The following is a 72,089-nucleotide window of genomic DNA, read 5'->3' on the forward strand; positions in this document are numbered from 1 at the left end:
TCGACGAGTTGGACCCCGGACAGCATATTTTCGAGGTTTGACTAGAAATGGACTAGGAACATTACCCTAAGTTGTTTTTGAACTTATAAACTTGTTTTTTAATGTGGTAATGTTCATGCTAATCCATTTTTAAAGATAATTGTCAATAGATTCATGTTTTGTATTAGTTTAAGGTTTAGACTAATTACATGAGAAAGTTTGATTTGAATTATCTTGTTCTTATGAGTTACTTAGATTAATAGAAAAGTTAATTGAAATAGTTGTTTTCAATCCATTTTAATCTAAGAGTTGAGTATAAAATGTGTTTGTGTAACTTGTCCTCAAGTTACATGAAAAGTCACATTAAAGACTCATAAAACTCATAAAAGTTGGTAATGGTTACAAAATGAAGAGTCTTGTGTCATTGAATTTTTTTTTATGACTCCATAACTTGTCCTCAAGTTATGGAAGTTCAAGAGTCACTTCATTAATAAATAAATAAATAAATAAAGTGTAACCTTAATTAATTCCATAAGTTATAAAAATAAAGAAAAGTTAATTCTTTTATTAGTTTAAAGTCTTCCATAAGTTATGGAACTTGAAGAGTTTTTTGGATTAAAGCTACTTTAAACACATAAGTTATGGAATTAATTAGTTTTGAATAGTTTCAAAACTTGCCCTCAAGTTTTGGAATTTGAAAAGTTTTCACTTATGAATACTTTAATTCCAAGTTAGCCCTTAGAATTCTAAAGAGTTAAAATTCAACACTTATACTATTTATAACATTAATGGTTAATTATATATATATATATATATATATATATATATATATATATATGTATAAGAACAAGTCGTTTTACTGTTAGTAGGCCTCATTCACGAAACCGGTCTATAAGGTGGGCATAAGGTTGTTGCCTATAAAATGGCGACTTAATGGGTGTATACTCTCACCCACCGCTTGCTTGACTGGTGGAGGGTCGTTAGCCGAACGGGTAGGACAATGACTTTAAATTCTCCCTTCATTAAAAGTATTAATGATAAATACTACGTAACTAAAATCTTAATAATTCCCAATCTTAGTTACTTTAGGAAAAATGTGAATTTGGTGCTAGCCCTTGGAATTCACACTTTGTACCTTACCAAGTCGTTGGTGGAGCGTGTGTGGTTAACCGGCACACTAACTTGGACTAGTAAGGACCACGAAGGGTGACTTAATGTTTGTCATAGATCAATGGAGCGTGTGTGGTTAACCGACACATTGATTAGGTGATAATATTAAGGGTACCAAGTGAATTGGTATGGTTATTCACACCTTGTTTTGTGATCCTCGGCATCCCAGTCACAAAATTTGAGAGGGCACACTCGAGATTGAAACATGCCATTGAAAAGTTCAATGAATCTCAAAAGATCTAGGAATTTCAAATCCAATTAAAACCTAATAAATTATTTCGTTTTTCATGGTGGAAATTGGTGAATCATCATTCGCCTACCTTCAAATATTTTATAGCTTGGATTACGGCATCCCTCTTCCAAATTATAAAATATTGTGTTGGGTCCTAGCCTTAATATTTCATATTGGGTGTCATATTAAGGACTTTAAATCAACTATCTTGAATATCTCCCAAAACATGTCTGGTTTAGACATTTATGATCTTCCCAAATCTCTTGAAGATGATGTTCCTCAACATCATGCTTCATTTCCTTTATCTCCTCCAATTATTCTCCCTCACCCACAAGTTCTTGAAAAGTTTAAAGTCACTCGAGCCCTATTGGCAAGTAAAGGTCTTGGTGTGGTCACATCTTGGAGATGTAGTCACATATTGACAAGCCGGGAGAGTTGGGTGTCAAATTCTTGAGAAAGTTGGTGGTTCAATCACTTTCTAAGTCACATAGTAAGTTCTTTTGGAACACCTATGAAAAAGACTATGACAAGACCCTTAATGATTTTATCTATTTGTTAAGATCAACTTCCTCAAAACTTGATGGACATTGACAATAGTGACACAGGAAATCTAGAAAAGCATTCTCTTCCCAATGGAAAGGGACCGGCCATAGTCAACTCGGTTGACCAAATGGTAAAGAGAAAAACTAAAGTCTGTGATAGTCCCGTGTACCATTATCAAAGGGTCCATATGTTTATATTGCCAAAGGAAGGGGTATTGGTTGCAAAGCTGCCATAATTTACCTAAGGATGTTAAAGTCGATAAGTTTGACTCTACTTCAGGTAAAGTCCACTATCTAACTCTGCTAAGTTTCTATTCTGAGATTCTTGATACATGATGTGACTGGGTCACATGGTGATGTTTTAAGAATCAAAGAAAAGGTAAAGAAACTTAAAGAAAGAGTATGCTGAATCTAATCGCGTAGATGGATTTCTATCGCGTAGTTTGAAGATCGGATTTTGAGCTACTTCTTAGGAGTTATAATATATTGCTTGTGAATAGATAACAACAAGGTTTTCATGTGGATTGTAAGGATAAGTTTTTCCGCAAAGTTTTAAAATAAAAAAAAGGGTTTTAATTTTATTTATTTTAAAAAAATATCCTTACAATGGCATCTGTGAAAATTGTTGCTTATATGTTTCCAGTAATAGCAACATTGGAAAGTGGATTTGATTCTTTCATTTGTGGTAGTGTCTGAATTTACCAAATGAAGAAAGTTTTTCATCACCCAAGTTTCAATTGGACAGAAACTTGGAATCATACAAGTTGTATTGTATGATGAATGAGAATTTTCATCTTTGAAAAATTAAGACTAATTCTTTGATCACATGTATATGTGAGTCATTTGAAGGACTAAGGAATTAGGTACACTGGGTGTGCGCTGGTCAAGGTCCACCACAAAGATTGATTTGTCATGATTTACTAAAGATTAGTAAGTATGATTATACTTATAAGGTTAAGTATAATTCTGTAACATTGAAAAGGTTCCAATGTATGGCAGAGCGAATAAGAAGAATCAAATTAGGCAGAAGGATAAAATTTTCTCAAATCTGAAAAGATGGGAGAGTACTTTAGTATCAGTTTTATGATCATCTTAATGATTTAGAAACCATATCACAAATTCATACTCTAAGGACGTCTTAGTGCATTGTTATGGCTAAGAAGAGAGGTCATGAATTGTTGGATTGGTTAAGATCAAGAAGATGAGTCATACTTCGTTCCAAAACAATTCTTAGAGTCATACTCCAAGATTGTAACATTGAGTGACATAAGGTAAGGTTTAAAAACACTTATCAAATGTAAGAGTAAAATGTTTCTACTCTTGTACATTTGAGATTGGTAAGTTGTGATGTCTTGGATGAGACAAAGACCAACTAAGACCAATTGTGTGAAGTGTTAGTCTTGATAAGAATCCGCACTATCCCTTGAATATTTGTTTTGTCAAGGAATGGTTCTTGACTAGGAAAACTTATATGTCAAGGGGACAGTGGGAGCCTTAAAGATCCTGAAAGGGTTTCAAGATTTAATCAAGAATAAAACCTGTAATTTATCACTAGCACATGACTTAAGGTTTGCAACCTATCGTGTTGACATAATTCTCATTTCTGTACCTACTTCAAATAAGTTGGATTTGCATGTCAGTTATCAGAGTTCAACTTAGAAGCATTGGTGGGCCTTGTGCTACCAAGGTGACAAGAAAGTAAGATTGAATAAGTTTAATCCATGTAAGGCTAAATTTGTCACTAACCTTATCTTGTGATTATAGTTTTGACAAATTCACATGGATAGGAACTCATACACTATAAAATCTAAGTGTCATAAGGTTTCTCTCCGATTCATGAAAATGATGGTGAGGAAACGCTTTCACTAAGTAGATTTTACGTAGATATCAATTGTGTAATTTGCATTTTCAAAAGTCGTTAGAGGAGCGCGTGTGGTTAACCGGCACACTAACATGGACTTGTGAAAAATGTCAAATGGCTAAGCAATTGAGACTATGATTACGGCATCCCTTTTCATAGTTCTGAAAATTGTTTAGACACACATGTGAGCTATCTAAGAAAGGGTGTATGAATCTAAATTTCAGAAGTCCAACAGATTTCTGGAAATATGTCAGAGCTAGTGGGAGCATAAGTGTTATGATGATAATCATCATGTTAGTGGGAGCATGATTATTATGATTAGTGTTGCAAGCTAGCAACGTTAATTATAGAAAACAAAGTTTCAATTCGTGAAGTTGCAGGGGTTGAAAAGTTGTTTTGCTATAATTAAAGGAGAGGAAATTATACTTCATTTCAATTCTACAAGCTTAGATTGAGATTTTAATCATCTTTAGTCAAGAATATACATAAGAATTTTATGTCTGAATGGTTCGACTTAAGAAATTCTATATATATTGCGTTTTCAAAATTCGATTATGATTACGGCATCCCTCTTCATAGTTAAATTTTGAAAACATGGAAAATAAAAATATTATAACAAAAGACTGGTCTAGTATCATGTCTTTATGTCAAACATCATGAATCGTGTCCCATATGTTTCGGATATAGGATCGATTGCATGTACTATAATATTCATCGTTTCTAAATTTTCCAAATGCTTAAGGCATTGAGAAGGGAAAAGTCTAGAACTGGATATGACTAAAGTGATTAAGCAATTGTCGAGGACAATCTGAGGTTTGCCAAAGATTGGTTGCTCAGGGACATTTGGAAGTATAGTGTTAATTTTGGTAGGACCGTATTGACATATTCTGAAAAAAAAAAGTAACTCTTGTTCAGAAGTGATAGTCAAAATGGGACTATGGAAATGTCTCCATAGGTGGAAGTTATTCAATCTATGTAAGATTAGAAAACCTTAATGCAAGAAGGATGTGATGGGTTTTGGTCATAAGACATCCTATGTGCTCATATAAACCCTAATGCTTGGATCTAGGTTTCTCTATTGTACATGCTTTGAATCCAAAACTATAAACCCTAATTCTAGCATGCAAGTAATCATATTAACATGTAATTAGGTTTAAGATCATACCTTGATTGTTATGTAGCAATAACAATCCCAAAACTCCTTGTATTGACTTTGGAATGCTTAGAGTCACAAGTGTCACTCCTCTAATGGTTCACAAACACCATAAGCAAGAGGATGAAGAGGAGAGAGGATGGAGGCTACCAAAAACGTGTAGAAACCCTAGAAGATCATTAGCCACGTTTTTGAGCCTTAAGGGGTCTTTATATAGTTGGGCTATTAGGGTTATCTAACAAGGAAACCCTAATTTGGATGCTTAAGCCCTAAGCAACCCATAGACTCCTTTAATTAAGCCCATGGACGATTTCCTTATGGGTTTCCCATTAGAATTCATCCATCCCTTAATATAAGGCAATCCATGGCCCAAATTGCAATTATCCTATAATTACAATTCCAGTCCCTTAAGTTTAATTAATCTCTTTTAGTCACAAAACTAATTACCAATTAATTATTGACTAATATTAATTAAACAATATGATTTCTCCTTTAATATATTATTCTCATAATACATTAATAAATCATATTTAATCCTTACTCTCCATAAATCATCCTATCAAGTTGCTTTGGTGAAGGCAACCCAAAAGGACCATGCACCATCGGGTCAAGTACATACCAAAATAGTTATGGACTTAGACACTAATCCAACAGTCTCCCACTTGGATAAGTCTAATAACTATTATGCGTATGACTTCAGATCCCGATCTGCAATCGTAGCTTTCCAAAGCCGCTGTCAACTCTGATCCTATCAGATACGCGTGTCCTTAGATAAGGGATCATATATTCCTCCATTCTAGATATCGTATGAGATATGATTTCTAATCATTCTCTTTGTACTATATCTCGATTTCCGATTTATGATGACAGACTAATTGAACAAATCAAATTAGCCCTAGCCCGGCCTAGCATTTACGTTTGTCATCACTAAACCATCGAGGGGCCCAAAGATATCGCTTCTATCCTACCTTGGATAAAAGGAACGAATAAACTTTGATACAATGCTTGCTTGCACTCACTAACCAAATCGCACACAACAATATGTTTTATAACACCAAGTTACTAGTGCGTTTACATATTATCAATGTGCAACCGATTAGCAAGATACAACTCACACATCTCGGTTTCAAGAATATAAGATGTTATCATCTCACTAATCACTCGAGATAGTGATCCAAGTGAGCGTGGGTTTAATCCAATGCTCAAATCATATTCATAAGCACTCATGAACGTTGCAGCAAACATTTGCTTATGTCTAATACTCTTTTAGACAATCCACACACCAATTCACGACAGTCTTCATTCATATCTACTTCCAACATATGAACGACTGTGGCCCGTTTGAATAATTCGATTATTCTTAATAAACTCAATTATTCTGGAAGTCAAAACATGCAAGGTGAAACATAAGAATAATACTAATCCCATATGGCCTCAAACCTTTGAGTATAAACAAAACACGTTTTATTTATCACCATATCGATTACTCATTATTTGTCGTTTCGGGTAATCAACTTTTTACTTGAATCATTACACTTGTCCCATGCTCCTAGCATGCACACAATGTTTACCTATGGTTCTTACTTTTGGGAAATAGACAAATTGAACACATTTCCAATCATTCTCATTTCACAACTCCAAATCCATTTTCTTAAGTGTAAGAATATCAAATTCTTGTTACTTATAGAATATACTAGATTCTAACACTTTATGCAACGATCCTTTTGTAATGTCACTGCACTAAAGTCTCAAAGACTATTGCCAATGATATTACAAAGTCCTCTATCGGAGATTGTTACAAGACAATTCCTTAGATATGATGTCTCTCACTCAAAATACATTCCTTTGAACATCCTTTTGCATAAAAGTTTCTAATCTAGACATAGATTTTCAATATTTACTTCCTAATATGGACACGCTTCCATATTTTCCATATGACAACTAATTTCTTAATAGAATCTTATATATTCGTAATGATGTCGATATTGTCCATCCATTATGGAAACATTTCCATAATTTCCAATACTATACTTCCAACTACTCACAAGCGACCAATCCTTGTCGAACTTTGGATTGTCCTTTGATAGTTGTTTAATTATTTTAGTCAAAACCGATTCTAGTCCCTTTTCCCTCTAAATGCACTAGACATTTGGGAAATTTTAGAATGGTCAAACATTAAAGCATTTGCAATCCATCCTATACCCGAAGCGTATGGGACACGACGCACAATGTTTTATTTTCTATGTTGTCAAAATTCGAATTGTGAAGAGGAATGCCGTAATCATAATCGAAATTTTAAGAACACACTATGTACCCTTGACTAAATTTATTAACATTCCACAACCTAATCCTTTAGATTTGAAATGAAGCATAATATTCTCTCCCTTAATTATAGCAAAACAATTTTATAACCCTTACTACTTTGCAAGGTTTAACTCTTGTTTTCTATAATTAATATTGCTAACTTTGCAATACGTGTCTTAATAATCATACAATCATAACATTTATGCTCCCACTATCATGATGATTATTATAAAACATAACACTTATGCTCCCACTAGCTTCAACATGTATTCATAAACATCTTAACTTTCAGAAAACAATACTTATTGAATTTCTTAAGTTCATGTTTCTAATACTTAGTGCTTTGATAATCTTTTATCAAGGCTTCTTGAACTTATACACTTTTGCCTTAGATAGTTCATATGTGTGTCTTAACAATTAAGACTAATTGCCAAACCTCACAATTCAAATTATGGAAAGGGATGCCGTAACCATGATCGAATTCGATAATGCAATTTTACAATCACTATCTTTTAAAATCTTTCTTAGTGAAAGCATTTCCTCACAATCATTTTCATGAAGGAGGAAATCTTATGACACTTAGATTTAAACGGTGTATGTGTTCCTATCCATGTGAATTTGTTAAACAAACTCATATGGATCGAACTTTCTTAATCTTGATTTCTTGCCTTATGGTAGCATAGCTGCCCACCACGTCTTCCAAGTAGTTAAGTAGCTCACCTTTTCCTATCAATGTACTTTCCATTGATCAAGGTCCTTGCCTTTTATGCATTCAAATGAGAACTCATAGGACTCACATGCATAATTAACTCGATTGGATTGGCACAGAATCAAAATAATGTCTTCACGATAGGTTGTAAACCTCAACTCGTGTGCTAGTGATGATCGACAAGGCTTATTTGATTTGTTCTTGAAACTTTTCAAGACTATTAAGACTCCCACTGACTCCTTGACATATACGATTCTTTTGTCAATAAACATTTCTTGACCAACAAATATTCAAGAGTTAGTGTAGCTTTTATCAAAACAAAACACTCCATAGTTTTGGTCTTATTTGGTCTTTGTCTTATCCAAGACATCACAACTTTCCCTAATTGATGAATGTTATAAACCTTCTTAATACTATTCACTCTATGTCACAATCTTGACTTTAAGACTTGTTTTGGAACGAAGTATGATTGACTTATTGATTTGACCATTTCTTCAATATTTGATTCCTCTTCTTGGACATACAATTGTACCAAGACTCACTTAGAGGATCAATTGAGATATGGTTCTTAATCATTAAGACCTATCATAAAGCATAAAAGCTACTCTCCCTTCTTCTTAGAATGGAGAAACTCTTATCTTTCTGCCTACTTGATTCTTCTTATTCGTTTTGCTATTGATCTAAACCCTTTAATCAATTCAAAATTACACTTAATCTTGTAAGTGTAATCATATTTACTATGCCTTTAGTAAATCGTGACGAATATATTTGTTACTCTTATGGTGAACTTGATCAACACACAACTTTGTGTACTCGATCTCCTAATCCTTCACTTGACACTTTGTCAATGAATTAGTCCAATTTCCAAATACGAAAATTTTCATTCATCGTGCATCAACGTTGTATGATTCCAAGTTTCTGTCCAATTGAAACTTGGGCGATGAGAAACTCTCCCTATTTGGTAAATTTTTGACATTTCCATAACATAACTAAGAATCATATCCATTCGTTGTAGAAATATGCAAACATCAATTTTCACATAACGATTTCATTGCAAGGAAGTAAATAAATAAATAAGTCAAACAAAATTTATTTTATTTATAAAAGCAGTGGAAAAGCATTTGTCCTTACAATGCACAATCTATTGAAAACTATGTAAAAAGAAAATTTCTAACAACTCTATCATAACTATCTAAGCTCAAAATCCAATCTTCAAGTCCATGAGATCGAGATCCATCTCTTGTGATTAGATTCATCTTGTTCTCTTATCAAGCTTCCTTTCTTTTCACCGATCCTACATAACATTCAAATGTAATCTTATCACATCATGTATTAAGAATCAATGAATAGGAACTTAATGGAGTTAGATAGTGGATTCTTACCTAAAGCGTAGTCATACTTTTAACTCTCCCATCTCTTAGATCTCTTAGGTAAATAGGGCAACTTCATCTCCAATGCCCCTTCTCTTGGCAATAAAAGCAAATTGACTCTTTTGGAACAACACATGGAACTACTTCAGACATCGCCTTTCTCTTATGATCAAACTTTTCGATCATTGCATGTCTTTCATTGCCATTGTCTATATCCATAGAGGTCTTGAAGGCAGATTCACCAATCAACTTTGCTTTTCTATTGCGCCAAACCATTTCTGATTCAGCAGCAATAAACATATAGGTGAGATCTATAAGGGTCACGTCGTGGTTTATCATATAGTACTCTCTTGCGAACTCACTATATGAGTTTAGGAAGTGACTGAAGAACCCAATCAATAGCCATTTCCTCACAGACAACGGATCCCAACATTCTTAACCTATCAATGTGTGACTTTATCCCTAAGACGTGTGCACACACGGACTTTCCCTTCTTTATGTTTACTTGCCAAAAGGGCTTGAGCGATATTGAACCTTTCAATTTTTCAATCTTGTGGGTTAGGGAGAATAATTGGAGTAGGAGGAGGAAGTGAAGCATGATTTCTTGTTCCTCGATCGAATCGTGGAATATCATCTTCATGTGGAATGCTTGTTCCACGGGATTTGAGAAGATCATAGTTGTCGAACTTTGACATCGGGAGAAAAAAACGAATTCAAGTTAGTTGATTGATTGAGTCCTTGGTAAATCACCCAAATGAAATTCCAAGGCTAGGACCCAACTCAATATCCTACAACTCGGGAGAGGGATGCCGTAACCCAAATTGCAGAACATTTGAAGGTAAGTGAATGACGATTCACTAGTTTCCACCATGAAAAACGAAAAAGAAATTTAAGTTTTAAATCTATGAAAACTCCTAGATCCTTTGAGATTCATTGAACATTTCAATGGCATGTTTAAATCTCGATATGCCCCTCTAGATTGTGACTGGGATGCCGAGGATCACAAAGCGGGTGTGAATAACCATGCAAACTACATGGTGCCCTCACATGTTACAATCACCTATTCGATGTGCCGGTAAACCACACACGCTCCACCAAACTATGACAAACATTGAGTCACCCTTTGCTACCTTTGCTTAGAACCATTTAGTGTGCCGGTAAACCACACACGCTCCACTAACGTCTTCGCAAGGGCACAAAGTGTAATTTCATGGAATTGCATCAATTCACTTTTGCCTAAGTAACTAAGATTGGGAATTTGAAAAACATTTAGTTACTTTGTATTTCAATATACTTATAATGGAAGGTTTCGTCCTATCCTACCCGTTCGGATAACGACCCTCCACTAGTCAAGAGTGCAGTGGGTAAGAGTGGATACCCATTCAATCGCCATTTTATAGGCAATTTCCTTAAACACCCCTTATAGACCAGCTTCGTGAATGAGGCCTACTAACGGTAAGACTGACTTTTACTCATACATATATATAATATTAGACTTTTAATGTTATATATAGTATAGGGTGTATTTCACACTTTGAAAATACTATATGGTTAACTTTAACAATTACACTTTTAATTCAATTAAATAGTTAACCTAAACTTTTATGGATTTATTAAACCTCTTTTAATTATACTCCTTAATTAATTAATAAAACCATAAGGGTGTGATTTGAACTTTTCAAAACATTACTAGGGTTTTAGAATTTAACATTTCTAATTAAACCTTTAATCAACTTTTAAATTCCAAAACTTGAGGTCAAATTTTGAAACATTTTTCAAAACATTAGGGTTTTAACTATTTAAATTTCAAAACTCCAAAACTTTTGGGTTCAAATTTAAACTATAAAACCTAAAGGGGAAAATATGAAACTTTTCATAACAACAAGGATCAAATAACAAATAATTTTAAATTAACATTTAATCACATAATTATCCATATTTGATTTATTTAATGATTTCTTGCAAAACAATTTATCAATTTACTCAAAATAATTAATCAATTATCTTATAAGGAAACAATTATCTTGTTAATTGATAATTATCTTTAATTAGATCAAGAATATAGTCATATATATCATAAAATCGGATTTATATTGATCTAGCATGATAAGGTAACTATCCATATGCAAAAACAGCAAGAAATCCCGAGATAAGCATTATCTAACGCTCGAACTCGCCGAGTACCACACTGTACTCGCCGAGTTGAGGTCTACTCGCCGAGTACACTGTGGTACTTGCCGAGTTCCTCAGCCATAAAGCCCAAAAAAAAAAACGATTTTCCAGTTATACAATGCATCAATACAATTGAATGGTTCGACTTAAGAAATTCTATATATATTGCGTTTTCAAAATTCGATTATGATTACGGCATCCCTCTTCATAGTTAAATTTTGAAAACATGGCAAATAAAAATATTATAACAAAATACTGGTCTAGTATCATGTCTTTATGTCAAACATCATGAATCGTGTCCCATATGCTTCGGATATAGGATCGATTACATGTACTATAATATTCATCCTTTCTAAATTTTCCAAATGCTTAAGGCATTGAGAAGGGAAAAGTCTAGAACTGGATATGACTAAAGTGATTAAGCAATTGTCGAGGACAATCTGAGGTTTGCCAAAGATTGGTTGCTCAGGGACATTTGGAAGTATAGTGTTAATTTTGGCAGGACCGTATTGACATATTCTGAAAAAAAGTAACTCTTGTTCAGAAGTGATAGTCAAAATGGGACTATGGAAATGTCTCCATAGGTGGAAGTTATTCAATCTATGTAAGATTAGAAAACCTTAATGCAAGAAGGATGTGATGGGTTTTGGTCATAAGACATCCTATGTGCTCATATAAACCCTAATGCTTGGATCTAGGTTTCTCTATTGTACATGCTTTGAATCCAAAACTATAAACCCTAATTCTAGCATGCAAGTAATCATATTAACATGTAATTAGGTTTAAGATCATACCTTGATTGTTATGTAGCAATAACAATCCCAAAACTCCTTGTATTGACTTTGGAATGCTTAGAGTCACAAGTGTCACTCCTCTAATGGTTCACAAACACCATAAGCAAGAGGATGAAGAGGAGAGAGGATGGAGGCTACCAAAAACGTGTAGAAACCCTAGAAGATCATTAGCCACGTTTTTGAGCCTTAAGGGGTCTTTATATAGTTGGGCTATTAGGGTTATCTAACAAGGAAACCCTAATTTGGATGCTTAAGCCCTAAGCAACCCATAGACTCCTTTAATTAAGCCCATGGACGATTTCCTTATGGGTTTCCCATTAGAATTCGTCCATCCCTTAATATAAGGCAATCCATGGCCCAAATTGCAATTATCCTATAATTACAATTCCAGTCCCTTAAGTTTAATTAATCTCTTTTAGTCACAAAACTAATTACCAATTAATTATTGACTAATATTAATTAAACAATATGATTTCTCCTTTAATATATTATTCGCATAATACATTAATAAATCATATTTAATCCTTACTCTCCATAAATCATCCTATCAAGTTGCTTTGGTGAAGGCAACCCAAAAGGACCATGCACCATCGGGTCAAGTACATACCAAAATAGTTATGGACTTAGACACTAATCCAACAGGATGTTCAAATCAATGTACTTTGAATATGAGACTTTGTTTCCATAGAATTGATCTCTTTTGGAATCCTCTGTAATGACTGATGACAAGGTTTTGGTGACCTTGCGCATAATCATTATGAGAGGATCAATGCATATAAGTTTAAAGTCTAATAGATTTTTGGTAAATGGTAGAAATTAGAAATTCTTACTTTTACAATAAGGATTTGGGATTGTGAAATGAGTATCATTGGAATCATGTTCAATTGATCTACATCACAATGTAAGGATCATAGACAAACATAGTATGCATACTTGGGGTATGGCATAACTATTGTTTAGAAAAACAAAGTGTACATGCCAGGAGCATGGATGACTGTTGTTTTATTCAAGTCTTAAGTTGATTATTTGAAACATTGAATAATGTGTAATCAATATGGTGATAAATAAAAGGTGGTTTTATTTATATTCAAAAAGGTTCTGAGACCATATTGGATTCGATTATTATTGTGTTTCACTTTGCATGTTTTGACTTCCAAAATAGCTAGGTTATTCTTTCTGAATGACTAAGTTATTTAAACACTCCATAGTCGTTCATATGTTGGAAGTAGATATGAATCAAGATTGTCATGAATTGGGTTTGTAGATGGCTAAATGGATTTAGTCATGGCAATGGTTGCTACAACATTCATGAGTGCTCATAAGTTATGAGTATTGGAATAAACCCACGCTCACTTGTATCACTTCATGGAATTTATCTCGAGTGATCGTGAGACGGTAATATCATATAAATTTTCAAACCTAGAGATATGAGTTGTTACCTATGAGTTGGTTGTGCATTGATTGCACGTAAACGCATCAGTAACTTGATGTTATAAAACGTGCCTTTGTGTACAATTCAACAAGTAGTAGAACAAGTATATGAGTCGAAGTTTATTTGTTTATTCTAGAAATAGAAGCGATATCTGGGCCCCTCGATGATTTTTTTGTGACCTATGTACCGGCCGGTCAGAACTGAATTGATGTGTTCGATTAAGTTCTTTGTCAAACAAATCGAAAATCGAGAAACAAACTGCTGGACAATAAGTACGACGTTGTTCCATGTATTTGTCCACCTGATATCATGAGAACAGAGGATTATATGATCCCTTATCTAATGGACAAGTCATTGACAAGGTCAGAGTTCATCGACAAGGTTAGAGTTCGACAGAAGCTTTTGAGAGCTACGATTGCCAGTTGGTTCCTGAAGTCATACGCAATAATAGTTTTAGACTTATCCAAGTGGGAGACTGTTGGATTAATGTCTAAGTCCATAACTATAATTGGTAAGACTTGACCCGACCCGACATGGTCCATTTGGGTTGCATACCGTCATGCACTTGGATAGACTATAATGAGAGAAATAAGACACTTATGGTTATTAATATATTGTAAGTTCTAGTATACTAATAATAAGAATAATAAGATTATTTAAGTAGTATTGATCAAGAATTAATCTAGGATTAATTAAGTGATCAAAAGAAGACTAATTAAATATATGGGTTGATTGTGTAAATCATCCATACTTATATAGTGGGCTAATGCTCCATGGATAATCAAGTTGGGCTAAAACCCATAGGATGGTCCATGGATGCTCCATGGTGTATTTGAACCCATGGATCCAAGGAAATGGAAAGCCATGACAATTAAGGATTTACCCTAATTGTAACACTATATAAAGATCTTATTCTTGACAAAAATCGGCCACTAGAATCACATTAGAAAGTGAAGAAGAGGGCTAGCCGATTTCATGAAGTGTAGAACTCTCTCAAGTTATTCTAAGTGTTATGATGATTGTGGTTCCATTTGAGGCTTCCACACTATTAGGGCTAGGCACTCAAGCTTCATGAAGACTTTCTACATCAAAGAGGTATGTATTCTATCATGTTACACTCATTGTTTTGTATGCTAGATTAGGATAATACCTTGGATGTTCTTATTTGCATGTATAATAGAGAAAACATAGATCCAAGGTATTTAGGGTTGCATGTACACTTAGGAGTGTTAGAATGCTCAAAACCCAACAATAACACCATGCAGGGTTGACAAAACTAAGCACACTAGTGGTTTTCGACAAAACTTAGCACACCAATGGTCCCTATATTGGATGTTCGTTTGACTCTGTTAAAAAGTGTTAGGGCCACATAAAATTACAAATATATCCTTAATGATTTTTTGTTTTTTTAATGAAATATAATTAAAAAAATGACACGTTAGCCCAACAATGAATTTTGAATTTGCCGAATCAGTCCCCTAACTTATTTGCACGCTTTATGAGAATAAAGTTTCGGGTCTAATTGGTCACTTTGAAAAAAAAATGAAGGGGTAACCCTGTTACCTATTTGCTACATACACACTTGTTGACCCATTTCCCCTTGACCCGTATTGACTTTGAAAAGTCTAAAATTTCCTACTCTTTTTCTTTCAATTCTACAACTCAACAAGCAACAACGAAGGAAAATACAAGAACCCTTTTGGAAGCGATCCACTCAAATGATTCTACCCCATTCGTACTCTACTAAGTGACTCACATTTACCAAGATCATCTGGTAATAGCTCGAATAGGAAATAGTTGAACAAAATCAAGATTTCCAACTTGTGACCATAGGATAAAGACTTTGGGATAACTCCTGTGAGTTTATTAGTAGAAAGATCAAGTTTTTTTGAGTTTACTATTCATTCCCAAAATCGAAGGAATGGTACATGTGATGTTATTATCCCAAAGACTAGGCTCTTCCAATATAGGTAGCTCCACAATGGACATAGAAAGGTTTCCATGCAATCTGTTAATGAAAAGGTTTGTAATGCCCGCAGATTCGGGCTAGTCAATTTAGAGACAATGAGTATCATAAATGACTTTTTGATAGGAGATTATTTAAAAGGAATAATCTTAACCAAGTTATAGTATATCTCACAAGGGTTCATGCTTATTACTTTTCTATATTTTGAGCACTTTGTTGATCGTTATTCCGAGACAAAACTGGTTTACCAGGCTTGAGTGGATCCTTATCATAGGAAAACATTGATCTTAAGTTAATTCAAGGTTTGAGTTCTCAAACCTTGTCAGTGTATATCCTTGCATTCACACAACGTATGAGATACGGGTCAGGTCGTTAAATGATAAAGGGTTATTCATGTCCTTGACTTCCTAGACTAAGGTATGACATGCTACCATTATGAATTGACGATGGATATATTCCATGTTTTTAACCTTTCATCCCTACAAGTTTTCTAATATAGAACTTGATGATTCACAATATGATACCATACATTGATAAAAGTTCGAAACTCAATGTCGATGGTTAAACTATGTATCGTAGTCTATCACAAGCACCAACCCATTCTTACGCTAATTTCTTCTTTAAAATTTTATGATTCAACATATGATACCAGACACTGACGAGAGTTTGAAAAACTTGTGCCGATGGGTATATCATGTACCGTGGTATATTATATACACCTACCCACTCTGGCCCTACAAAGATTATATCAAAGAAGTTAATGATTAACTATATTAGTCATATACTGATAAAACTTCGACACTCTGCCAATAGGTACATTTAAAAATCAAAATGTATTACATGCATCTTTCTCTTATTGTCTTTATTCTTCTAATAAAAGAAGTTCATGATTCAGTGTCGTAAGCCAAATGCTGATGAGACTTTGCAATACTATGTCAATGATCTATAGTATAACAACATGCTATAAAGAGACATCACCATCCCTCATGTCCTTCCGATGCAACACATAATTCACAACTATCTTTCCGCTGAAACTCATGATACACTGGTTAGACTACGCAAAACTATGTTTCTTGTTGTTTTATAGTTCAAAGATGTTGTAAAAAAGGTTGATAAATGTTAAGTTATATATTGATTCTATTTGATCATTCATAGAATAACTGACTCTCTTGAAAGAAGAAGTTTATACATTTAAATGGGGGAGAAAAAATTAGCTGATGTTTATCTGAGGGTGAGCTGAATCTAAGGAGGAGCAAATATCAACATTCTACTTCAAATGTAGTTGATTTGTCTGTTATTTCATTCTTTAGCGATTAGTTTTGACATCATCAGATTGGGGAGATTGTAAGGTCTAACCTTTTAATGTGATGAGTCAAACACTAACACACACTGACCACTAGCGCCAGCGCCATCACGTACTTATGAAGACCCGTGTCAGCGTGTAACATTTGTACAATTTAGTTTGTATTGAAAATATAGTAACTATAGCTATTAGATGAATGATCTGATATCTTTGTGATTAGCATCAGTCAATATTATAGATTAGATACGATCCCATTAATGTAGGGATTTCTATAATTGTATTTCTATATATTCTTATAATTGAGTTCAACCCTAATAGCTGCTTTGTGCACCTCGGTCTCTTTGTGAGAACATTTCTTAATGAAAACCATGTTTGTGATAATTGTATTGTTCATTCTTGTTTGTATTCGATCATCGATTGTACATATAAAGTTTTGATGCCATGCATTATGATTTGGTCTCATTTTCATCATTTTGACCTAGCTTGAGCTGAAGACATGCATTGGACATGTATGCCTATAAAGCAACGATTTTTATGATGATTTGGGTGTAAGAAAGTCTTCTGGAAAGTATGAAGAAATAGCTTGAAGGGTTGAAAGCTTAATGCATCAAGTTGGCCAAAACAGGTTCTATGACGTGATGAGATGACCACCATGACAAGGCAATAAGCAGTCTCTACAACTATTTTGTCGTGAGGTCACAACAACATGGTAGATGCTTGGCCATGATGTGGTGGCCAGCTGATGGACTTTTGACTGGGTTAATCGTTGACTTTTGTTTGACCATTGATTGTGGACTTTTTGTTAAATTTGACTTTTGGTCAAACTATGATAAAATTGATTGTTTAGCTAAGGACTAGTTCCATTTTGGTTCTAGGTAGCTCGTGTTAGTTGTTTTGTTGTTGAGTTTTGTTGTTAAGCCTCTACTAGTTAGCTCGGATGAGTTTTCTCACTATACTTTGTACTATAATATATATCCTTGTGTGTATGATGTTGTTATGATGTAGTGATCTGTGTATCATTGTGCATATGGTGTTGTTATGCTGTAGAGATCTGTTAGGCAGGTAGATTTGTTATGATTACATATGCATGTTTGATATTGGTATGTATATATGTCAACATATGCTCGGTTAGGTTGAAGCGGTCCTACTATGTGTTGTAGGCCAAGATACATGGGCGGTCTAGGTGTACTTTAGGCTTTGCGAGGCGGTCTAGTCGGATTGAAGGCCCATAGAGAGCGGTCCAGGTATACTGTAGGCCTTGCGAGTCGGTCCAGTCAGATTGAATGCTCATTTATGCCTGCATTGTGTGTGTATTGTTGTGTAAAGTATTTTGGAAACTCACTAAGTTTTGGCGTATATTTGTAGATTAAATGTTTTTAGGTACTTATCAGATCACAAGACAGGACTCTACACACATCAAAAGATTTTATAAGTTTAGATTTCGCGTTATCTTTCCGTGTAACTCTAATTTTAAATTACAGTTTATAAACAAATGGTTTTACATCAATTATATCTTTATAAAAATAGGTGTTTATTTTATTTTGAAAATGAAAATTTTATGGAATTTGAAACGTTACATAATTTAAAAAAAAAAAACAAAAAAAAAGGATTTTTAATTACCATTCAAGGTGATAGTTTTTTGGTAAACTATATCAAACAATTTCCTTATACCAAATGTTTTTTTAGCTTTTGTTTGTATGATGAACCTCATTTTAGTAATGTTCTATTATACTTCTTAAATATATTTATCCTTTAAACCTTTGTTACTTTTTGTCTAAATGTTTCAATTTTAATCTTCAATATTAAAATTTGAAATTCTTAATAGTGATTTGATATTTCTATCGTATCAGGTTTTTATTTTAACTGCATGCATTTTTTTATAGAGTAAATTATTAAATCGTTCCTGTGGTTTGGTTAAAATTGCATAATTGATCCCTAATTTTTATTTTGCACTCGAATCGTCCCTGTGGTTTGATTTTGTTGCATTTTTCGTCCCTGTGGTTTGGTCAAAATTATATGTTTGGTTCCTAACTTTATGTATGTAAGGGATGAAAAATGCAACAAAATCAAACCACAGGGACGATCCGAGTGCAAAAGAAAAATTAGGGACTATACGTTTAATTTTAACCAAACCATAGGGACGATTTCAGTAATTTACTCTTTTTTATATAAACATTAGACTTGTTTATAAAAAGAACAAATTATTTAAGTAAGATTTAGAATTATTAAACAAATTAGATGATTACTAAATATCTATGTCCACAATGCCACTTAAACACTTGATCTTAAAAAAGGAATGTAACACCCGCTGGTTAGAATCTCTTCTGTAAAAAATTTTACTATATAAAATCATCACATTTGTTTTACTTTTATCTATAAAAGCAACTTATATTAATTTTTTTTTCAAGGTAATTGACAACTCTTGTTAGAAAGAAGCCAAGTTTTCAATATAGCGATGAACATCCGAGTGACCTATTCGTCCATAGGAAATGTCGTGCAGATGACTCAGATCAAATATCTGCTTGAAACTTTTGTACACAACGTTGTACCTTATAATCTTCCCTGGAATTTTGATCACCATGAATGTTTCATCTTCTTCTTCACCTCTCACCACATCAAACAATTCGAATTCGTAATAACGAGGGCTTGAAGGATCCTGGTAGCTATTAATCATCTGAGGGTAAGCATGCAGAAGCTCATCAAGCTCCACTGCATACTTGAGAAACCACCCAGAATGATCATTCAACATCTCATACACGTTCAGATGTAAATGTGTCTCACCCCAATCCGCCGTCTCCACCAAATGCAGATGGCCTCTTGATTCCCCGAAGTAAAGTAGCATTCCTCCATCTCCATAAACTCCCACAGATGGCAATGGCAGAGATTTCAACTCATGTGTATCGAGCTTAAAGTAAGATGGATTATCACAGGAGGGAGCCCAGAAGATCGCTTGATTCATAAAAACTCCGTATCTTAAAGGTGTATAATAAGGCGCATAGAAAGATTGATCTGAAATCTTCCATTTCCTTGTATCAGACGAGTAGATTTGAATCTTAAACAACCCATCAGGCTTCACAACGTGAATGCAAACTACCTTGTAGTGAACACAACCTGTTTGATGAAATGCCAAACCCATAAAACGGATGGTTTTACGAACATCCATACCTCCAGGAACCGATGGGATGAGAGCAAATTGCTTAGTTGTGGGATTGAATACGTAATATTTACGAACACGTTGGTGCCCCTTCTTGCTACAGCAAAGCAACAATCCGTTACAAGATTGCACGATTCTAATACCACAAATATCAGGGTAGAAGTCGAGGTTTCGAAAAGGAGGACGACTTTGGTTTTGAACATCAAATGGAATATACAAATTGGAAACAAAAAGGGCAGGAGAGATGGAAACTTTGTTATACAGAAGGGTGAAATGTTGCTGACTCAAAAGGGATCGCCAGTGTTTGGATACAGATCTGAATCGAAGAACAGAGGTAACCGGAAGCCGGAGAAGGATTTGGATTAAAAGATCGTCATTGGAACCGATCAAAGCTCCAGATTGGGTGGCCAGATGATCGGAATCCGCCATGGCAGCCTCCGAGAAGCAGAGTTTCATGGTGGTGTTGAATTTCTGGAGTTTGGCTCTTGTGTTCACCATTTTTGGAGTTTGGAGTAGGGTGGGAGTATTGAAGAGGAGGAGTATTTAATGGGTGTGTTCATGGTGAAAGATTGTCATGGAAGCCGATGAATAAACAGAAAATAAGATTGCCATGGAAGTTTTACCCGAGACTTGCTTGATGTTGACTTGAATTTGTCCAGATTTTTTAACAAAAGAAATTAAGCCGAAAATTTTGAACAAGTTCTATTTGGTAATAAATTATACGTACTCCCCTTTATATCTTTATTCTATCAGTGATTATATTATTAGAAACCAAACATGGCATATAATAATTATTCCTATAAAATTGTTACATACAATACAAAACCGAGTGTTATGTATTAAGTATTAACTATATTTTGACTTTTCATTATTGAGAAAAAAACGACGTCTTAAACTGCTATTAATGATCAATTTCTTCAAAGTCATTTATATTTATTTGTGTTTTAATTGTATTTTGAATATATATTTTTTAATATATGACGTCTTAAAATGGTATTAGGGAGGAGGAAGTCGTTCCCATTAAATCCATTGAACCCACTGCGACATCAGCGTTTCTCTTTGATTTTTCTTCATCTTTCCGAACCCACAACACATGGAAATCCTATTTTTTTCAACCCACTCAATTAAAAAAAATACTAAACAACTAAGGTACAAGTCTTAAACATATGGTACAAAAGAAAATGAGAGAGAAAAAGTAGAGAGAAAGGATGAAGTGGGTTCGTGAAACCAATTAAACAACCCGCCAAAGAGGGAGTGGTACCGGCGGTAACTCTATTGCTAATTAAGATTTTACCTTGATTATTTTGTATATTTTTTTAATTAAGTGGGTTGAGAAAGATAGGATTTCCATGTGTTGTGGGTTCGGAAAGATGAAAAAAAATCAAAGAGAAAAGTTGATGTGAGAGTGGGTTCAATAGGTTCAATGGGAATGACTCCCTCCTCCCTTAATGATCAATTTGTTCAAAAAGTCATTTATATTGCGGTTCATTCAACTCTGGTAAACTTGTTTCTCATCCAATGTGCATCCAACAAATGAAGTTTTGTTTATTGGGTTTTATGCGGAAAAATCCTATTATTTTATAAAATTTATATTATTTGTTATTTCCAAACTTGTTTCTCATCCAATGTGCATCCAACAAATGAAGTTTTGTTTATTGGGTTTTATGCGGAAAAATCCTATTATTTTATAAAATTATATACATATATTAAAACCCAACACATCTGAGAACAGTAAACTTCCAATGTTTCAGACTTTCACCACATCAATTTGGACATAATTACTGTTTCGTCCTTCTACATTTGCAACATCTTAATATCGTAATGACAAAAACATCGACATCGGTTTTAACAAATCCACATCACTTTGTAAATTCCTCCACCCCTTTCTTCTTCATTCGTCTCCGACTATCTTCCTTTCTTCTTCGTTCGTCTCCTACTGTTCATTTGATTCTCCCAACAACTTCATCCAAAAATATAGGATTTCAATATCTCTCACCAAAAACCTTCTGCGCTCTATTGTGGCCATCAAACGCATGCAACCAAGTGCCTGTACTACGAGGAATTTCGGTATGTTGTTGGTTGTTCTAATTTTCTTATGATTTTCATTCAATTGGTATTCTTTTTAATACTGTTGTGTTTTTGAGCAATGTCTCCAACTTTTTGGGTTTGACGCCCTCTAAGAAATCATGAATTCGATTTCTGTCGCCAACCAACTTTGCGCTCAATTGCCGCCACCAATCGCCTGTGCTCTGTTATTTTTTAGAATTGCGGTATGTCATATGTTTCTCCAACAACTTTGAACTCTATCCTTCTTCCTTTCCGACTTCCTGCGTTTGATGCTTCGACTTCTTTTCCTCCGGGAATTTAGGGTTTCGTTCCATTTCTTCTCTTCTTCGCTTTCACCATTTGTGTAGGAAATATCAAAATTATTCATATATATTTTTTTTTCTAATTTTGACTTTTTCAGTCAAATTTTTAGTACGAAGGTAATATACAGATCCCTATTAAAGATTTCTGTGTCTTTTAAGATTAACTTATCTAATTCGATTTTAGGGTTTTTTTTTATCTGCAATGAGGAGAAGTTCGATTTTGGTTTTTTTCTCATAATTTCTAATATGAAATGTCTGACTTGGTTCTTATATTTCTATTTCTTATAGTTTTTCTTAATGTATGTGATAACTGGTTTTTTCTTATCAAGGTATTCTATATTGCTAGTGTCTCTGTGTGTGTACACACACATAAGTCGATCTTGAAACATGTCTTTGTTAGGAGATGAACCTGAGATGCATTTGGTTATATTTTATTTTATCAGTTTATTTATGTTTTTTCAATTTTTTGTAAATAGATGTTTGTTCATTTATTCTCAATTAAGTTTATTTATGTTTTTATCAGTACTTTTTTTATTTGAAGATTAACCAAACATCCAACAAGAATAATGATTTACTTTGTTTCTTTCTTCTTCCATGACTTGATCGGAAAAAGCCAACTCCACTAAGAACCTTTTTTTCGTGTTTATATTTATTTGTTTGCAGATTTGGTCGGTAGTGGTTGAAACATTAAAAGTGTTTAGGAAAATCCTTGGTGATGATCACTAGAGGGGCTAATCAGGTAGTTTTGTTGATTTTTGTGATTTTGGTTGGGATTTTTGCTATGTTTTATATCATGATTCAATAGAGTTTACAAGTCATTTATCTTCTAGATGATCTACATTGAGTTGTGTTCATCTACTTAACTGTACTTTTAGGCAATTATGGTCCTTAAGGATAAAAGACTTTTTTTTTTCTTTAGAAATAAACTACTGTGATTTTTAATTTAACTATTGTGATTTAATGAATCAAACGATTAATCATTAGACGAAAACTTGCAACTTTTATCCCATTTAATGAATCAGGGGCTTGATCCCTTCTGAAGTTGTTTGTTTTTGTTAAATCTTTGTGACCATGTCTCATCAAAAGTAATGAAATATAACAACCTATTGCTTATCTAATTTCCACTTCCTCTATAATGTATATGAATGATTAAGCGGATTTAGATACGAGTATTAATGGATGTGGGTTGTATGATGGGTTGGTGTACCAAGGATATAGCTGGCTAGGCAGGTAGGGTAAGAAAGAGGCTGGGTAGGTGTGTCCCAAGCAGCAATGTCTTCGATAGAGAGGTGAGAGAGCAAGGTTATAAGAGGAGGGTGGTTTTGTTAATGGAAGAGGTAGCAAGAGCTACATGTGGCAAGGAAGCAAGGGCAGTAGTAGGCCTGTAGCCTGTAACGTAGGGGTAAGAGTGGTGAATCCTCCATTCTCACACCATTAGCATCCATCAAGTCCTTTTAATGGCCGCTACATTGGATCCTTTTTGATGTTGTTATCAATGTTGTCAAGAATGCTCTATTGAACTTTTTTTAATGATTTCTTGATTTTGTGTAGGTGGTTTCTAGGATCTGAGAATTCATTAAACATTTCGAGTTTACATCTTCAAAGTAATGTAAGCAATAATGATGAATTATTCTCTCATTGTGTTTGTGAGAAAACATCCTACTATATGCACGTGTGACTATGTGTTGTGATCATCTGTGTGTTGTGTTTGTAGGGGGTGGGACCCATGTGTGACGTGTATGAGTTTATTTTCTGTGTTTACCCCCTTTTATTCTTCATCTTTATCTCTCTTTGTCTCATCTCTTTTCGTTCCTTTGAGTCACACGTCCTTAATTTTTCATGGAAGGTGGAGAATATGCATACAAAACTATGGTTATCAAATGTGGAATTCCTTTTTATTTGGTTCGTGATTTGTAAAGTATATGTGTGTCTTTGGCGTGTTTATATAGTTTACATGATAAGTTTTAGTTTTTGATTTTTGGGTTTCTAATTCTTTTGGACAATTCGGTCATCATTTTTGGGTTTGTGATTGGTTTAAGTGTGTAGAATTTATTATTATTGTCTTAAAGTAAATGATACCATAGGCCTACATATGACCACCATGAAGACATGCCAACAAAGTCTTTGTATGTGGGTTTATTAAGGAAAAACTACCAAATGATGAAAACTTGAGCTATTTAAACCGTCTCATACAGATCTTTTGGATGCCTTAATTCCACCTTCCCATCTAAGTTACCATAGTTACTCTTTGACTTTTTATAATATGTAAAATGCCACAATAAATACTAAAAAATATATATGCCCACATCCTTTCACCCATAGCCACCACGTGCTGACGTGCAGGCGACTTTCCTAAGCAAATCTTTACTTTATGTTTATTACTTTATTTGTGTTTTGTAATTGTGGTTTTGAAAGAGAGAGTGATTAAGTTTGGAGAAGACGTATTGAATAAACAACAAGTGTTTTGTAATTGTGGTTCTGAAAAATAAGCATTTATGGGCATGGTTTGTTTGTAAATTATTATAAACTGCAATAAAGGTTATTTATTTTTAAGTTATAAATTTTACAAACACTATTGTGTATCTTGTACATATGGTGTTATTTATGGAACGTCAAATATAAGTGTAAATGTATGTCTTTTTTTTTTTATTGTTCATCTGGCTCAACATTTTTAAAATACATAAATGTATATCCTTTTTGTTTCTACATTAGTTAATTATATGTTTATAACAGTAGGTTGCCTTGGTTTATACTTAATTATATATCAATTTTTTTTGTGTTAAATGTTATAGGGGTTAACAAATAAGAAACACAAACCGGTTAATGAATTACTAATTGTGGTGAAATTAAACTTCCATATTGTTTTACACAATTAATTTCTCATTCTCCATTTCAATTTAATTACATAGATCAAACATGTTTTTGTAATTAAAATATTGATGAAATTGGCTTTTTGACAACTTTATTTGTTTGAGTATTTTTTTATAAAAAAAATTACATTATTTATATTTATAAAGAATGAATCCAAAAAATTTGTTACTTGAATGACAACATAATCGGTGCTGCTTATGATCAAGTCCATTGTCAGTAAGGGCTGAAGATCAATAGATTTCAAGTTTTGAAGAAATAGAGATATTCGAGTTTTTTTAACCATACTGGTGTTATTTTAGATCAAATGTTTTACTAAGAGACAACAAAAGGGTAGAAAAGGCATGTAATGTCAGCATCTTCCCAACAACCTATTTATAAATTAAAAACATATTTCAACACACATGATGAAATGTAAGAAATATGTTATGTGGTGATGTAACATATATCAGTTTATTTATATCAAACACGTAACCAACATCTATCCATTTCACAGATACTACACAAAAAACACCACGTCCCAAACGAATGAAATACAAAAACCACGGCCAAGCGAGCGAAGGAACAAACACCAAAAAGCAGTAAAACTATTTGATCGTTTCAGAACATACATAGACCTAAACTGCACTCACTTTGTTGTATCACTTTTCGTCCAATTATATATAATACAAACTACATTCAACACATTATCTTTATTAACAACAATCTGTAAATATTTCAGTAAAACTCTATCATTTTGGGAGGAACATATACAAAACAGTTATTGTCATCTTTTGTTGTATATATGAATTTGTTTGATATCAAATAATATTTACTTTTCAATATGTTGTTTTTAGTGTGTTTACTTTTCATGAACTTTATAAAAGAACCATTATCGTCGGTGGAAGCAGTTACTATATATTTAATAACAAAAAAATAATTGAATGCATTTACAATTTACGAAATGGTGGCAAAAAATATATAATTAACGTGACCCGTGGTTCCCCACGGGTTAACACACTAGTTTATATTATTTGTTATTTCCTGTTAAAACATAAAAAAAAATTATTTTTTCATTAATTTGGGTAAAATGTTAAATAATCCAGACTGTACTATTAAAAAAAACTTTTAAGAGTATATTAAATTTTATTTCTAACAGCTGTTCACATGTATTTCATTTATTTATTTTAATTAAAAATCAAAATAATTATTTTATTTATATCTTATAATCAAGGAAACTTGGTTTGAAGAATCAACACTTAAAAAAAAATAAAAAATCATGAATACATAGAGCAAGCACAACTCAAAACAAACTATATACTTGTTTTCCTTCAACACTAGGACAAAAGCTATATTATATGTTTGCACCATTGATGAAGCAATAAGGCAAAATAAATATGTAGCTGTTTGCGATTGAAATCCAACAATGTTTATCGATGTTCCCAAATCATTTCCAAAATCAACCTATCTTTTGTGCCTATGTGTTGATAATTCTCCTAAACCCTAACTACATTGCTATAAATGCTCCGGCCAGATAAATAAAAACTAGTGGCTGATAGAATTAAGAAATGTACACATAAATGGGAGGTTTTAGAAAGTAACTATGGTTTCAATATAGCGAAAAGCTCCCCCATGCCAGATTGGTATGGTTTGATCAAACATCTGCTTGAAACTCTTTTCACGAAAATTGTACCTTACGATCTTCCCAAGAATTTGGATCACCATGAAGAAGGTTTCATCTTCTTCTCCACCCCTCACCAAATCTAAGACTTGAATAGCGTAATGATCAGGGAACCACCGAATTGCATTCATGCGATGCACATCAAGCTTCACCACATACTTAACGAACCACCCGGAATGATGATTCAACATCTCGTACACCTTCAGTTGGAAACTGCGCTGAACCCTCTTCACCAAATGCAGACAGCCTCTTGACTCCCCAAAGTAAACGGCCTTTTCTCCTTCATGATAGCGTCCAGTAAAATCTTGTGTGTCGATAGTAAAGTATGATGGCATCGTTTGCAATTCTTCTGTGTCGAGCTTGAAGTAGGAAGGATTACCATTGGAGTGAGCCCAGTGAATCGCTTGATGCCAATAAACCCCGGAGCTGAAGGACGTATAAGAATTCGCGGAGAAAGATTGATCTGAAATCTTCCATTTCTCTGTGTCAGATGAGTAGATTTGAATCTGAAAAAGCTTCTCATCACGTCTAATATACCGAATGCAAACAAGTTTGTAGCGAGGACAATCTGTTTGATGAAATGCCAGACCCATAAAACAGATAGTTCTACGAACATGTCCGCCTCCAGGAACCGATGGAATCAGAGCGAATTGCTTAGTGGTGGGATTGAATACGTAGTATCTACAATCGCGCTTAATCTTCTTGCTACAACAAAGAAGCAATCCATTACAGGATTGGAGGATTTTAATCCCACGAGGATCAGGATAGAAGTCGAGATTAAGAAAAGGAGGGTTTCTGTTCTCATCATCAAAAGGAACGTAGAAATCTTTAACAAACAAGCCACAAGAGATACAACCATTTTTATAAATGAGGGTGAAACACCGGTTAGTTAAAAGGGAACGCCAGTGTTTGGATACGGATTTGAATCGACGAACAGAGGCAAGAGGCAGCCGGAGAAAGATTTCGATTAGAAGATCATCGTTGATCTGCAGTTTCTTCACTTTGGATCTGGTGATAACCATTTTTGGAGTGGGTTGATACTTGATAGCCTTGAAGAAGATATATATTTAAGGTGTGTTTTCATGGTGAAAGGTTGCAACGGAAGCTGATATATAGTAAACAGAAAATAGATTTCAACGGATGCTTTGCCAAGATTTTCTATATGTTGACTTGAATTTGTCAAAAAATACAACGCCACTCAAAATCCCCTCAAAAAAACTCCCGAGGTGACACATGGCATTCTTCTAAACAACCAAAGTCCACGTGTCATTTTCTACATTTTCCTCATAAATTAGTTCCCGCCCAAATCATCCCTATAAATTAGACAAAAAAAATAGAAAGTCAAAATCAGAAAATCAAAAGTTAATATCTGTTTCGAAAAAAATCTGTCTCCATATTAAACGAAAAATTTGTTTTCATATTAAATGAAAAATTCAAACTAAAATATAATCACCTTGCTAGAAAATTGGCAATGGTTTTTTAAAAATAATTATGTTTCCCTATAAAACGAAAATCTATGTTTCTTATAAAACTTTTACCTCTCATACCTTCTTTGACGAATCCACATATTCTCCTACTAATCAACAATTATTTTTCCATATTATACCTGCATTAAAAATCATAAAAATCATACATTATCATCATCATATCGCATAAAATCAGGAATGATTTTTTATAAAATTTATCTGTTTCCGAAAATATCTGCATGATTATAGTAATTAAAAATCATTTAAACGAATTACAATATTCAATCACAATAGTGACTTCGGTTGTTTTATTCCACCTATAAATACAGAACCCCTAAATTCTTTTCAACCATTTGCATTTTCTCATTTACTTCGTATCTAAACTCTAAAACACTGCAGAGAAGGTAAAGCATCCCGAAACAACTATGCTGAATTTTTTTTGTTTATCATTCATTCGTATTCTTATTGTAATTTTGATTACATCTATATTCCTCTCCTTCGGTTATTTTCTGTATATGTTATCTTATACGCAAGCTATTCAATTTTTTTCCTACGTACAAACAAAATGAAGAAATCGATACACATGTCCTCCTTATAATAAAAACATATAGGAATATGTGTGTTCTGTTAGTCAGTAATTTGAATTTATATATATTTTTCATCAGATTTATATAATCTTGTGTTTTTTCAGTTAAATGGTTCAAATGCAATCTGAATTTGAATCATAATAATACCAACATATTGGAATATTTTTGTTAACTTATTCAGGGCTTTGAATTTACATATATTTTCACCAAATTTATATAATTTTGTGTTATGGTTACTCCCAATGTCACTTTCATTGCTGATGTAGATGTGTTGAGGGACGATTTAACTCTAAAAGTTTGTGTCATCAACTTGTGGAAACATATGTCATTCTACAACAAAGATGAAATTTGGTCCATTGAATTAATATTACTTGATGAACAGGTATGTTACACTCTACATATTAATTATTTCTTACAAATACACATTTAAGTACAATTACTTATATAGTTGATCATATATTACTTTTTTATAGGGGAGCAAGATCCAAGCTACTGTTTGGAAAAAGTTTCTGTATCGATTCAAAAATATATTAAAGGATGGGTCGACTTTTTACATCACGAGTCCAAGTTTTGCATCACAAAAGTCCGGTTGTTTCAAAATAACTCCTCAAGATCAAAAACTAACCTTTGTCCAAAATACTGTTCTCAAATGTGATTGTAGAGAATTAGGGGAAAAAAGCTTTCTTAAATTGAGGTTTGATAGAAGAAATTCCCAGATGAGAAGACAACCTAGGGTTAAACATTGGGGCATCCTTTTATTACTTGTCCAATGTTGTGGACGACTTTGTTAAATATTAAATCGTTTGATGCCTTCAATAAATATTTAATTTAATACATATTAAACTTATTTTGTCATGATAAGGTAATTCTCCTTATGGTTTGGTTTAGATCGGTGATTTTGGGATAATGTAACTACTAACTATGGATGAATTTGTTTCATCGTGGGTATTGGAATGTCATGTGTGATATCTTAATGTTCAATTACATTATGTGCATTGAATTGGCGAGACTTCATATTTAGGGTTTTCTCAATGAAGCAGCATTAACACCTTGTTACCCGAGTTGTAATAAAGAAAAGAAGAGAAAAAAAAAGAGTAAAGAGAGAAAAGAAAGGAGCAAAATTCGTCTTTTGTGTTCCCGAGTTGGAAAGAAATGAAAAGAAAATTAAACATTTTATTGTTTCTTTCCAAATCGGAAGGAAAGTGATCATTTCGTTTCCTTCCATTTCCTTTCTTTAATGAAACTCAGGAATATCAATTTTTTTTTTTTTACTTTTCTCTCACTTCCACCTATTTCTTTTCTTTTCTCTTTTTAAAATGAACTCGGGAGCGGAGTGTAAGTTTCAAAAAAGGAGAATTTAGTGCCTATATATATATATATATATATATATATATATATATATATATATATATATATATATATATATATATATATGTATATATTTGTGGGCCTTTAAAAAAATTAAGACATTGTCTTAAAAAACAAGGATGTGCAATATGAACCATTTGATCAAAGTTGGATGGTGTAGATTATCTTGTTGGTGATCCATGTGAATAGCTTACAACCAATCAGAATTAAGCGTGTAAAGTTTACAGCTGATAATACAGAATGTACAAATATTAAAGCTTATAGAAACACTCATGCTCATTCTCACACGGATGAAAGCTTTCACACACGTCGGCATAACACTCTCGTGCGCCCTAATTTATTATATACCCTAAACTCCTTTCCATTACCGCCATTATCTACATCAAAACAATAAATACCCCCATTCCTCACCATCACCACGACCCACCACAACCATCTCTACGAGCTACCCTCATCACCACCACCTGTGCTATCCTCTGCTCGCCAAGGTCACCATTGCTCGCCGTCAGCGATCCTCCATCGTTTTCTTCCCTTTGGTTATGTTTTGTTTGTTTAGACACTGCCACAACCACATCAAGGAATAACCCTTCTGACGGTAGCTACTGCATCCCGCCGACCTCCCCTCTCACCTTAAAAATCCAACGGTAAATCTTAACCCGCCTACATTTTTTTTTGTGACGTTTAGTGTCATTTGTGTGTGTGCCATTTGCTGTCATTTTGTGATGTTTGGTGCCATATGTTGCTTTATGTTATGAAAAACCACTATCGAGGTTTCTCTTTACATTTTCTTTTTATATCTCTATGTAAATCCAGATTTGAACAACGACCGTTTTTTGTGGTTTTGATATAGATTTGATAATGCTTTCATTTATATGGTGTTGATATCGTTTTTATATCTGAATATGCAGGAAAAATAGAATATATGGGAAAGGCAGATGAGATGAAGCGAAAATGAAATCAATACGGTGTGAGTACAATTTTGATTGTACGATTTAGGTTTTATTTACGACGAATGCATGCTTAAACCCAGAAAAGTACAAGGGGTTTGAAGTGAATATGTGTTGGAAGGAGAGTTCTGGGCTTGGTTTTGCTTTAGGCTTGGGTTTGGGGTTTTTGCTCCACTTTGGCTGGAAGATCATACACATATCTGTAAATACCAAATCTATAACAATTTGATTATTATTATTATTATTTTTTAATATTCCCATTACTAACTGTTATTCATATTGTGCAGCATATGTTATAGATTAATGGAACCATGTTTAAGATACACACAAATGTTTCGTTATTATTTGGTTATTCATTTTCTGATTTTTGGTTTCAGATCTATGTGGTATATATGTGGAGCTATTAAAAAATAAACAAATTTATCACATTTTGGATAGATGGAATAAGAAGTATTTATGTTGTGGTTAGTAAATTTTGATCTTGGGGTTGTGATTAATTATTGGATTTTTTTAATGTATTTTCATGTGTTATTTTAGTTTCGATTATACATTTGCACGAATCTGTATGAGATTTTTTTGTTTCTGCTTAGTTCTCTTAATTTGAATTCAAATACCTAGCATCATTTTGTATAATTATGTAATTGTTTTTACTAAGCTCCATAGTTCGTAGCATTTCTAATTATTGAAGCCATAGTTTTTCATTATTAATTGAGAGTTATGACATAAAATATTAACAAAAAGATAATAATATTTTTTAATTATTGTTTATGAGATACTAATGTGTTTATTATAAAACGAATAGTCATATCGGATATTTATTTTAGATGAGTCAAATCTATCTTCCTAGGGTAAAGGTGTATATGATTACTTTATTGAAAATATGTTAGATTAAATAGTCCTTCCAAGAAAATCTTTTTGATGGATTTTGTTGTTAAAAATTATAACACGGCCTTTAACTTTCTATAATATAAAAAACATAAGTAATTGACATTCTTTGGCATAAGTGAGACGTCAAATTTTTCTATCAATTCTTTGGCAGTCAAAATTTCTATTGATTATTTGACACGTCAATTTCTATTGATTATTTGGCATTAGTGAGACGTCAAATTTTCTATTGATTCTTTGGCATCAGTAAAACCTCAAATTTGCTATTCAATAATCTTTTGAATATATTTTCTATTCAATCGTCTTATAAAATATTAAATAACTAAGATAACAATTTGACATAATTTCACAAGTTCTAGATATTAAATTTAGTTTATTTATTTAAGTTTTCTACCTCATATTTTCATTAACGTCAAATTTGAAATTATATCTTACTTTTTTATATTAAAGTTGGATGGTAAATCATTTCTTATAATACACATGGTGATGGGAGGCCACCAAACCCGCCTCACAAGAGTATATATATATATATATATATATATATATATATATATATATATATATATATATATATATATATATATATATATATATATATATATATATATATATATATATATATATATATATATATATATATATATAAAAGTGCAATTCATGTCTTAAACTATTTAAACTTTATTTCATCTCTAAAAATCTAAATAGATGATGAGCTTTTAACATAATATTTTTTTAATATAAGTTAATCATTTATTCGTAAGTATTTTATAGATGATAGTTTTTGAACTTTTATGCTAACATATAAATCCAAAAAACTAGAAATATTATTTGTAGTTGACTTAGAAATATAATAAAAAATATATTTTCTAAAAAGTATAATATAATATTTATGATGTATTTTTATAAATATCATAATTATACTATCAATGTAGAAATATATTAAAAATAGACATTTTCACGTATATTAAAAGTGGTTTTTGTAAACATACGTAATTTGGTTGTTTCTAATGACTATAGTTATAAAAGAAACAATGTAAAGGTTGACATTAAGTTTTTCTTTAAAATCTATTTAAATCATAGATGTTTTTATAAGCTTTTTTCAATAAATTTATGAACATATAGAGAATTTTAAAAACTTCTTGCGATCTCTACGGGAATATGGGATAGACAATAGTAACTTAAAGCGAAGTACAACATTTTTTTTAAGATCAGGAAAAAAGATAAGAATAGACAAATAATAAAATAAAAAGTAAATTACACGATGGTCCTTGTCGTATGTGTTAGTTTGCGCGTTTGGTCTTTAAATTATGTTTTTAACTTGAAAAGTCATTACAATTCGATTTCGTTGCGCCTTTGGTCTCTAACTTAATCATCCACCGGATAACCAAAATGTAAATACATTAGTTTCAAATAACCGACAACTCATATATAATATCTAACAGTATTATTGTTATCTTAAAACTAATAAAAGAAATAGTATACAAACTAACATAAGCCAATAACACTTTCATATGATGCATTTCATAGATGACTTTCATATTAAAACTAAGGGAATAAGATCATCACTGAAAACAAAGTATTCACCAAATGAAAACATTTGACGTACGTGGAAGGGAAAACTAATCGTCTCTCGAATATTAACCAGAGGTAGAGAAAACATATATTCAAATACTCGCCAATAAAAAATGAATCGCTGCTCAGAACTGTTCAATGTAAAAGAGTATTCGCCGACGCTGCATCGCGCGGGTACACTACTAGTGTGTGTGTATATATATATATATATATATATATATATATATATATATATAACTGTGACGTAGATATAATAAACTTATACAGATTGAATATGAAAGACTTGATTATAGAAAGGAAAAAGAAAGGAAATGCATACAAGTAAGAGCATGTACATCGAAGCAAGAAAAAAACTATAAACATCTAATGGTTACTTCGTTACATTGGTCGCATTTGCGGCCTTGATAGTAAAGAAGGTCTGAACCACGGTAAGTGCAAACAGGACAAGTGCACCAATTAGAGCAATTACATTCCAGGGATTATTGAAATATTTACCCTTCAAACCTGCAAGAGTATTGGGCCAGTAACTATTATAGTATGCATCCATATCTTTCCACTGTTGATCATAAAAGAAATCTGGGATGCTAACAAATTTGACTAATCCATTTATCATATTTGCAGCATTCTCGTTCGAACTCGAAAGATTTGTAAGGACTTTTGATTTTACCAAAATGGCAACATCCTCCGGAGTATCGATTAGCATATCCATGGCATAAACATATGATGTAACATATTTATTAACATCAGAAAACTGCTCGTATATAAGGAGGTTCCGAAGAACCAATTCACTCATATCATGAATACAAACTATTGGCATCCTAAGCGTAGGCCATTGTAACCATGAAAACGAGGGAATGGCTGTGAAAATTGGGAACCATGAAAAAAAAAAGATGAGGGTAATTCCAGTTTTAAAGCCATTGCCCAATTCTCATCTTCATTAGGCTTGAACTTCATCCCTGCCCTATGCAATTCCACAGCTGTGTGGCCTTTTGGATTTGCTTCGACAAACACTGATGGCATCGGTTCCACAGGCTGGTAATATTTGTGTACAAAGTGAAGAAGATGATCAGTAGTGGAATCTAGGCTGACATTGGGTACTACAGAATTTGATTCAAAGACTTTGTAGTATCCTAGAAGTACGCTAATATGCTGGGTAAATGAGGAGTTGATGTGCATTCTTCCAGATGCTACAATAGTACAGTCAAATATGATTTTAAGAACAAAAAACGGGATTTGGTTTTCTATCAGTAACAGGTCATAAACGATCAATGGAGTAATCATCATGTTACACCCGGATGATTTTTCTGATTCATTCTGAATGAACTCAAGTATGAAACAACCATCTATTACCATCATCTTCGCAAGTTCAAGATCGTTGTAGGTCACTGATCTTCCATAACATTCCTTGATTGTTTCTATTGATTGAATCACCTTCTCAACACATGTTCGCAGTGTTTGCTTTGGCACAGTACCTAGTCGACGCAACCAATTATGTAAATAAGTCTGTTTTTGAATCTCAAATCCTTGCAAATGTTCGTCATGTCTGTGAAGAGGCCCAATAGACACCACCTTCGGATTGAAACAAGTTGGGCTGAGATCTCGGATTACACTAGGAACCATGTAAATCGATGGTGGCACTTGTTTGCCTAGAACCTCTCCGTTTTCTTTACAATCAAGTAGAAATTTAACAGTGTTCCCAATGTTATCTACTTCTCCGGACTCCACATTAGCATCTTCCATTCAGAATGTTAGCTTATAAATTTCGTCTGCAACAATTAGATAGGAGAAAATGATTAGATGATAACAAATGTGATTAAAACAAACCACATAAAAAAGATGCAACTTCTAAAAATAGTGGGGTTACCTTCTTCGTGAATCGCTTCAATTGTTTGGTTTTGTAATGAAAGTGTCAAGCCTTAAATGCAAATCCTAAGCTTTGATCGAGTGGATGTATTATTTAGTGCATATAATTTTTAGTTGAACCCATGTATTGATTATGCTTTTTGACATTCTATTTTTAGTACTTAAAAAATCTCTATCTTAATATAAACAATATTAAATATAATCTTAAAGTATTTCACTATGTAATAAGTCATGATTTCCGGAAGTCAACTTTAACATAGGTTCTTGTTTTATTTGAAAATATTATATTTGTAATGTTGAAAAACCATATAGCAAATATATCTAATATGGTTGGTCCAAACATATTTTAGGTATAAGGCGGAAAAAAAAAGGATCATTTCATAAAAATAAAAAAAATTACCTCATGTATAAGGCCACCCGTAATGCACTTCACGACCAGGGGTCGTGGACGGCTTCCAAGTCAGCCACCATGAGAAACCACGAACCACCCAAACAATCTGGCTACTCTCCACGACCACGAAGAGAAAGAAAGAAGAGTAGAGAAGAAGAAGTCTGAGAGAGGAGAAGAGAATGATTGAGCATTCTCCTTCGTCCGCCCACCACAACCGACAACGAAGACGAAGGATAACAGGGTCTAGGGGTGGTGTGCACGAACCACTCTCGTTGCCACGTCAACCACGAAACCTCTCGTGGTCGGTATACTAGAAGGCCTAATCATAAAAGTAACACGAATAAATGTGAGTTTACATCTTTATAACTACATTTTGAGCCATTTACATAAATAACCACCGTCCTATATGGGTCCATTTGGAACTTGTTTTGGACTAATTTTATGTTTTATCAAAAATACATTTTCTAAAAAAAACTATAATTTGGATTTCATAGCATTTTGTACCAAAAAAAAAAAACAACTATTTCGAAATTCGATAAACAAGTTTAAATTCCGCTAAGACAAAATTGTAGAAATGGTCCCTGTGGTTTGCCGATTTCTTTAGGTAAGGTTCAAAAAATAGTTTCCTCGCAAAAAAGGTCCTTATTTGGTGTTTGAGTTGTGGATTTGGTCTCGAAAACTAACATCCGTTAGTTTCAGTCTGTTAGTGTGCTTAAATGACTTTTTTACCCTTTATTTTTATTTTTATTAATTATTGATTATATTTCCTTTTTTTTATAAATTATTAATAATAAAAGACAAAAGAACACACACACTCTCTCTCTCTCTCTCTCTCTCTCTCTCTCTCTCTCTCTCTTCTGGTGATATAAAACACCATTTGCGGCCTCTTATATCTCCTCATCTTCCTCACACTCACCTTTACCTCCTTTCACATACTTTTCATCTCATCACTTCTGTTCTACTCTACTTCCATTCACCTGTACAACCAAAGGGGGAAAACTCCTTCTCAAATCCTAATTTGCTCCACCGTGGATAAGTGTGGCTAGAGATGATGATCACTCCCACTAGTTATCTAACAATTGCCGCCGCCCACGGATGATGATTGAACAGTGGAACAACCCAGATCCCTAAACAACCACATCCTCATTCTCCTGCCGGTCAGACCCTCACCTACCGATAGCAAAGCACCACCATCACTAATGCAGTTTTATGACCACCAACCACCGTCATTGCTACTCTGTCTCTCTCACAATTCTACCCGATATAAGCCTCAACATCATCTTGAAGATGTCGTACACTTGCAACATCTGCAACACCAAGAAGGTCGCCATCTCTAAGAGGCAAACACAAATCTGGAGTTTAGATTCCCATCAGGCATCTACCCTAACTGTCAAGAACCTTTAGGGGGTGTTTGGCTAAGTTTTTTAAAACAACTTATTAGGTTCCACACCACTATAAATTAAAAAAGTGTTTGGATGAAAATAACTTATTCCGGTGGGGAACCTCTAATAAGTCATTTTTTCATAAGTTACCCTATACTTACTTATTAACTTTGTAACACCCATAAAATTCAATCCAATTTAAAACTTTTTTAAATATTTAAAACCATTAAGTTATTACAATTTGTTTTCAAAATAGTTTAAGCATCAGAGTATCCCCAGAATCAAATCATAAAATCATGAGATACGAGGAGCTGTACGAACACGCCTTCGCCTTCCCGTGATCATCAGAAGTACCTAAAACAATAATCGATAAATGTAAGCTCGAAGTCTTAGTGAGTTACCCCTAAAATACCAACGTTATACATATATAACCATATTATATAAACATATAAGCAAACAACATGCATAATGAGCCATCGGTTAGACTAGACTAACTCCCGGTCCTCAGTCTATCTGTACCGCTCTCTGAGCCCTCGGGGCCTTCAGCCTATCCGGACCGTTCACTTGGCCTTCGACTTGACTAAATTTTCCCGGCCCGGGCCTGCAGTCTACTCGGTCCACCCAGGGTGTCTTGGCCTACTGCACACAGTAGGACCTGCCTCAACCCTTTCTCCAAACCAACAAACATGTGCACATACATATAAACAAGTAAACATGCAGATCTAACAGATCACTAATCATGGCAACCATCCTATAACCAGGATATCGATCTAACCGATCACTAACATACCAACCATTATATAACTAGGATACTGATCTAACCGATCTCTAACATAGCAACCATCCTATAACAAGGATATATATCATAAAGCGTAACGTGTAATAAACCCGTATATATATATATATATATATATATATATATATATATATATATATATATATATATATATATATATAACAACTTTTATTATATAGTACCATAAAAAATATGTATAATTTTTTTTTCAATTAAAGCTTACCTATATCGGGTGCAATTATGAAAGCTCTTGTATATTGAAAATAATTTATTCATCTGTAAAACCCACTTTTTTTTAACAACATCCACACAAATTGATCTTCAGACTAATACAACTAACACATGGTATTAGTTTAACGCAAACAAATTTAGAAATTAATTTAACTATATCAAAAAGAAAATTAAAAAAATATGTTCTTTGTATTCCGGACTGTTACTACCATTTCGACCTATCATTCTGGAAATGATCTTCGTATTCCGAATTGCGTTTTTCGTATGTCAGACTATTAGTACTATCACAGAATCACTTGTAACGGGTAAGCTGGACTTATAACCTCTCTAGGGAGTGGTAGTAACACATTTGAAGGTACTTATATGGTTATTATATGGCTAAAATTAAAAATAACTACAAAAATTAAGTTAATCCAGACTTGTTTCTCGTATTTCAGAATTGTTCTACATATTCTATTCTGACATAAAGAAAATTGTAAACTAAAATGCAAGTAAAACAACTTTGCAGACAATCCAAGATACAGATTGCCTACACACACATTCTGGGCACATATTCCGAACACAATTTTCGGACACACATTACTTTGTTAAAACATATCACTATTAATATGCATCTATTATACATCGTAAACAAAGTACATTAACAACATAAAAAACTCGAGAATGAGTGCATTTTAAATTTGGTGTTTGTTATTATGAAGAAGATTGCTACGTTTGTTCGAATATTAACCCATTTTTAGAGGCCCGAATTTCTCACTCCCAGATAAAATGTATGATGACATTTTTCAAGCTATGAAGGACGCTGAAAAACCAATGTAAGGGACTTTGAAATGAGTCATAAACTCAATCAACGTTCACACAATCTAGTGGAACGCATAAATAAAAGAAGAAAATTGGGTAGTTAAAACTCGGAAAAAGTCAAAGAAACTTAGAAGTGGATTCGAGATGCAAATGTGGAGATTGAGAAGTAGATTCGAGATGCAAATGTAGAGATTGATAAGGTTTTGGACAGAACAAAACTGTCTTACTTATATTTTTATAATTAGAGGAGATTTTATCATCCGCCAACAAATATGTATCCCTTACGTTTTTCTAATTTGTGGATACCAATTAAATATATAATAGCTTTTGTAACGATCATTTAACTAATGTGAATGAAAATCACTTCCATTTAAAAAAAATACCATTTCTTTTTCATAATTAAATTTAGAATGACATTACATTAGCAAATATTAGAGTTCATTCCATGAAAACGGGGAACTTGCATGCAGTACAAACTAGCAATGTCTACATAATTTTCAAACAATTCGATGCAAATCTAAATCAGACAGAAAAAAATACGCAAAAAACAATCTAACAACATTTAATATATAGTACCATAAAAAATATGTATAACAATTTTTTCAATTAAAATTTACATTTATCGAACGCAATTCTGAAAGCTTCTGTATATGGAAAATAATTTATTCATCTCTAAAACCCATGTTTTAACATCAATACAAATTGATCTTCGAACTAATACACAAATTGATCTTTGTATTTCAGACTGTTACTACCATTCCAACCTATCATTCTGGAAATGATCTTCATGTTCCGAGTTGTGTTTTTCATATGTCAGACTGTTAGTACCATCACAGAATCACTTGTAATGGGTAATATGGACTTATAACCTTTCTAAGGAGTGGTAGTAACACATTTTAAGGTACATATACTTGTTTCTCGTATCCCAGAATTGTTCTACAGATTCCGACATAAAGAAAATTGTAAACTAAAATGCAAGCAAATTAAACAATAGAACTCACCCGGTTTGTTGATTCCATGGTAGATAGACTTAAAAATATGTGTTCGAAATTTTGATAGCAACAGTTCGGAATTTCAGATTCTGGAATGTTTATTCCTGTTTTTTTTTTTTTTTGGTATGGGCCCATATATATAACATTGGGTTACAGTAGTGAGCTTGACCCGTTTTGGTTTGCATCCATCCCAAAGAGAGTGGTTACTTTAAAAAAAAAATATGCTTATTATTTTTAAAAACATCCAAAAATGTGGTTAGAATACTTAATTTCCCTAAATTAAATATTGAATACCACAAACATAATGTAAGGCACATAAAACACACAAAAAAATAAAAAATAAATAACAAAAATAAAAAATAAAAACATAATGTTTCTATTTCATTCTTTTAACAATGTATGGCACATAATGTAAGGCACATAACCATTTGTTAGCTATTTTCACACCAAAAAAACCATTTGAATGCTACAATCCATATGGTTAGGGTAGGGCTAGAGTTATTTGAGATGGTGAATGAAGATTACTGAAATGGTCTTCATCTATCAATAATATGCCAAATGGATCTGTTATTTATCTTTATGTTTGTTTATATCAGACATTTTCATTCAATACACGATAGTACATCAAGAACTATTGGGATTCAAAGCATTTGTGACTTGAGATCACAACAACCGGAGAAAGCTCCAAATTTCAAGGCCAGACCTTTAAACTATACCTCAAGAATTTCATTTTGCAATTGATGAAAGAATTCCACCACGAATAACAACCAATGGTGTTGATTTGTTTAACAAGGTCTGTGAGGAGAAAACATATATGATATACCCCTATGTTGTTGTTCTCTTTTCTTTCTCCAACCAAAAGATCATTATTCTGTTCTTTTGGACACATGCAAAATTTTAAATTAAGATTCTACACTAGACAACATCAATTACAAAAACAGAAACATCAATTACTATCAGATCATTTTAGTTTATTAAAATCAAGCATCCACATCCAAAGAAGCTCAAATAAACAACAATGGCATTGGATCATCAAGAACACTTGCTGATAAATAAGAAGGCCTTTCGCATGGCTACCATGACACAATAACGCAATATATTGTTCTAAATATATTTTGTTATAAGAAAGTGATACCCGACTACATTTTTATCAACCTCTCAACAGTTTGACACCATTGAAATTGGAATTTGGTTATCCCATGGCAATTTCGTTACCAATAAAATCAACGTAGATAAACTTTTTTATTATTAATAGTAATGAAGCAATATCAGTTTGCTATTTTTCACACAATTTGTAATCTTAATGAAACAATAATCAATAAATTTACATAAAATTGGACATTTTAGAAGGAAACTATGGTTTCAATATAACGATGAACTTCAGAATGCTCAATTGGTCCATCGATAACGTAGCTCAGATCATATTTCTGCTTTTTTTTAAGAAGCAGCCAGAGATCATATACCTGCTTACAGCTCTTGTTAGCAACATTGTACCTTATGATTTTACTCCCTGGAATCATGAACACCATGAATGTTTCATCTTCTTCTTCGCCTCTCACCACATCTAACACCTGAAATTTATAAAAACGTGTACTGATCTCAGGGTAAGAGTTCAGAAGCTCATCAAGATCCAATCGATACTTAACAAACCACCCTGAACGATCGTTCAACATCTCGTACACGATCAGATGCAAATGGGTCTCACTGCGATCGGCCTTCACCACCAAATGCAGATGGCCTCGTGACTCCCCGAAGTAAAGCCGCATTGCTCCATGTGGACCACCTCCCAAAGATTCCACTGCCGCCTCAATCGGAAATGACAGCGATTGCAACTCTTCTGTGTCGATCTTAAAGTACAATGGATTAGCAGAGAAGGGAGCCCAGTAAATTGCTTGATTCCAATAAACTCCCGAGCCTATGGATTCATAATAAGGTGCAGAGAAAGAGAACGATTCATCTGAAATCTTCCATTTCCTTGCATCCGATGAGTAGATTTGAATCTGAAACAGCTTCTCATCATGCTGAGCATGATGAAAGCAAACAACTTTGTAGTGAACACAATCTGTTTGATGAAATGCCAGACCCATAAAAGTGATAGTGTTACGAACATTCCTACCTCCAGGAATAGATGGGATGAACGCAATCTGCTTGGTCGTGGGATTGAATACATAATATTTACGTTCTTGGATCCTCTGCATTGTACAGCAAAGTAGTAATCCATTACAAGATTGCACGATTCTAATACCACAAGCATGAGGATAGATTTCGAGAGGAACAATTTGGTTGTCAACATCAAATGGAATATAAGTGTTGTGAATATAAAATCCAGGTGAGATGGAGACATTTTTATACAATAGGGTGAAAGGTCGTTGACTCAAAAGGGAACGCCAGTGTTTGGATACAGATTTGAATCGAACAACAGAGATAACAGGCAGCCGGAGAAGGATTTCAATTAAAAGATCATCATTGGAACCTATCAAAGCTCCAGACGGGTTTCGGGTTCTATTGGTTGTGGGGCTGGTGTTCACCATTTTTTGAGTGGGTTGAAAGCCTCGAAGAAGAGGTCTACTTAAGGCATGTGTTTTCATTTTGAAAGATTGCAAGAGAAGTTAATAGTAAAGAAGAGAAGGTTGCCATGGAAGCTTTGCCCAAGATTCTCTTGATGTTGACTTGAATTTGTCAAAACTTTAAAGGCATCTCAACGACTTAATCAAAATAAATAAAAAAGGGAAAAAGAAGTTGAGATGGTATAAACTAATACGAAGTTGGCCCATATGTTGTAATTGTTTTTAAATCCTAAAGATTATTAGTTTTTTTCAAATTAGTCGTTGTTTCATGGTTTCGGTAAGGGTTTTTGTTTTCATGATGAAAGATTGCAACAAAAGTTGATATTAACCAAGATTCCAATGGAAGCTTTACCCAAGGTTTTCTTGATGTTGACCTAAATTCTTCTGTTGTAGTTTGAAGAACTCTCTAGCATTAATATCAACAAGAAATCATTAAAATGCTATAATTTAACCATGGTTGTTAAGATCCTCATAATATATTACAATCTTAAGATCTTAAGAGTGAAAACATCTCGATCAAAGTACAATCTATCTGACATAAGATCTATTTGGGTCTTAAGTTCCCGACTAGGATATAAGATCTTAACTTGACCGGATCACACCTCAGGAGGCGGATCTAAAGAGAGTTGAGTGGAGGCAGGTGCCCCCAATGGTTGCAAACGTATTAATGAGATTGCATTCAAATTTCTTTTTTTTAGATGCTTAGCGGATATTTGTAATATCCCAAAAGTAAGACCCAATTTTTTTTTTTTTTTTTTTCATTTTTGAATTAATAAAACGAGTATCCCAAAAACATCATCATAAAAATCCAAGTAAAACAAATGTATCAATCATCACATCATATCAGAGTAAATCAAGAAAATGTGGAACGATGTAGTGTGTGCTCTGCAGTTATCCCGAGTTCTTCCCTTTGAAACTAGAAATACCTGAAACATAAACCGAAAACCGTAAACACAAAGCTTAGTGAGTTCCCCAAGATACCACATACCATACATAATAAACACATAATGAGCCCCGCTCGTCATTGGGCCCAATCGGTATACAGACCGGGCCCCGCAAGGCATATATATAAACAAATAATATATAAACATATACACATGCAATAATCACAAAGATACATAGCTTACAAAATGGTCATCAGACCCCGACATATAATCATATGAGTATATAACACATACAAGAGTCACGAAGACATCTAGCATCCTAACATAACAAAATCATGGGACGGTATTTGTGCCTTCGACCCACTAAACTATCACACCCCGACTGTCAGCGGAAACACCGGGTAGTGTAACGTCATTTTTCGTATCACAGTTATATAACATACATTGAACAATACTTAAAGAACATACCTTTATTGATGATTGAAAGTTACATTATTGTTTTTCCTAGTATTTATTACATAATATCCGACTATGACATGCTTCTTAAAGAACAGAAAGATACTAGTAAAACTTCTCCTGTTTGAATACATACCTACTTTTCAAGTTCCTAAAAACACATACATTTTAAAATACGTCAACATAAAGTTGGTGAGTCCACAGGTTTTGACTCCATAAAATAATACATTTTTACACATTCAAAAGTATAGTTTTGAAAGTATCATTTTGACTCTCCAACATTAGGTATAATTGTATACTTATCAATTAAGTGTTATACCAAAATATTTCTTAATCTTAAGGTATAAGTAGGGGAAAACTTATACTTAACATTAATACTTGTATACGACAAGGTATAATGTTTCTACAATTTGCTACCATGAGCCTGTAACCGTTGCTATGACATAATACATCTGATAGAACAATACACTCATGATTTACCATGAGAACAAATACACTCATGATTTAACAAGAGAAACAACACCGTACGCTTCATCGACACCGGAACAATAACAAATAAAAGGATAGCTCATCACTTGTTTTTGGTTGACTGTAGCTAATAGTGACAAGTGGGGTGGTCAGCCCGTAGACTAGTTATACATGACTTCCTCACTCACACGGGATTAACGGTTACAGTTCAGAGTATTTCCACTAACATCCCCAATCTTAGTTGATGAATACAATTACTCATGTAGACTTCGATGGCTTCCTATAGCTCTAACAACAAAAGCATGTTCATGTCTAAAACCTTAAGTTACTAGACTTTGCTTTTAAACATTACTCCTAACTTCATAATATTTAGGCAGTATAACAGCTATATCTTGAAGTAAAAACCAGGTTTTATCTTGACCTAAAACCAATAATAACAACATATAACGTTTCTAGTTTTATCTTGACATAAAACTAACAATAACAACATATCCAGTTTTATCTTGACATAAAACTAATAATAACAGCATATAACATATCTAGTTTTATCTTTACATAAAACTATTAATTGCAACATACTATATAACTTAACATATAAAACTTCCAAATATAACTTCGGAACTATATCGCACACAAAATAGAATCCTAAGTATAACTCAAGATCTACATTAATATACTACTATAACAATAGCATGTTAACAACGTTACGATAGTTTTATATTTTCAGATATGAAATAACTATATCCTGGTTATTATAACTACCTATCTTGATACTAATATACTATCATATAATAATAACATTTGTACAATGACTAACATGCGTTTTCCCCCCGAAATATTAGAAAGTGGGGCCGTGAAACTCACCTTAGTAGCGTGATTTTTATGATATCTAAGCGAAACAGTCAGCGTGCGAGTTCGCCGGGGCTCGGGATGCAAGAGGGCCTCAGCAAGTAAGAGAGGAAGAAGAGAAATGGTGTAAGGAAGTGAATGGGTCGATCTTGCTATCTATAGTAGGATTTTATGACACTCACGTCGTGAGTGTCATAAGACTCACATCGTGAGTGTCATAAGACTCACATCGTGAGTCTGCCTGATTCACTTCGTAGACTTGCCATTTGTGTACCTAGCTTCGCAAGGTGGCCATGTGACTCCTCACGTCGTGAGTGTCATAAAACTCACGTCGTGAATTTTGGATCCTATCCTCTCGCAGCTTTTAGATTCCGAATTATGACAGAATGACTCCTCACGTCGTGAGTGTCATAAAACTCAAGTCGTGAATTGGATCTTATCCTCTCGCAGCTTCTAGATTCTGAATTATGACAGAATCTAGTTTAGGGTTTTTAAAAGCTAAATCTTCGGAAAGCCATAACTTTTGCGTACGAACTCCGTTTTTGACGTTCTTTATATGCACGCGTAGGTATTTATGAGTACTACAAATCTCTTTTAGACTTAAATAGCTAATTTTAAGTCTATTTTAAATTCCTCTTATTATAGAGATTTATAGTGTTCGGTTTATCATAACTTCTTCATGCGAAGTCAGATTCAGATGTCCTCTATATGTTTGGAATCGTATGGACGTATACTTTGTGTTGTATCAGAAAGGAAGTTCATATTTGTATTAGAATTTATCATGAACTACATAACATTCTTACCACATTACTAGGTTAACATAATCACATTACATGATTGGCATAATCACATGTGATTATCTATTGACCTATTTTGACTAGTGTTACATAAACACAGTAAGGAAACTCATCTCGCACTGTTGAATCACACTGATAAATCTCTGGTTGCTGGTCTAACAAATCCCCAAGCTATTAATACCAAATAACATCCAATTAAAAATTGGATTCCAATCCATAACGATCAGTCCAAAATTAGGATAAAAAGACCATTTTACTCCTTACCTAGTTTGGTTCAAGACTAAGTCCCAAATCTACAATCCAAAAGGCCCAATCACCAAAATAATCATCCAAGGCCCAATCATGGCCCAATTTTCCAAATTAGACCAAATCCCTTTCATAGACCTTTTTTAAGAGAACTCTAAACATACATCATCCTAAAACTTGATGGCCTAACAAGGCCCTAAGCATGGTTGAAAAAAATCGTTCTGCGGTAGCTCGATGGTTGATTGGGGTCAAGCGATTAATCTATTTGGTGGGGATTAATCGGAGACCCTAAATTACTAATAAAAATATTTTAAAATTTAATATATCCTAAGAAAATTAGTATTTGAATATTTAAAATTTTGAAACTTTGAAACTTTTAAATATTTGGTATAATATTTGAAATTTTGAATATTTAAAATTTTAAAATTTTAAAATTTTGTTAATTTCTGTATAATATTTGAAATTTTGAAAATTTTGAAAATTTTCCCGCCTAGGAGCACCAAGGACCGCCGAAGACCGCCGAGACCGAGTATAACCAATTTCCGCCAAACACCCCTAATCGTAATTAGTTGCAGACCGCTAAGCTCCTAGGCGCCGCCTAGGCCGATATTTACAACATTGGCCCTAAGCATCTAAGCCCAAAATATGGCCTAAACTGAAGACCTAAGATTTTGAGGCCCAACCTACTGAGTATACGGAGCATACTTAGCTCGTACGCGTAGCATACTCACCTTAGGGCTTGTACGCTAAGTGTACCTGCTTGTACGCCTAACGCACTCCCTCATTCAGCCAACTTTCATTTCCAACTCATAATCCATTAAGACTTCACTCCAAAACTTGGATCTGACTTCCTTGAGATGGTTTATCATGTAAAATTGCTAACTTTACATGCATGCATGGTTCAATGAAGCTCTTAAAGCTCAAAAGGACTTAATATATAACTTAATGCATGCCTGAGACTATAAACACCATAAATTTTGCACATTTAAGCTTAAGAAACTCATAATATGCCCAGATCTAAAAGGATAAGCCCCACAAATGACTTAACTCATCAAACTAACCCAAAAGGGACCAAAAGCATAAAAACCACGACATGAAGAGATCTAATCATACAAGGATCAAGTTTGGGACTTTATACCTCAAAAGTCACCAATAGATGGAGCTAAATTTGGATCTAAGCTTCCATCCTAAGCATGAGTTCACCAACTTCTTCTTTCACTTCAAGGAGAATAAACAACCAAAATCAAAACCAAGGCTCCAGAACACCCAAAGAGGCTATTAGAGTTCGAGATTAGGGTTTTAAGGCAATGGAGGCTGATAAAGAGGCCATCCTTAGGGACTTAAGGACCATATATAGGGTGCAACACCCTAAAATTAGGGTTTTCTTATCATCCTTGTACGTCATATGTAACCTTCGTACGCCTAGCGTATGAGGCTTCGGACACGCGACCAACTCCTCCTTAGTACGCTAAGCGTACCATATGGTACACCCCGCGTATTAACTCCAAGGGCCAATAATGCAAATATATAAATATAAAGGGCAAAAAGGAACATACTCAATCAAGCGTTACAATATTGCTAAAACTATACATATATTTTGGGTCATATCATGTATGTTATGCGGCATTTTGTATTGTAAATTTGGATTAAAAAAAATATTTTGCTTGAAATTTATAAATGTGAAATCATGTCGGGAAATTATGGAAAATGAGCGAAAATGAGCACAAATACAGAGCAAAAGATAGAGTTAAAGCGTATCACGTAAAGGAGTTGGATTTCACATGTGTGATGTGCCAAGCTATCAAATGCAAGAACCTTCAATGTTAATCGCAATGAGCAATGCATTTTTCGTGCCTTTTTTGGTTAATGTTCAGTTTAACCTTGTCACACCCCCAAACCAGAACGGCGGAAACGTTCGGGGGCGGAGGACGTCATATTCAATATCATAACAGTTCATAGAAAGGAAAGTACACACCACCATATATATTAAAGTTTCCAAGATGTTTACATAATTGTATTCATTACATGTTCAAAAGATAAATACATAAACATCATCCAAAATAAGTAATTAACGCCAGCGCATTAATCCCAAAAGTTGATTCCCAAACCTGCCTAGCGGTTCCCTGAGAATACAAGTTATTTCAAAGAAAAAGTGTCAACAATTAAGTTGGTGAGTTCATAAGTAGTTTTAGAAAAATTGGATGCCATTCCAAAATGGGTGTATATTTTCCAGAAAACGCAGCATTTCAAATGTAAAGAGTTGTGATTTGTTGTGTTGAAAGTGAATGTATTAGATCCAGAAAATCCCATATTTTCCCTAATGGTTGAGATACGAGTTATTGTGTTTTCCAAGAAAACCCTTATTTTCTTATAAAAGTATGAAATGCATATAAATGTTCGTGTTATAAGTTGTAGATAATTGCACCAGGAAAATCCCTTATTTTCCTATTAGTTGTTTGGTTTGTATGCAGGAGAAACCCTTATTTTCCTAATATAATTGGCAGTCTCTAAGACCGAAAATCGCAAGAAACCGACGTTCTCAAAAGTTGTGTCATAGTTTTATGTAGTAAAACTATACGAATATCGCATTTATTAGATGAAGAATAGTTTTAATAGCTACTCGTTCATAAAAGCATAATACCATAATAATTGTATATCCGATGAGTTTTATAACCATACTAAACATAATATGCCTGTAACGACGTTCTTCAGGCGTCGCAGCGTTATGACAACTGTCACCCCAAAAGACGGACTGTAGCTAACAGTCAGGGCGTGGGATCATGACTTCCCGTATAGATCTATACACATTTGACACGTTCTCCGAACGGGAGACTCTGGTTATAGACAGGACTTGCAACATTACTTTCTAATAAAGAAAAGTAACGTTTGAAGATATACACGTCTCATGGATTCTCAATTAAGCCCGTATTAAAGTGATAGTTTTCTATGCAAAGTTTATCCCTTTTCACAATGTTTGACAAAGCAAAATCATAAGTTTTTAGAATGCATAAAACGACTTAACAACGAAAGTTACTTTGAAATCATTAGATACTTTGTATAATGTTTGATGCACGCAAAGTATGACAAGAGTTTTCCATAATAGTAATGAGTTCCAAGTGATTTATTCGATAAAACAAGTGAACTGAAACTTTATAAAATACACGATAATAACCGTATGTTTACTTGTATTCCCCCCCCCCCCCCCTAAAAGAGTATAAAAGCATCTAAAATGTATTTAAAGTGTGTTTGAAAGGGTATGAACTCACTTGAAAGTTTGAAGATAGCAAGATGGAAAACCGGGCAGAGTTTCGTCTCGGGAAATGGATTTTCCTCGGAAATCTCGGGATTCCTCGGGAGAAAAATCGACCTTCGGGACTTGCACAAAATGACCAGGGCTTCGGGGTAGTGCGAGCACGGAAAACGAGGTAAAACGCAAGAAAAAGGAGAGAGAATGGGCCATTTTCCCGGGAACCCTCGCATGCTATTTATAGGGGGGCCTGAGAGGCCACGTACGCGGGGCGTATGCTCGTACGCAGCGCGTACGCGTACGTCATGCGTGACCGAAGCCTCAACTGCCTCGGCCTCGGATGGGACGGCTCAGGCAGTCGGGTCGGGTTGGGTGCCTCGCATAGGGCGACGTGGACGGTTTGAGGCCAAGTTCCTCGGGTACGCGGGGCGTACAGGAGTACGCAGCGCGTACCTCGGATGAGGACGCTGACTCCCCTTCGGATAATACCGAAGTTTTATAAAAAATATATATATAAATTAATTATCAAACTTCGAAAATTCATATCTCCTTCATACGAACTCCGTTTTTGACGTTCTTTATATCCCCGCGAAGGTGAGACTACGATCTACAACTTTCATTTAGATTTCGTTGGCAAATTCCGGAATTATTTTTATTATTTATTTATTAAAATGACGTGATTAAGGAATTTCTTTAAAATTTCATAACTTATACATACGATGTCCGATTTGAGCGTTCTTTTTATGCATGTTTATAGTTTAACGATATCTACGACTTTCATTTAGACACCTAAGGTCGGAAAGTGTTTTATTGAAACTTTGCGTTTTTACGCAACTTCGCATTGCTGGTTTTTGTCGAAAAACTTAGAATGAGCATAACTTCTTCGTTATAACTCGGATTTTTGTGTTATTTATATGTTTGGAAACCTTAAGACGATAACTACCACATAGTGTACTCCAAATAGAGTTTTCGAATACTTCATTTTTCGATGATATTCTATTTCCTTTCTCAAAGAGGTTACAGGACTCGATTTTTACTGAGTTGAAATAACGGGTTGTTACATCATCCCCCCATTAGAGGGAATTTCGTCCCGAAATTTTAATACAAAAGAAGAGTCTTAGGGGCTGGGGAAGAGATGTGGATACTTCTGTTGCATTTGATCTTCTCGTTCCCACGTGAACTCAGGTCCCCTCTTAGCATTCCATCGGACCTTTACTATTGGAATGCGACTCTGTTTAGTTCATTTAACTTCCCTATCCATGATCCCGACGGGTTCTTCCACAAAGTTAAGATTTTCATTTAATTCGATCTCATCGAGTGGAATTACAAGTGTTTCGTCGGACAGACACTTCTTCAGGTTTGATACGTGGAATACTGGATGTACTTTGTTAAGCTCAACTGGAAGTCGGAGTTTGTAGGCTACTGGACCAATCCTTGAAATGATTTCGAAGGGTCCAATGTACCTAGGATTTAGCTTCCCACGCTTTCCAAAGCGTATCATTCCCTTCCAGGGTGAGACCTTCAGTAGTACCCGATCGCCAATCTGAAATTCCAAGGGTTTACGTCTTTTGTCGGCATAGCTCTTTTGCCTATCCCTCGAGGATTTCAGTCGTTCTCGTATTTGCACGATCTTTTCAGTAGTTTCCCTGATGATCTCTGGACCAGTGAAGGTGCTATCAGGGACTAGACCTTTTGCTAGTTGTGTGTCGCCCACTTCCGTCCAGCACAGAGGTGATCTGCACTTACGGCCGTAAAGGGCTTCAAATGGAACAGTATTGATACTAGTATGATAACTATTGTTATAAGAGAACTCAACCAAAGGTAAGTGAACATCCCATGCTTTACCAAAGTCGATTACACATGCTCGCAACATGTCTTCCAAGGTTTGGATCGTTCTTTCGCTCTGTCCGTCAGTTTGGGGGTGATAGGCAGTACTCATGTCCAATCTTGTTCCCATGGATTTTTGCAATGATTGCCAGAATCTAGACGTGAATCTGCTGTCTCTATCCGAGTTGATAGACATTCGCACTCCATGAAGTCATACGATCTCTCGGATGTAGATTCTTGATAGCTTTTCCATTTTATCAGTTTCCTTGATCGGTAGGAAATGAGCGGACTTAGTTAATCTATCGCCGATTGCCCAAATAGTATCTTGGCCACCCTGAGTTTTGGGCAGTTTCGTTATAAAGTCCATGGAAATCTGCTCCCATTTCCACTCAGGAATTTCAGGTTGTTGGAGTAGTCATGAGGGTTTCTAGTGTTCTATTTTGATCTTGGCGCAAGTCAAACACCTGCTCACATATGTAGCGATCTCTGCTTTCATGTTTGGCCACTAGTAGAGTTGTTTGAGATCTTGATACATCTTGTCTGACCCGGGGTGTACGGAGTATGGAGTCTTGTGTGCCTCGCTCATAACTACCTCTCTAAGTCCACCAAACTTGGGCGTCCATATTCGGTTCATGAGGTAGCGTGCTCCATCACTCTTGATTTCTAAATTCTTGTCCATTCCCCTAAGGGTCTCACCTGTCACGTTTTCGGGTTTCAGGGCCTCTATTTGAGCTTCCTTGACTCGTGTCGACAGGTGCGAATGGATTGACATGGCTAATGACTTCACTCTTCGGCCAGAGTACTCCTTACGACTAAGGGCATTTGCCACGACGTTAGCCTTTCCTGGATGATAGCGAATCTCACATTCGTAGTCGTTGAGCAATTCGACCCAACGTCGCTGTCTCATGTTCAACTCTTTCTGGTCGAAGATGTGTTGTAGGCTCTTGTGGTCTGTAAAGATAGTGCATTTGGTACCATATAGGTAGTGTCTCCAGATTTTAAGAGTGAAGACCACCACCCCAAGTTCTAAATCATGAGTGGTGTAATTGACCTCATGCGTTTTCAGTTGTCGTGAGGCATATGCAATAACCTTTCCCCTCTACATTAGTACACAGCCCAGCCCTTGCTTCGAAGCGTCGCAATACACCACAAAATCTTCGGACCCTTTTGGGAGAGAAAGGATGGGCGCGCTGCAAAGGGCCTGTTTCAAAGTCTGAAATGCAGCATCTTGCTTTTCTCCCCAATTGTAGGTCACACCTTTCTGGGTTAAGGCGGTAAGAGGCTTTGCGATGCTGGAGAAATTCTGGATGAACCTTCGGTAATAACCAGCAAGACCTAGAAATTGGCGAATTTCTGTTGGTGTAGTTGGCGCAGACTAGTTTTTGATAGCCTTGTTTTTTTATGGATCCACGTGGATTCCTTCCTTGCTGACAACGTGACCGAGGAAGTCCACCTTTCTAATCCAAAATTCACATTTTGAGAATTTTGCATATAGTCTCTCAATCCGTAACGTCTCTAAAACTTGCCTCAGATGTTGACCATGCTCTTCTTTATTCTTTGAATAAATGAGTATGTCGTCTATGAATACTATCACGAATTTATCCAAGAATGGACGACATACCCGATTCATTAGATCCATGAACACGGCCGGGGAATTGGTTAGTCTGAACGGCATCACTACGAACTCGTAATGTCCGTATCGTGTTCGGAAGGCCGTCTTGGGAATATCACTCTCCAGGACTGGCAGCTGGTGATATCCCGACCTCAGATCGATCTTGGAGAAGTAGTTGGCTCCTTGGAGTTGGTCGAATAAGTCATCGATTCGGGGTAGGGGTATCGGTTCTTGATGGTAAGTTTGTTGAGTTCTCGGTAGTCGATGCACATTCTGAATGATCCATCCTTCTTTTTCACGAACAGTACGGGTGCTCCCCATGGCGAGAAGCTCAGCCTGATGAATCCTTTTCCAAGTAGTTCATTCAGTTGGCTGGATAGCTCTTGCATCTCTGCCGGGGCTAATCGATAGGGTGCTTTGGCTACTGGGGTAGCTACGAGAACTAGATCGATTCGGAACTCAACTTGTCTCGCGGGTGGTATTCCCGGAAGGTCCTCGGGAAAAACGTCGGGAAAATCGCATACGTCGGGCACACTCTTGATGTCTTGGACTTCGCGTTTCACATCTACAACATGTGCCAAGAATGCGTGACACTCCTTGCGTAGGCATTTACGAGCTTGGATACTTGAGATGATACGAAGAGTGGTACTTGGTTTGTCGCCCAAGACAATGAAAGTTTCGTCGGTTGGCAGATTAAGGCGAACGGCCTTATCGTAACATAGAATGTCCGCATGATGAGAACTCAGCCAATCCATGCCAATGATGACATCGAAACTCTTAATCGAGACTGGCATGAGGTTGATTGAAAAGGGATTATCGTTTAAAGTTAGGGTGCAGTTTAAGTATATCTCCTTAGTGCCTTCGGTTTTCCCGTTGGCCATTTCTACTATGAATGGTTCACTTAATGATTGTGGTATTGATTTTAGCAGGCCTTTAAAGTCGTGACTCACAAAACTCCTTTCCGCTCCACTATCAAACAAAATGCATGCATACGAGTTATCGAGAAGAAACGTACCCGTAACAACAGTAGGGTCCGCAATGGCTTCATTTTGTCCCATTGCGAAAACTCGCCCCCTTCCGCCGGTATTCCGGTTGTTTGCCTTTGGGCAGTCCCTGCGGTAGTGCCCCGTGTCTCCGCACTCAAAGCAGGCGCGGCTTACCCCGGTATTAGTAGTGGGGACGGATGGTTGGGTTGGCCCTTTGCAATAGCGGGCTGTATGTCCCTTCTTATTACACTTGGTGCATTGAAGATCAGGGCAAGGACTGTGGTGGTGGAAGCTGCATTGGTTGCATTTAGGAAGTTTCCCATTATATGAGCTTGTGGGGGCAGGGTTCACAGGTACAGTCATAGCATGGGTCGCTATTACTTGTTGTTTCTTGGGGTTTTCCTGGAGAGTTTGTCCCCTCCTTTTGTTCCAAGGCCTACTCTGGCCCTGAGCCTCCCTAGGTGGATTTGCGGTTGTTGAAATGATACTGGGTTTTACTCCGTGGTCGATGAGTCGTTGAGCCAGGCGTTTAGCGCTGTTGTAGGTAACAGGGCCGGAAGCTAGGACATGCCCTTGAATCTGGGGTGACAACCCCCAAATGTACCTTTCAACCTTCTTTGATTCTGGGTTGACCATGGTAGGGCACAGTGCAGCGAGGTCGTTGAACCTAGCTGTGTAGGTGACTAGGTCAGACCCAGTCATTTTCAGATTCCAGAGCTCCTGCTCCAGCTTTTGCACTTCGCCCCTTGGGCAGTATTCTTCCAGTAGTAGAACCTTTAGATCGTCCCAACTCATGGCGTTGGCGACAGTGAGCGTCACTGAATTCACATGGCTTTTCCACCAAGTGAGGGCTCGATCCACGAAAGTGCAAGCAGCGAACTTGACTTTGCTTGCTTCTAGGCATGAGCAGATCTCGAAGACCGTTTCGGTCTTCTCGAACCATTGCATTAGTGCAATGACTCCCCCAGTTCCATTAAAAGTTTTTGGCTTAGCGTTAGAGAACTCCTTGTAAGTACATTCTCTTCCTTGACCATGACCAATGCCATGATTTGGATGATTCGTGCTGCTTCCCACCCCTCCATTTCCGTGAGAGTTTATTTGCGAGAGGGCTGCAGTTACTGCTGCTGTGATAGCAGCCTGGACCATGGCTGGATCATAAGCTGGTGGTGGAGGTGGTGGTGGTACCGTGCCCGGCCTGGGCCTTAGGTTTGGACGAAGAGGCATCGTGCTGCCAAAAGAAAAAATATGGAAAAATTTATAAGTTTTGGCAGTTCAGAGTTGAATGATATTGAGTTAACTTCTAATAGTTCTAAGAAGTTGGGTTTGACTGACACAATGTTTTGAGCTTGAAAGTAAAGTTTGAATAGCTGTACCAATGAATCGAACGATTTGCGCATGATTAACAACAACAAGAAAAGGGGTATACCCTTATATATATATATATATATATATATATATATATATATATATATATATATATATATATATATATATATATATATATATATATTAAACATATAGTTGTGTTACAGCGGGGTCTAGACAAAATTTCTTGGCCTTTCTAAAGGCCTCCGATTACAGAACAATTTAAAGAAAATAATACTTTTATCCGAAGTCCTAATTTATAACAAAATTTGAGAGTTGGGCAAGTACTACTTGCGGTGCGCTTTGCGTTTGGAGCTCGACTCCGTGTCGGACTGCTTCGATTCCATGAGGCGTCTATCAAACGCAACTTGTTGTTCTCTTAATTCTGCGAAGGCTGCAATTGCTTGTGCTTGAAACGCTTCGGCGCGAATGTGGATGTTGTTCTGCAATAACTCTAGGCGGTTGATATCGGCCGTGTGGATTGTACTTCCACATTGACCTCTCGGATTCGGTTGGCTTGCACTCCGGATTGATAGCACTGGTTGGCGAGTTTGCTAACCATGACCGAAAGTGCGCGGTCGGCTGATCCCCCGCCTCTCACATCATAGAAGTCTCGACACATGCCGTAAGGAGGGCGTAAGCTTTGTTGTTGGCTCCAATGATGGAGGTGACTTCCCCACACTGGAGTGGGTCCTTGGAAATTCCTCACATGGACGGGAGATTGTGGGATTGGTGGATTTATAATTTCTGGCTCCGAATCCGTACCAGAGTCATCCCCTCCCTCCAACTCTATAGGCTCTTCGTCTTCTTCAAGATCTTCTTCAATCCACCCTCCATTACCTTGGTTGGGGTAGTAGGGGTCATTGGGGTGATGGAATCCCGCCATTTAGACTGTACGAGAATAGAGTTAAAAGTTTACTATAAGCTATAGCACATGAAACTTACCCTTAAGTTTAATGGTTGACGGCACTCGAATACTCCCTCAATATTCTTTAGCGATTTGCTTTTGGTAAGTTTTAAATTTGTTGTCCATTACAGACACTCCTTGGCATACGATAGTCGGCTCTTGGACAAATATAGTTGATCAGGCTATATTCTTCCCAGTTCCGATTACATGTCCCAAGGCGTACCTGTGCTGCACAACTTATTTATAATACTTCTAAAGTTATTTACTATGAAACTGTTATTAGTATAAAAATGAGTGCATGCTTACCTTAAAACTAATTAGGTTTACTTTCAAAAGTATGAATTTTTCTCAGAGTGTTTTTGCCCAGTTGAGTTTATAGTTGTATATGAAAAAGGAATGGTTTTGATATACTTAATTCCCTATAAACAAAGCTCTGATACCAATCTGTCACACCCCCAAACCAGAACGGCGGAAACGTTCGGGGGCGGAGGACGTCATATTCAGTATCATAACAGTTCATAGAAAGGAAAGTACACACCACCATATATATTAAAGTTTCCAAGATGTTTACATAATTGTATTCATTACATGTTCAAAAGATAAATACATAAACATCATCCAAAAGAAGTAATTAACGCCAGTGCGTTAATCCCAAAAGTTGATTCCCAAACCTGCTTAGCGGTTCCCTGAGAATACAAGTTATTTCAAAGAAAAAGTGTCAACAATTAAGTTGGTGAGTTCATAAGTAGTTTTAGAAAAATTGGATGCCATTCCAAAATGGGTGTATATTTTCCAGAAAACGCAGCATTTCAAATGTAAAGAGTTGTGATTTGTTGTGTTGAAAGTGAATGTATTAGATCCAGAAAATCCCATATTTTCCCTAATGGTTGAGATACGAGTTATTGTGTTTTCCAAGAAAACCCTTATTTTCTTATAAAAGTATGAAATGCATATAAATGTTCGTGTTATAAGTTGTAAATAATTGCACCAGGAAAATCCCTTATTTTCCTATTAGTTGTTTGGTTTGTATGCAGGAGGAAACCTTATTTTCCTAATATAATTGGCAGTCTCTAAGACCGAAAATCGCAAGAAACCGACGTTCTCAAAAGTTGTGTCATAGTTTTATGTAGTAAAACTATACGGATATCGCATTTATTAGATGAAGAATAGTTTTAATAGCCACTCGTTCATAAAAGCATAATACCATAATAATTGTATATCCGATGAGTTTTATAACCATACTAAACATAATATGCCTGTAACGACGTTCTTCAGGCGTTGCAGCGTTATGACAACTGTCACCCCAAAAGATGGACTGTAGCTAACAGTCAGGGCGCGGGATCATGATTTCCCGTATAGACCTATACACATTTGACACGTTCTCCGAACGGGAGACTCTGGTTATAGACAGGACTTGCAGCATTACTTTCTAATAAAGAAAAGTAACGTTTGAAGATATACACGTCTCATGGATTCTCAATTAAGCCCGTATTAAAGTGATAGTTTTCTATGTAAAGTTTATCCCTTTTTCACAATGTTTGACAAAGCAAAATCATAAGTTTTTAGAATGTATAAAACGATTTAACAACGAAAGTTACTTTGAAATCATTATATACTTTGTATAATGTCTGATGCACGCAAAGTATGACAAGAGTTTTCCATAATAGTAATGAGTTCCAAGTGATTTATTCGTTAAAACAAGTGAACTGAAACTTTATAAAATACACGATAATAACCGTATGTTTACTTGTATTCCCCCCTAAAAGAGTATAAAAGCATCTAAAATGTATTTAAAGTGTGTTTGAAAGGGGTATGAACTCACTTGAAAGTTTGAAGATAGCAAGATGGAAAACCGGGCAGAGTTTCATCTCGGGAAATGGATTTTCCTCGGAAATCTCGGGATTCCTCGGGAGAAAAATCGACCTTCGGGACTTGCACAAAATGACCAGGGCTTCGGGGTAGTGCGAGCACGGAAAACGAGGTAAAACGCAAGAAAAAGGAGAGAGAATGGGCCATTTTCCCGGGAACCCTCGCATGCTATTTATAGGGGGGCCTGAGAGGCCACGTACGCGGGGCGTACGCTCGTACGCAGCGCGTACGCGTACGTCATGCGTGACCGAAGCCTCGACTACCTCGGCCTCGGATGGGACAGCTCAGGCAGTCGGGTCGGATGGGACGGGTCGGGTCGGGTGCCTCGCATAGGGCGACGTGGACGGTTTGAGGCCAAGTTCCTTGGGTACGTGGGGTGTACAGGAGTACACAGCGCGTACCTCGGATGAGGACGTGGACGGTTTGAGGCCAAGTTCCAAGCTGCAGTAACAGCAGCCGTGGTAGCTGCAATGTCACAAATTGGCACAAATAGTACTGGTGGTGCTGGATCTGGAGCCACAAACCCTAACCACGGGGATAGTGTAGGACGCACAAGGGAATGCACTTACAAGGACTTCACAAATGGCAAACCCGATTCCTTCGATGGAAGTGGGGGTGTCCTCGCACTAATTCAATGGTTCGAGAGGACCGAAGCAATCTTTGAGATTTGTGCTTGCCCCGAAGCGAGCAAAGTCAAGTACGCGACATTCACCTTCATCGGAAGAGCTCTCACTTGGTGGAACGGCAAAGTTAAGTCGCTTACGCTTGCAGTGGCTAACTCGTTAAGTTGGGAGGACTTAAAGAAGATGATGTTGAAGGAATATTGCCCAAGAGGTGAAGTGCAAAAGCTGGAGCAAGAACTATGGAATCTCAGAATGGCAGGCTCCGACCTTACAACTTACACCAACCGATTTTGTGATCTAGCACTCCTTTGTCCCGCTATGGTCACCCCGGAAGACAAAAAGTTGGAGCGTTACCTCTGGGGATTGTCCCCCGAAATTCAAGATAGCGTGTTGGCCTCAAGACCAACTACCTTCGACAGCGCCAAGGAGTCAGCACAACAACTTATTGACCATCATGCCAACCATGACACTAGGACAACCACCCTTACCCAAGCAAGAGGAGGGAATAGCGAAAGAAAGTTTTGGGACAACAAGAAGGACCAATCAGCCCAAGCCCTCACTAAGAAGCAACAGATCCTTGCTGTTCATGCTGCCACAACCCTCACCACGCCGACTCCCAAGAAACCATACGCTGGAACACTTCCGAAATGCAACAAGTGTAACTTCCATCACACTGGGGCTTGCCGAAAGATGCATTGCAAAAACTGCGACAGAGAGGGGCACACTGCTCGTTTCTGTAAGGCACCAGCACGACCCATCAACCAGGTACCTGGCTCTGGAGTAAGCCCAACCTGTTACGAGTGTGGAGAAACGGGACACTTTAAAAGGGAATGCCCAAGGACAAGAGATGCCGGTGGTGGTGGGAGGGTGCTTGCAATCACCGAGGGAGAAACCACTCCGGAACTGCCCGCAAATATCAGTACGTGTTTCTAACATCGACATTTAAATCCCGAATTTCTTCATATGCTAAATCTAGCATCGATTAAAGCATGCATAGTAGTAATCAAATTCTTGTACTACGAAAAGTTATCCCCATCTTTCCCCTAAATCCCTGAATCCCCATTCGAAGTGAAAATTTCGGGACGAAATTCCCTTTAACGGGGGGATGATGTGACAACCGTCAAATTCTGGTCAATTCAAAGTCAAATAAAGTCAACAAGTCAAATCGGTCAGCTCAACTAACCCTTGTGTACTTGGACTTACGTTCAGTATTTACTAAACAACTCGCTATTCTGATAAGAAAACATAAATCGAAAAGTACGTACAACTAGATCTCTTTAACCTAAAAACTGTAGTACATGGCGAGCCAAACTGATAAAACAATGATGCATACTCATCGGGAGTGTGTAAGATCCTTAAACAAGGCTTAACAGGGTTTACGAACCATGCATTGCGATGCCGGACACTCACAATTGTCACACATGGATCCTCTCTCAATCGTTTTCACTCTATCACTCTCTATGTCAAATCTCTCCCAAATCTCTCCAAGTATGTCAAATCTCTCTCAAATATCTCTCTGCATGAGAAATCTCTCCAATAATGTCAAATCTCTCCCAAATCTCTCCAAGTATGTGAAACCTCTCTCAAATATCTCTTTGTATGAGGAATCTCTCCAAGAATGTCAAATCTCTCCCAAATCTCTCCAAGTGTGAGAAATCTCTCCCAAATCTCTCTCAAAAGTTTCCCGTAACTTTTTGGAATCATTCGGGTCATTCCGGCCCTTAACCGGGTCAAAAACGGCTTGAAACGGGGCGAAAACGAGAAAAATAGGCTTTAGGAACCGAAACCGGAGTGAGAGGCTTCTTAGACCAGAGACCGAGCCTCTGGTGGCTAAGCACGCGAGACCGAGCCTCTGGTGGCTAAGAGACCAGAGACCGAGCCTCTGGTGGCTAAGAGACCAGAGACCGAGCCTCTGCCTCTGTCGCTTCACGCTCTGCTCCTCTCGGTCTCTGTTCGCTACTCCACCCCTCTGTTTCGCGCCCTCTGTTCCCTTCTTCTCGCTCTGTCTCTGTCTCGCGCCCTTAGTTCTCTCCTTCCCCCTCTCGGTTCCTTCCCTCTTCCTTCTTCCCTCTCGGTTCTGCCCCCCTCTCTCTCTCGGTTCAGCACCAGAAGGCCGAGCCTCGGCCAGACTTCGGGAAAATGCCACTTTTAGCCCATTTTTGATATTTTTAACTTTTTAAGCCCGTTTTTCGTGATTTTAAAGCGGGATTTTCTCCAGAAATTATATTTTAATATAATAAACTCTAAATATTCATAATTTAAACTTATTTTTATGAAAATCATTATTTAAATAATAAAAATCAAATGGGTGAATTATTAAAGGTGGAGTGTTGACTTTGCCTTATCCAATGTCACAAGCAACCACCCCACACCCACTCTTTGACTAACCACACCTCTCCACCTTACCTAGGTCATATCAAAGTCCTTTCCACCCAATTTACACTCATTCCCACGTTTTTAGAGCTGGAACAAACATCCTCTCTCCTCATTTTCTCTCATTTGCCCTCATTTCACTAAGTATCAAACACCACTTTCTCTCAAACTTTTCCCACTCCAAACTCGAGATTCAAGGCTGATCTTCACGTGTTCTTCCACTCTTAGTAAGTAAAATTCATCCTCCTTATGATTATTTCACTTCATTCTACTCAAATCATGAATATCTTACACAAACTCCATCATATTAGCGTTAGAGCTTCGAATCTTCAAGTGATTCTTCAAGTGTTCTTGGGTTGAACACTTCTCTTCTTCAACACTTACCTACTGAAATCACTTAAGGTGAGTTCATACCCCTACATTTTCATGTTTTCTAAAGTTTTCAGGGGGGGAATACAAGTTAAAACACTAAGAACATAACTAAATTTTTCTAACAGCCTTCATCAGAAAAGTTCAACTCCATTCACGGACTGTTTTGGGCATCTTAAACATTTTTGTTTTCAAAACTGTACAAGGTGCAAATAGTTCAAGTTTTTAGATTTAAAATGGCTACTTGCACATCTCTATACGATTTTTCTACAATTTATGGTGATTTTTACAAAACTGCCTATCATTTCAAACAACAATCCGGACCAGTCTGTGATTTTGGACTTTTTCACCCAAGTTGGAGGTCATTAAAAATCGTGATAAAAATTATGAGTAAACTAGACACATTTTGTGAACTCTCAGAATTTACGGATCTAGTTTTCGACTTCGTATGATTTTTCTATGATTTTTCCAAAAACAGGGCAGAATGGCTAAAGTTAGCCAACAGCATGTAAATATCATAACACTTTGTATTATGTTGAGCAAAGTGTATAATCATAAGTTCTAATATTTGAATGTGTTTCCTTATTAGTTTATCATTATGAACCGAAACTAAGACATTCATATTAAATATTATTCATTCATTTTGGAACACGTATTATTTAACTATAAAAAGTATAGTTTGAATATATTTATAACACTAATGCATTTCCATAAAAGGGTTCATACATATTATATACATTTTAGATAAACTATAATAGGTATAGTTTATGATACATCACTCAACGCACTCGTACAAGAAGGGTACATTCATAAAAGAAAGATTTCTATTCACACACATTTCACGTAAATTTGTTAATCTATGGTTTGATAAATTCACAACACTAATACATTTCCATAAAAGAGTTCATACATATTACATACATTTTAGATAAACTATAATAGGTATAGTTTATGATACATCACTCTACGCACTCGTACAAGAAGGGTACATTCATACAAGAAATATTTATATTCACACACATTTCACGTAAACTTGTTACCCTATATTGTGAGACTCTCTCTCTCTCTCTCTCTCTCTCTCCCCCGTACGTCCGAGTGCGGGATATAATTCCTGGTAGTTATAATCAGAATCTCCTTGAGGGAGAACGTGATACTTGTATATAGATCTATATTGGGATTGACACCCCACACCTTGCTGCTAGCTACAGTTGGACCTGCAGGTCTACGGGTGACAAATGTCATTTCATTTTTCGCGACACTGAGAACGTCGTGGCAGGTTCACATAGTCATAGTATGATTATAACGACTCACATAGGGATATAACAATCCATAAGTTTACGGGATTTTATTTTAAAAATCTAAATGAGTTTTATGTCGATTTAAAATCACCTTTTTTATCTCTATGAGTACAAATATTACTGTACACTTTTGGTTTTGGTAGTTACGACTACACATCATTTGAAACCACATTTATACTTTTAAGTATGGTCAATACTTGTTATTTCTCAGTCCTCTAATTTAGGACTACGTATATACAAAGTGCCGGGTCTCTATACAAAGTTATTATGATATTAAAACTATACTTCCTCTAGAATTGTTAGACTTCAACTATAGTCGCTGAGCGTATATGTTTGAGTCATATAAGAATTTAGTCTTGGTTGGCCTAGAATTGGTGGTGCCCGCCTCATCTCCTGTTCCTCGTTGGGTTGTGGACCTAGGGCGGACCCACTATATTCAACGTTTTATCTAATTTAAATCTTATATAACTTATATACACTGGACGATTATAGAGGAACTCTACGGGTCATTCTAGGGTTCATTAATGCATCATATAGGAATATTTCTATTCACACTTAAACTAAGAAAATATTGGATTTTCTGGAAATCAAACTATATCGATCTTACAAGGAAAAACGGTTTCTACTTCAAACAAAACTCTTATGAACTCACCAACCTTTGTGTTGACACTTTTTAAAACTACTTGTATTCTCAGGAAATCAGTGAAACAGGAAAACTTCATCGCTTTGAGGATGGGACGTTAAACCGTCAACAAATTTATTTTGTCATCATAATGTAATTGCTTTTGAAACATGTAAACATATACTTTGGTCTAACTTTTGCAATTATATTCATGGTGGTTGTTTTTACTTTGAGCACTATTATACACGTTGTTGTGATACTGTACATGAAGTCCTCCACCCCCAGACGTTTCCGCCATCCTTGGTTTGGGGTGTGACAGTTTAACGCAAACAAATTTAGAAATTAATTTAACTATATCAAAAAGAAAATTAAAAAAATATGTTCTTTGTATTCCGGACTGTTACTACCATTTCCACCTATCATTCTGGAAATGATCTTCGTATTCCGAATTGCGTTTTTCGTATGTCAGACTATTAGTACTATCACAGAATCACTTGTAACGGGTAAGCTGGACTTATAACCTCTCTAGGGAGTGGTAGTAACACATTTGAAGGTACTTATATGGTTATTATATGGCTAAAATTAAAAATAACTACAAAAATTAAGTTAATCCAGACTTGTTTCTCGTATTTCAGAATTGTTCTACATATTCTATTCTGACATAAAGAAAATTGTAAACTAAAATGCAAGTAAAACAACTTTGCAGACAATCCAAGATACAGATTGCCTACACACACATTCTGGGCACATATTCCGAACACAATTTTCGGACACACATTACTTTGTTAAAACATATCACTATTAATATGCATCTATTATACATCGTAAACAAAGTACATTAGCAACATAAAAAACTTGAGAATGAGTGCATTTTAAATTTGGTGTTTGTTATTATGAAGAAGAAGATTGCTACGTTTGTTCGAATATTAACCCATTTTTAGAGGCCCGAATTTCTCACTCCCAGATAAAATGTATGATGACATTTTTCAAGCTATGAAGGACGCTGAAAAACCAATGTAAGGGACTTTGAAATGAGTCATAAACTCAATCAACGTTCACACAATCTAGTGGAACGCATAAATAAAAGAAGAAAATTGGGTAGTTAAAACTCGGAAAAAGTCAAAGACACTGAGAAGTGGATTCGAGATGCAAATGTGGAGATTGAGAAGTAGATTCGAGATGCAAATGTAGAGATTGATAAGGTTTTGGACAGAACAAAACTGTCTTACTTATATTTTTATAATTAGAGGAGATTTTATCATCCGCCAACAAATATGTATCCCTTACGTTTTTCTAATTTATGGATACCAATTAAATATATAATAGCTTTTGTAACGATCATTTAACTAATGTGAATGAAAATCACTTCCATTTAAAAAAAATACCATTTCTTTTTCATAATTAAATTTAGAATGACATTACATTAGCAAATATTAGAGTTCATTCCATGAAAATGGGGAACTTGCATGCAGTACAAACTAGCAATGTCTACATAATTTTCAAACAATTCGATGCAAATCTAAATCAGACAGAAAAAAATACGCAAAAAACAATCTAACAACATTTAATATATAGTACCATAAAAAATATGTATAACAATTTTTTCAATTAAAATTTACATTTATCGAACGCAATTCTGAAAGCTTTTGTATATGGAAAATAATTTATTCATCTCTAAAACCCATGTTTTAACATCAATACAAATTGATCTTCGAACTAATACACAAATTGATCTTTGTATTTCAGACTGTTACTACCATTCTAGCCTATCATTCTGGAAATGATCTTCATGTTCCGAGTTGTGTTTTTCATATGTCAGACTGTTAGTACCATCACAGAATCACTTGCAATGGGTAATATGGACTTATAACCTTTCTAAGGAGTGGTAGTGACACATTTTAAGGTACATATACTTGTTTCTCGTATCCCAGAATTGTTCAACAGATTCCGACATAAAGAAAATTGTAAACTAAAATGCAAGTAAATTAAACAATAGAACTCACCCGGTTTGTTGATTCCATGGTAGATAGACTTAAAAATATGTGTTCGAAATTTTGATAGCAACAGTTCGGAATTTCAGATTCTGGAATGTTTATTCCTGTTTTTTTTTTTTTTTGGTATGGGCCCATATATATAACATTGGGTTACAGTAGTGAGCTTGACCCGTTTTGGTTTGCGTCCATCCCAAAGAGAGTGGTTACTTTAAAAAAAAATATGCTTATTATTTTTAAAAACATCCAAAAATGTGGTTAGAATACTTAATTTCCCTAAATTAAATATTGAATACCACAAACATAATGTAAGGCACATAAAACACACAAAAAAATAAAAAATAAATAACAAAAATAAAAAATAAAAACATAATGTTTCTATTTCATTCTTTTAACAATGTATGGCACATAATGTAAGGCATATAACATATCTAGTTTTATCTTTACATAAAACTATTAATTGCAACATACTATATAACTTAACATATAAAACTTCCGAATATAACTTCGGAACTATATCGCACACAAAATAGAATCCTAAGTATAACTCAAGATCTACATTAATATACTACTATAACAATAGCATGTTAACAACATTACGATAGTTGTATATTTTCAGATACGAAATAACTATATCCTGGTTATTATAACTACCTATCTTGATACTAATATACTATCATATAATAATAACATTTATACAATTTCTAACATGCGTTTCCCCCCCGAAATATTAGAAAGTGGGGCCGTGAAACTCACCTTAGTAGCGTGATTTTTATGATATCTAAGCGAAACAGTCAGCGTGCGAGTTCGTCGGGGCTCGGGATGCAAGAGGGCCTCAGCAAGTAAGAGAGGAAGAAGAGAAATGGTGTAAGGAAGTGAATGGGTCGATCTTGCTATCTATAGTAGGATTTTATGACACTCACGTCGTGAGTGTCATAAGACTCACATCGTGAGTCTGCCTGATTCACTTCGTAGACTTGCCATTTGTGTACCTAGCTTCGCAAGGTGGCCATGTGACTCCTCACGTCGTGAGTGTCATAAAACTCACGTCGTGAATTTTGGATCCTATCCTCTCGCAGCTTTTAGATTCCGAATTATGACAGAATGACTCCTCACGTCGTGAGTGTCATAAAACTCACGTCGTGAATTACCTAGTTTACGGTTTTTAAAAGCTAAATCTTCGGAAAGCCAAAACTTTTGCGTACGAACTCCGTTTTTGACGTTCTTTATATGCACGCATAGGTATTTATGAGTACTACAAATCTCTTTTAGACTTAAATAGCTAATTCTAAGTCTATTTTAAATTCCTCTTATTATACAGATTTATAGTGTTCGGTTTATCATAACTTCTTCATGCGAAGTCAGATTCAGATGTTCTGTATATGTTTGGAATCGTATGGACGTATACTTTGTGTTGTATCATAAAGGAAGTTCATATTTGTATTAGAATTTATCATGAAATACATAACATTCTTACCACATTACTAGGTTAACATAATCACATTACATGATTGGCATAATCACATGTGATTGTCTATTGACCTATTTTGACTAGTGTTACATAAACACAGTAAGGAAACTCATCTCGCACTGCTGAATCACACTGATAAATCTCTGGTTGCTGGTCTAACAAATCCCCAAGCTATTAATACCAAATAACATCCAATTAAAAATTGGATTCCAATCCATAACGATCAGTCCAAAATTAGGATAAAAAGACCATTTTACTCCTTATCTAGTTTGGTTCAAGACTAAGTCCCAAATCTACAATCCAAAAGGCCCAATCACCAAAATAATCATCCAAGGCCCAATCATGGCCCAATTTTCCAAATTGGACCCAAATCCCTTTCATAGACCTTTTTTAGGAGAACTCTAAACATACATCATCCTAAAACTTGATGGCCTAACAAGACCCTAAGCATGGTTGAAAAAAATCATTCTGCGGTAGCTCGATGGTTGATTGGGGTCAAGCGATTAATCTATTTGGTGGGGATTAATCAGAGACCCTAAATTACTAATAAAAATATTTTAAAATTTAATATATCCTAAGAAAATTAGTATTTGAATATTTAAAATTTTGAAACTTTGAAACTTTTAAATATTTGGTATAATATTTGAAATTTTGAGTATTTAAAAATTTAAAAATTTAAAATTTTGTTAATTTCTGTATAATATTTGAAATTTTGAAAATTTTCCCGCCTAGGAGCACCAAGGACCGCCGAAGACCGCCGAGACCGAGTATAACCAATTTCCGCCAAACACCCCTAATCGTAATTAGTTGCAGACTGCTAAGTTCCTAGGCACCGCCTAGGCCGATATTTACAACACTGGCCCTAAGCATCTAAGCCCAAAATATGGCCTAAACCGAAGACCCAAGATTTTGAGGCCCAACCTACTGAGTATACGGAGCATACTTAGCTCGTACGCGTAGCATACTCACCTTAGGGCTTGTACGCTAAGTGTACCTGCTTGTACGCCTAACGCACTCCCTCATTCAGCCAACTTTCATTTCCAACTCATAATCCATTAAGACTTCACTCCAAAACTTGGATCCGACTTCCTTGAGATGGTTTATCATGTAAAATTGCTAACTTTACATGCATGCATGGTTCAATGAAGCTCTTAAAGCTCAAAAGGACTTAATATATAACTTAATGCATGCCTGAGACTATAAACACCATAAATTTTGCACATTTAAGCTTAAGAAACTCATAATATGCCCAGATCTAAAAGGATAAGCCCCACAAATGACTTAACTCATCAAACTAACCCAAAAGGGACCAAAAGCATAAAAACCACGACATGAAGAGATCTAATCATACAAGGATCAAGTTTGGGACTTTATATCTCAAAAGTCACCAATAGATGGAGCTAAATTTGGATCTAAGCTTCCATCCTAAGCATGAGTTCACCAACTTCTTCTTTCACTTCAAGGAGAATAAACAACCAAAATCAAAACCAAGGCTCCAGAACACCCAAAGAGGCTATTAGGGTTCGAGATTAGGGTTTTAAGGCAATGGAGGCTGATAAAGAGGCCATCCTTAGGGACTTAAGGACCATATATAGGGTGCAACACCCTAAAATTAGGGTTTTCTTATCCTCCTTGTACGTCATATGTAACCTTCGTACGCCTAGCGTATGAGGCTTCGGACACGCGACCAACTCCTCCTTAGTACGTTAAGCGTACCATATGGTACACCTCGCGTATTAACTCCAAGGGCCAATAATGCAAATATATAAATATAAAGGGCAAAAAGGAACATACTCAATCAAGCGTTACAATATTGCTAAAACTATACATATATTTTGGGTCATATCATGTATGTTATGCGGCATTTTGTATTGTAAATTTGGATTAAAAAAAATATTTTGCTTGAAATTTATAAATGTGAAATCATGTCGGGAAATTATGGAAAATGAGCGAAAATGAGCACAAATATGGAGCAAAAGATAGAGTTAAAGCGTATCACGGAAAGGAGTTGGATTTCACATGTGTGATGTGCCAAGCTATCAAATGCAAAAACCTTCAATGTTAATTGCAATGAGCAATGCATTTTTCGTGCCTTTTTTGGTTAATGTTCAGTTTAACCTTGTCACACCCCCAAACCAGAACGGCGGAAACGTTCGGGGGCGGAGGACGTCATATTCGGTATCATAACAGTTCATAGAAAGGAAAGTACACACCACCATATATATTAAAGTTTCCAAGATGTTTACATAATTGTATTCATTACATGTTCAAAAGATAAATACATAAACATCATCCAAAAGAAGTAATTAACACCAGCGCGTTAATCCCAAAAGTTGATTCCCAAACCTGCTTAGCGGTTCCCTGAGAATACAAGTTATTTCAAAGAAAAAGTGTCAACAATTAAGTTGGTGAGTTCATAAGTAGTTTTAGAAAAATTGGATGCCATTCCAAAATGGGTGTATATTTTCCAGAAAACGCAGCATTTCAAATGTAAAGAGTTGTGATTTGTTGTGTTGAAAGTGAATGTATTAGATCCAGAAAATCCCATATTTTCCCTAATGGTTGAGATACGAGTTGTTGTGTTTTCCAAGAAAACCCTTATTTTCTTATAAAAGTATGAAATGCATATAAATGTTCGTGTTATAAGTTGTAAATAATTGCACCAGGAAAATCCCTTATTTTCCTATTAGTTGTTTGGTTTGTATGCAGGAGAAACCCTTATTTTCCTAATATAATTGGCAGTCTCTAAGACCGAAAATCGCAAGAAACCGACGTTCTCAAAAGTTGTGTCATAGTTTTATGTAGTAAAACTATACGAAGATCGCATTTATTAGATGAAGAATAGTTTTAATAGCCACTCGTTCATAAAAGCATAATACCATAATAATTGTATATCCGATGAGTTTTATAACCATACTAAACATAATATGCCTGTAACGACATTCTTCAGGCGTCGCAGCGTTATGACAACTGTCACCCCAAAAGACGGACTGTAGCTAACAGTTAGGGCACGGGATCATGACTTCCCGTATAGATCTATACACATTTGACACGTTCTCCGAACGGGAGACTCTGGTTATAGACAGGACTTGCAACATTACTTTCTAATAAAGAAAAGTAACGTTTGAAGATATACACGTCTCATGGATTCTCAATTAAGCCCGTATTAAAGTGATAGTTTTCTATGCAAAGTTTATCCCTTTTTCACAATGTTTGACAAAGCAAAATCATAAGTTTTTAGAATGTATAAAACGACTTAACAACGAAAGTTACTTTGAAATCATTATATACTTTGTATAATGTCTGATGCACGCAAAGTATGACAAGAGTTTTCCATAATAGTAATGAGTTCCAAGTGATTTATTCGATAAAACAAGTGAAGTGAAACTTTATAAAATACACGATAATAACCGTATGTTTACTTGTATTCCCCCCTAAAAGAGTATAAAAGCATCTAAAATGTATTTAAAGTGTGTTTGAAAGGGGTATGAACTCACTTGAAAATTTGAAGATAGCAAGATGGAAAACCGGGCAGAGTTTCGTCTTGGGAAATGGATTTTCCTCGGAAATCTCGGGATTCCTCGGTAGAAAAATCGACCTTCGGGACTTGCACAAAATGACCAGGGCTTCGGGGTAGTGCGAGCACGGAAAACGAGGTAAAACGCAAGAAAAAGGAGAGAGAATGGGCCATTTCCCCGGGAACCCTCGCATGCTATTTATAGGGGGCCTGAGAGGCCACGTACGCGTGGCCTACGCTTGTACGCAGCGCGTACGCGTACATCATGCGTGACCGAAGCCTCGACTGCCTCGGCCTCGGATGGGACGGCTCAGGCAGTCGGGTCGGATGGGACGGGTCGGGTCGGGTGCCTCGCATAGGGCGACGTGGACGGTTTGAGGCTAAGTTCCTCGGGTACGCAGGGCGTACAAGAGTACGCAGCGCGTACCTCGGATGAGGACGCTGACTCCCCTTCGGATAATACCGAAGTTTTATAAAAAAAATATATATAAATTAATTATCAAACTTCGAAAATTCATATCTCCTTCATACGAACTCCGTTTTTGACGTTCTTTATATCCCCGCGAAGGTGAGACTACGATCTACAACTTTCATTTAGATTTCGTTGGCAAATTCCGGAATTATTTTTATTATTTATTTATTAAAATGACGTGATTAAGGAATTTCTTTAAAAATTCATAACTTATTCATACGATGTCCGATTTGAGCGTTCTTTTTATGCATGTTTGTAGTTTAACGATATCTATGACTTTCATTTAGACACCTAAGGTCGGAAAGTGTTTTATTGAAACTTTGCGTTTTTACGCAACTTCGCATTGCTGGTTTTTGTCGGAAAACTTAGAATGAGCATAACTTCTTCGTTATAACTCGGATTTTTGTGTTATTTATATGTTTGGAAACCTTAAGACGATAAATACCACATAGTGTACTCCAAATAGAGTTTTCGAATACTTCATTTTTCGATGATATTCTATTTCCTTTCTCAAAGAGGTTACAAGACTCGATTTTTACTGACTTGAAATAACGGGTTGTTACATCATCCCCCCGTTAGAGGGAATTTCGTCCCGAAAGTTTAATACAAAAGAAGAGTCTTAGGGGCTGGGGAAGAGATGTGGATACTTCTGTTGCATTTGATCTTCTCGTTCCCACGTGAACTCAGGTCCCCTCTTAGCATTCCATCGGACCTTTACTATTGGAATGTGACTCTGTTTAGTTCGTTTAACTTCCCTATCCATGATCCCGACGGGTTCTTCCACAAAGTTAAGATTTTCATTTAATTCGATCTCATCGAGTGGAATTACAAGTGTTTCGTCGGACAGACACTTCTTCAGGTTTGATACGTGGAATACTGGATGTACTTTGTTAAGCTCAATTGGAAGTCGGAGTTTGTAGGCTACTGGACCAATCCTTGAAATGATTTCGAAGG

General features: G+C 35.5%; 4 protein-coding genes and 1 long non-coding RNA gene across 6 annotated transcripts; 1 reads left to right on the forward strand and 4 right to left on the reverse strand.

The window, feature by feature from the left end:
- Positions 1 to 19,250: 19,250 nt before the first annotated feature.
- Positions 19,251 to 20,823, reverse strand: LOC145014287 (F-box protein At5g07610-like). Its single transcript, XM_078972671.1, has one exon. The coding sequence runs from the start codon at positions 20,637 to 20,639 to the stop codon at positions 19,413 to 19,415; it is 1,227 nt and encodes a 408-aa protein (XP_078828797.1). The 5' UTR covers positions 20,640 to 20,823; the 3' UTR covers positions 19,251 to 19,412.
- A 1,138-nt stretch (positions 20,824 to 21,961) lies between these two features.
- LOC145014042 (uncharacterized) lies at positions 21,962 to 24,288 on the forward strand. Of its 2 annotated transcripts, XR_013665381.1 has the most exons (4): positions 21,962 to 22,208; positions 23,174 to 23,912; positions 24,062 to 24,119; positions 24,225 to 24,288. It is a non-coding gene; the product is annotated as an uncharacterized LOC145014042 (long non-coding RNA). The 2 variants fall into 2 exon arrangements; XR_013665380.1 differs by having other exon boundaries at positions 21,963 to 22,208; positions 24,062 to 24,288.
- Positions 24,289 to 26,835: 2,547 nt separating this feature from the next.
- Positions 26,836 to 28,091, reverse strand: LOC145018008 (F-box protein At5g07610-like). The gene has a single exon (XM_078975949.1). The coding sequence runs from the start codon at positions 28,058 to 28,060 to the stop codon at positions 26,948 to 26,950; it is 1,113 nt and encodes a 370-aa protein (XP_078832075.1). The 5' UTR covers positions 28,061 to 28,091; the 3' UTR covers positions 26,836 to 26,947.
- Positions 28,092 to 34,571: 6,480 nt separating this feature from the next.
- Positions 34,572 to 35,625, reverse strand: LOC145018179 (uncharacterized). Its single transcript, XM_078976091.1, has one exon. The coding sequence runs from the start codon at positions 35,601 to 35,603 to the stop codon at positions 34,671 to 34,673; it is 933 nt and encodes a 310-aa protein (XP_078832217.1). The 5' UTR covers positions 35,604 to 35,625; the 3' UTR covers positions 34,572 to 34,670.
- Positions 35,626 to 41,609: 5,984 nt separating this feature from the next.
- LOC145017557 (F-box protein At5g07610-like) lies at positions 41,610 to 42,975 on the reverse strand. Its single transcript, XM_078975568.1, has one exon. It carries the CDS (start codon positions 42,905 to 42,907, stop codon positions 41,663 to 41,665), a length of 1,245 nt encoding a protein of 414 aa, XP_078831694.1. The 5' UTR covers positions 42,908 to 42,975; the 3' UTR covers positions 41,610 to 41,662.
- Positions 42,976 to 72,089: the final 29,114 nt, after the last annotated feature.

The sequence above is a fragment of the Lactuca saligna genome, chromosome 9 (genome assembly GCF_052625555.1).
Source record: "Lactuca saligna cultivar CGN05327 chromosome 9, ASM5262555v1, whole genome shotgun sequence".
NCBI classification, from domain to species: Eukaryota; Viridiplantae; Streptophyta; class Magnoliopsida; order Asterales; family Asteraceae; genus Lactuca; species Lactuca saligna.

Bases quoted from the DNA above. Each gene is read 5' to 3' on its own strand.
- LOC145018179 (XM_078976091.1), bottom strand. From the start codon at position 35,603: ATGGAAGATGCTAATGTGGAGTCCGGAGAAGTAGATAACATTGGGAAC.
- LOC145018008 (XM_078975949.1), bottom strand. From the start codon at position 28,060: ATGGTTATCACCAGATCCAAAGTGAAGAAACTGCAGATCAACGATGAT.
- LOC145014287 (XM_078972671.1), bottom strand. From the start codon at position 20,639: ATGGTGAACACAAGAGCCAAACTCCAGAAATTCAACACCACCATGAAA.
- LOC145017557 (XM_078975568.1), bottom strand. From the start codon at position 42,907: ATGAAAACACATGCCTTAAGTAGACCTCTTCTTCGAGGCTTTCAACCC.